Source organism: Melanerpes formicivorus, unplaced genomic scaffold (assembly GCF_026170545.1).
Source record: "Melanerpes formicivorus ecotype bairdi unplaced genomic scaffold, bMelFor1.0.p_v2 SCAF_1, whole genome shotgun sequence".
In the NCBI taxonomy this organism is placed as follows: domain Eukaryota; kingdom Metazoa; phylum Chordata; class Aves; order Piciformes; family Picidae; genus Melanerpes; species Melanerpes formicivorus.
The window spans coordinates 1,968,032-2,040,120 of NW_027142353.1; positions in this window are offsets into that span (position 1 = coordinate 1,968,032).

Consider the following 72,089-nt stretch of genomic DNA (forward strand, 5'->3'; position numbering starts at 1 on the left):
AAATCTACACTGACTACTACTGATAACCACCTTCTTTTCCATGTGCCTAGAGATGACTTCCAGAATGAGCCCCTCCCTTGTTTTTCCAGGGATGGATATGAGGCTGACTGGTCTGTAGTTTCCTGGAACTTCTTTCTTGCACTTTTTGAAGACTGGAGTGACATTGGCTTTTCTCCACTCCCCAGGCACCCCTCCTGTTTGCCCTGATTTTACAAAAATCATGCAGAGTGGTAGAGTAACAGCATCAGCCAATTCTCTCAACACTCTTGGGTGCATCTCATCAGGGTCCATGGACTTGTGTATATTCAATTCATGTAACTGACCCCTAACCCAATCTTCATTGGCTAGACTTCATGGACTCACTATAAGCAGTGGTATTTGGCACCCACTAGCCATATCCAGAAATGTTACCATTTAAGTTCTGCCTGGGCTTGACCCTTAAAACACTTGCAAGAGAAGGCATTATTTAGGATCTCTTGAAGTCTAAGTACTTCTTTCTCAATTCTTCAGCTACTTTTTAATCCCAGCACCATTTATAAATGAATGACACTTTTTAAACTTCTGAATGTAGAGACATACAAACCATTGTCTTGCTGTCTGTTCATACAAAGGAAGGTTAGCATCCAAAGCTCTATAGGTGTGTTTCTGAATGCAACTATGAAAAAGGAATTAAAAATAGAAAGTACATGAAGAGAAGAAGATACTCTAGAATACTTTAATTTTAATCAAGCTTAGGATAGAAGTTAACTTTAGACTTCCCTATATCTCAAAATTTCATTGTTCAATATTAAACATCAAATGATTAGTTTAAAGTTATTAACTATTAACAGGTAAACAATTAGCTAATGCATATCATCTAAGTTCTACTTGTCAGGTGTCCAGTAGTTGTTGCAGTCCTATTGGTGGCTAGAAGAGTATGCATCATTCTATTCACTTCAAAAAGTGGAAAATACAAAATATGTCAATTGATCAATATTTTATTGTAGTGCAACCCAGTGGTCAAATAGAGGAGATACTTCTGCCATCTTAGAATATTCAGGGTAAATTATATTTCTATTGAATTTGGCATTGTAATCTGCCAAAAGTATTCAGCTGATAGATATTTTCAATAACCTCTGCTATGCCCAAAAGTAGCTATCAGTCTTAAAACTTTTATGTATGGAAAAAAACACACAATAACAGATTAAATTTGATTATTTCCCTGTAAAGAATGCATAGACCATGATGGGAAAATACTGGGAAAAAATAGATCTGAAATTATTTTTTTAAATTACATACCCACCCCCACCCCTTCTGCATATTTTTGTATTTGCTTGAGATGAGCAACAACTGCAAGTTAAAAGAGGAAAAAAACAACACAGTAATTTCCAATTAATTTTATTTACTTTGTAAATCTGGGAATTCTGTAAGGGACTTAGGAGGAAAGTACAATGTATCTATTTATTGTACCAATTGCTATCTTCATTATTAAATTAACAGTTAATTTTAGAGTCCAATAACCAATCTGCATCACTCAAAAGACATTATTCAGTAATGGACTGAAAAGAGGCAAAAGAAATCAGGAATGCAAAATGGTATTACCCACATTACTCTGTAAAGTTGTTTTCCTACTATTATATTTAAAAGTTTCCAACTCAAATACTATGAAAAAAGAGTAAACAAGCATCTGCCTTTTACTATCCAGCCCTGTGAGAGAAGTACCAGTTAAAACCACTGAAAAAAACAGCAATAAAATTCTAATGATTGTGACTCAGTCGAGCTTCTGACTCTGTCTTGGAAATACCATTGAACAGCTATGTAGCAAATACATAACCATTTCTAACAAAGTTGCCAGCCAAAAATGACTCTATCAATCAGGATTATGTAAAGTTATATGCAGGATGTCATAAGCAGCAGCAAACACTATGCTTACGGGAATTATTAGGCCATTTGCTATATAGAATTCAGAGTGTTCTGGAATAAAAGAAGTTGACTAAAAGTCATGAGATTTACCTGAAGTAACCAAATGACAGGGAGCCCAGATGACCCAGCAGATACTCACTCTTAGAATGTAATCCTTCTAATCATATGAGCAAATTATTTAAATGCAGTATCAATGAACAAACTGCAGAGGAGGACTTGCTCCCTCAATCCCTCATTGTAAACTTGTTGAGAACAGCTTTTAAACAAAATTTATTTATTTATTTATTTATTTATTCTTCTATAGAACACATACTTTTATTTTTTTGATTCTGCTTGTACAGATCAGGATTCTGCTTATACAGGAACAGGTCATCTTGAGCGCAATCACACAGCACCTATAGGATGGCCAAGGAATCAGGCCCAGCCAGCATGGATTTAGGAGGAGCAGGTCCTGCCTGACCAACCTGATCTCCTATGATCAGGTGAACCACATGGTGGATGTGGGGAAGGCTGTGGATGTAGTCTACTTGGACTTCAGCAAGGCCTTTGACACCGTCCCCCGCAGCAAACTCTTGGCCAAGCTGTCAGCCCCTGGCTTGGACAGCAGCACTCTGAGTGCCCAGAGACTGGTGGTGAATGGTGCCACATCCAGCTGGCAGCCAGTCACTAGTGGTGTGCCCCAGGGATCTGTGCTGGGCCCCATGCTCTTTAATATATTTATCAATGATCTGGATGAGGGTATTGAGTCCATCACAGTAAGTTTGCAGATGACGCCAAGCTGGGAGCAGGTGTTGATCTGTTAGAGGCTGGGAGAGTTCTGCAGAGGGACCTTGACAGGCTTGACACAGGGGCAGAGTCCAAGGACATGAGATTTAACCCATCTAAGTGCCGGATTCTACACATTGGCCACAACAACCCCATGCAATGCCACAGGATGGGGACAGAGTGGCTGGTGATCAGCCAGGCAGAGAGGGACCTGGGGGTACTGGTTGATAGTATGCTGAACATGAGCCAAGAGTGTGCCCAGGTGGCCAAGAAGGCCAATGGCATTCTGTCCTGTATCAGGAACAGTGTGGCCAGCAGGAGCAGAGAGGACATTCTGCCCCTGTACTCAGCACTGGTTAGGCCACACCTTGAGTCCTGTGTCCAGTTCTGGGCCCCTCACTTTAGGAAAAATGTTGAGTTGCTGGAATGTGTCCAGAGAAGGGCAACAAATCTGGTGAAAGGTTTGGAGCACAAGCCCTATGAAGAGAGGCTGAGGGAGCTGGGGATGTTTAGCCTGGAGAAGAGGAGGCTCAGAGGAGACCTTATTGCTCTCTACAACTACTAGAGGGAAGGTTGTAGCCAGGTGGGGTTGGTCTCTTCTCACATGCAACCAGCAGCAGAAGAAGAGAAAACAGTCTCAAGCTGTGCCAGGGGAGGTTTAGGCTTCATGTTAGTAAGAAATTCTTCACAGAAAGAGTGATTTGCCATGGGAATGGGCTGCCCAGGGAGGTGGTGGATTCATCATCACTGGAGGTGTTTAGGAAGAGGTTTGATGGGGTGCTTGGTGCCATGGTTTAATTGATTAGATAGTGTGGGATGATAGATTGGACTTGATGATCTCAGAGGTCTTTTCCAACCTGTTTAATTCTATTCTATTCTATTCTATTCTATTCTATTCTATTCTATTCTATTCTATTCTATTCTATTCCTATTCTACAGAAAAAAATATGTATGACAATAAAAGAAAGATAATAAATGTGAAAAAATGCAAGCTAGGGAAATTTTTCTTCATCAATTTCTAATCTGTCATTTAAAGAAAAGCTCAGTAGGTCTGGAGCTTACTCTACAATCCGTGAACTACGTTAATTAAGAGAACTCTATTTGACAAAAAGTAACAATCAAATGTAGGATTTTCTGTATTATAGTGAATGATTACCAAATCATGTACACTCTTCTGGAATACAACTCATGAACAAATGCAAGAATATCACACAGGAATCTGACCGGAAAAATGAATCTTTATTTTTACTCTTCAGTATCTTTTTCAACTTCTGGATTTCATGTAGTGTCATGTGAATTTAAACAACAACACCAGAGATCTTGAACTGATATGTTATTCAAGGCCAGACATTTGTTTTGTGGTATTTTACTTGTAGTTCAACTTGCAGTAATTTTAAAGGAATTTTGCAAACTCACATTCTTGTTAAGCTTAAGTTTCAGCTGTTTGGTCAGCTTGTGTTTGTCTGTGTATTTACCTATTCTATATTCCAATCTTAGATTTTATCCACACTTTTTTATTTCTTTTGTTTGTTTGTTGGTTACTGTTAATTAAGGTTAAAAATAAACAAAATTAGAAGTGAACTGAAGGCTCTAATATGGATGTGTAAAAGTGCATGTTTCTTTTTGGGCTGGAATGTCTTGGCCTTTGAACAGTACTGAAAAATTTACACTGAAAGATATTACTGTGAATAATGACCATCATCCAACACCACCCAACCAACTAAACCATGCAACCAAGCACCCTGTCAAGTCTCCTCCTGAATACCTCCAGCGATGGTGACTCCACCACCTCCCCAGGCAGCCCATTCCAATGGGCAATCACTCTCTCTGTGTAAAACTTCCTCCTGACCTCCAGCCTGAACCTCCCCTGGCACAGCCTGAGACTGTGTCCTCTTGTTCTGGTACTGGCTGCCTGGGAGAAGAGACCAGCATCCGCCTGTCTACAACCCCCCTTCAGGCAGAGGTTCATTCCTGGTGAATGAATGGTGCTGTATCATCAGTGCAACTTTTAGTGCTTTCTCTGAACACTAAAATTCAGTACCATACAAAAAAGAAGTCACAAGGACTGCTATAGCCTTTCACTGCTTATTCAGAGAAGTATTTTGGCACAGGAAACTAAGTTTATCTCCTGAAGTGCCTTCTGAGAGGAGATGAATTTTATTAAAGAGAGGATATGGGTTTTTGTTCAGTAATACTAAAGTTCTGTCATTCAGATTCTATTTCAGGCATTTGGGCTGTTCTAATCAGTAAGAATTTTGTCCATTTGTTTTAGAAGAATGATGTATTATAAATAAGAAATTGGCTCAGATTTACCTGTTTTGATACAGTCCATAATTTGAAAATGTTGGTGCAACACTGTTAGTCTTTGTTACACAGAAGGGTAGATTTTTTTTTTTTGTGTGTAGTGGCTGAACCATTATTTTCACATATCAGAATCAACTCTGGCACAGAGTTGTGAATAAAGCTTTGGCATAATGTTGGCAAAAAAAAACCCAATCCTAATCCTATTTTTATGGTACTTCTCCTTTATTTTTCTAATGGATGTGACGGGTTAGGCTGTGCCTTTAAGAAAAGGACAGCGGCAGAATTCTCTAGATGAATGTTTAGGTGTAAAATGAAAACAAAGATTAATTCCAAACAAATTTCATTGGTCAGATGTGAGATGTACCATAGCAAATATCTCTAACATTCTTTCTCTCTCTCCAACTTCTGTCTGTTCTGACTTTCGTTCTTGGCCAGTCTGCATGCATGTTGACCCTGAACTGCAAACTGATAAGATAAGAATAACTAACGTTCTTAAACAACTGCTTTGAGCTAATGAATTTCCCTTAGTTTTCTTTTTTCCCTCTTTTTCTCCTTTTTCACCTAATTAACTACTAGGGGAAAGGGGAGGAGGGGGAGAGAGGTTTGGGGGGAAGCCAAAGGGGAATTCTCCTCAGGAGGATCTGTGCTTGTGTTATTTCCTGTAAATTCTTGGATAATATTGTAAATACTGTATATTCTGTACATATTCATAGCATTCCATTGTAGAGTGTAGTTTTGCTTGTAAAATACAGCTTTCCATTTGCTTCTCTGGCTGAGTTTAGCTGTGCTTTATTCTTAGTGGATGTGGGGGCTAAAACATCACACCACTGCAATGGACATTGTTGATATTTTACAAGTACATTGAGGTTCTCTTAAAAAAATATAACAGCTATCATGTATTCAGTGAAGGATAACTGAAAAGAAGTTATAACTCAAAGAATTATACTGCATCTGATCAGTATAGATGGCTCAGAATGTGTCGAAACCTTAAGCTAGATTTAATCTTTGCAGACTTTAGGAACTTGACTTAAGCAAATCAGAACCACAGTCACTGCAGGCTCTTGTTACGTCCAGCAGTACCTCTCACAGGCACATTCCCCTGCAAAAGTGCTCACTACTTTACGGTGCCTTTATGTAAAGCCTCAGATGATGATGGTCTTACATTAAATGCCTTATGCTGGTTTTCTGTTTTGGCTATGGCAGACCTCTCTTGAACAGAAATAATAGCTATTGCTCTAGAATTTAACAGTGAAAATGCAGGTCTTTCATAGAACATAGCTTAAACTTTGCAAGATGATTCTATGAAAGAGAAAACACAAAGCTATTCTCCCCAATATGGTAGTTCGTCAAACAGTGCAAATGGTCTATCTTCTTTAACATACTATACTATACTGCCCATTGTAAGTGCAGATGCCCATTGTAAGTGCAGATGCCCATTGTAAGTGCAGATCAGGTTTGTGATCATCTGAAGAACCTGAAAGTGTTCAAGTCCATGGGACCCGACGGGTTACACCCACGGGTACTGAGAGAACTGGCAGATGAGGTTGCTAAACCCCTCTCTATTATATTTCAAAAGTCCTGGCAGTCTGGTGAAGTCCCCACAGACTGGAAAAGGGGAAACATTGCCCCCATCTTCAAAAAGGGCAAGAAGGAGGAACCAGGGAACTACAGGCCAGTCAGTCTCACCTCTGTGCCTGGAAAGATCATGGAACAGATCCTTCTGGAGTCACTACTTGCTCAAAAGAATAGTGAAGAGGTGATTTGGAACAGTCAGCATGGCTTTGCCAAGGGCAAATCCTGCCTGACCAACCTGGTGGCCTTCTATGAGCAGGTGACAAAATTAATAGATGAGGGGCGAGCAACTGATGTCGTTTACCTGGACCTGAGCAAAGCCTTCGACACTGTCCCGCACCACATCCTGGTCTCCAAACTGGTGACACATGGGTTTGATAGGTGGACCACTAGATGGATAAGGAACTGGCTTGATGGCCGCACCCAAAGAGTGGCTGTCAATGGCTCCATGTCCCAGTGGAGGCCAGTGACAAGTGGAGTCCCTCAGGGATCAGTCCTGGGACCTGTCTTATTCAACATCTTTGTGGGGGACATGGACAGTGGCATTGAGTTCACCCTCAGCAAGTTTGCTGATGACACCAAGCTGTGTGGTGCAGCAGACACGCTGGAGGGAAGGGAGGCCATCCAGAGGGACCTTGACAGGCTGGAGAGGTGGGCACAGGCCAACCTCATGAAGTTCAATAAGAGCAAGTGCAGGGTCTTGCATCTGGGTCGAGGCAATCCCAGGCACAAATACAGGCTGGGCAGTGACTGGCTGGAGGATAGCCCTGAGGAGAGAGACTTGGGGGTGCTGGTGGACAAAAAGCTCAACATGAGCTCTCAGTGTGCACTTGCAGCCCGCAAAGCCAATCAGATCCTGGGCTGCATCAGGAGAAGTGTGGCTAGCAGGTCGAGGGAGGTGATCCTCCCCCTCTACTCAGCCCTGGTGAGACCCCACCTGGAGTACTGTGTCCAGTTCTGGAGCCCCTATTACAAGAGGGATGTGGAGGTGCTGGAACGTGTCCAGAGAAGGGCCACGAGGATGATCAGAGGGCTGGAGCACCTCTCCTATGAGGACAGACTGAAGGAGTTGGGGCTGTACAGTCTGCAGAAGAGAAGGCTCCGAGGTGACCTAATTGTCGCCTTCCAGTATCTGAAGGGGGCCTACAGGAAGGCAGGGGAAGGACTTCTCAGGATATCAGGTAGTGATAGGACTAGGGGGAATGGAATGAAGCTGGAGGTGGGGAGATTCAGGCTGGATGTGAGGAGGAGGTTCTTCACCATGAGAGTGGTGAAACCCTGGAATGGGTTGTCCAGGGAGGTGGTTGAGGCCCCGTCCCTGGGGGTGTTTAAGAGCAGGCTGGATGAGGCTCTGTCCAGCCTGATCTAGTGTGGGGTGTCCCTGCCCATGGCAGGGGGGTTGGAACTAGATGATCCTTGTGGTCCCTTCCAACCCTGAATGAAACTATGAAACTATGAAACTATGAAAGTCAGTAGAACTTTGTGTAGAGAGCATGTCTTGGTCCGGAGAGGGAAAGAGACTCAGTTCTTATGAATATTCCCGTGATGTGAAATTAGAGGCACAAACGAGGCCAAAATATCAACAGCTTGACTATTTATTGCATAAATAAAGTGGACATAAGAAGGGTAGAGGGAGAAAATAGAGAGGGAGAGAGAGAAGAGGAAAGGAATTATATTACCACATCCCTAACCCCCACACACCACACACCCCCCCCCCGCCCCCAGACAGTTTGAGTCTGTGGAGGAAAGGTGCTGCAGGAGATGTTGGGTTGGTACAGGAACGGCGCTGAGGCTCTGGCTGGAGAAGAGCTGTGGCCCTCTGGGCAACCTGGGTCTGTAGAGAAAGGGTGCTGAGGCTTTTCTCCGGAGCAACATTGTCCCGCGCTTTTCCTTCTCAGCAGCATGGTCAGTCTCCTGTGTTTTCCTTCATCTCCGTTTTTCTCCTGCGCTTTTCTTCTCTTAATCATCCAGTACGGGGGATAGAGTCCCCCACATTTTTCTTCTGCATTTTTCTTCCAAGTAGCCAGTAGCGGCTCAAGTCTTTTACACAGTTTTTAGTCCTTAGGTATGTGTCCAAGTATTGTTCCTCAGGAATTCAGAGGCCAGGAAATCATCCTTAGGTAAATTTCCAGGTATTGTTCCCCTGGAAATCTTTCTGTGCATTTCTGTGAGTTTGGGCAAGGATGAGGAGGGGGGGGGGGCCCTCCACCTCCTCCATCCTCATCTACATGCCCCCATACTCATTACACATCAGGAAACAGATGGTGAGCCCATTGTCTACCCTTTCCAGGGTACTTGATGGGTGGAGATTATCTTGTCCTAAAGGCATGATGGCTGGGTCATTGTTGTAGGCCAGCTGCAGTCCAGTGTTATCACAATGCAATCACAAGGTGATTTGCATCCAGGATTGGTAGACAGGATTCCTACATGATCGTTGCACCTTCCTTCCAGTGGCTCTGCCCAACACATATCAGCAATTGCTGGGCAAGCAGCAAGTGATTTTATCTTTGTTGAGTCACACCGAGAGAGACGAACTTTTAGTCTCTCACAGAGGATCTCTTTGTGAATAATTGCTGTACAGTATAAGCTACATGTGTATGTAAAACAAAATAAAAATTTGAAATAGCATGCAGGTAAAAGTCATAGAGGAGACTGTAGTTGTTTGAGCCTTAACTGGAGTTTAAGAGCTCAGATGATAACAAGAAACCAAGAAATCCTCCCCCTCACCCCCAAATAGACTGGAGGTAAATATACCAAAAATAATCTGGAGTCAGTTTGGAAGTAGGAGAAGTAAATTCTTTAACAAAATATATATATAGCAATAACAGGGAGGATTTTCAAGGGTAAGAAATAAGGATGAATAGGAAAATATAAAGAACCAAATTTGGATGGCCTTGTATCTCCCTCGATGCATACGGATTTCAGTCCTTTAGAGAAGCATGGATGCAGCAGGGAGAAGATCAGGCCCGACCACATGGCAGAACCAGGAGGCCATCAGTAGCTGTTGGTCATTTCGAGGCAGGTAGGCAGGAGCAAAGAGAAATATGGATGCCACATCCTCCTCTTTAAAGTCTTGCTGGATAGGAAGAGGGAGGGGAACAGACCAACTTAGACCTGGGGGACCCCTCCTCCTGGAAGGAGGAAGCCAAGTCCACCTGGATTAGGTTTCTTTTGTCCCCTGAGGGAAGCAGGGCTCTTGCTCTTGCAACCCTCCCTCCCCAGGGCAGATGTAACCCAGCACAGACACACACTCAAACTGTTTAAGAAATTGCTTTTGCAGCTACAAAATATCAAGGTTTTTTTGTTTGTTTCCCCTACTAGTAATTTTAAATACTATTAAATTGTGTTTCATTTCATTTCAAAGAAAATGGAATTGGTTTAAAGGTACAATCGAGTTAAAGTGTAGAAATTGCCTCATTTTTGACTGCTCCACTTCCTCAAATTTAGTATAATATATTAAAAGTATATTATAGTATAATATAGTATATATTATATAAAATAATATCTCTCTCTTTTTATCTTTTTGTTGTTGTTGTTGTTCTTCATTATACCTAAAGACCTCAGACAAAGAATATTTGGGGAATAACAAAAAGAAACACCCACACAAGGGAGCAAGAATCCACAGCTTGTATTGATCCTGGCATTTTCCCATGTTCCAACCAAATGAACAAGTCACAGGTGCAACCAGAAAGAGCAGGTGATGCAAACAAACTGTTATTGTGAAGGGAATAAATATGATTTTTTTTGTCCATAATGTATTCATCTCAAGGCACATTGATGCATCTGTTATATATTTACCAGCAGTGTTGATTTCTGCTAGAAATTTTAAAAGAATGTGAATCTCTGAATTTATACACCTTCAAGATATCTTCAACAGTTTTCTTGTTTCTGGTTTCCATGTCCATGATTGCAAACCAATCAATCTAACTGTGCAACTGACCTTCAGTAAAATAAGCCAGTCATGTGCCTATAGACTCATGATTAAATAACAGCAACATTGTAGGGAAAGGACAGTTAAAAAAATCTATCAAGATTCTGACACATGTGTTTGTTTCCAGCATTGACCCTCTTTATCAGCTTGATGACCTACTACCAAGCCAACATGAGAGGCTCATCCAAACAAATAATAATAATTTTTAAAACAAATATTATGAAAAATTAGGTATACATAAGTGGACAAGAGTTGAACTAGTATATTGATCCAGGCAGGGAGGAAACATTGAATGTTAAAAATATGGGTGCTGTAAGAATTGAATTAATATCTGAAAATTCTGAGATTAGTATGTTGTTACTAAATGGCACCTTTGAACAGACAGGCAGTAGAGTACTAGATGGACTGGTCTGGATGAGATCTGGGCAAGGTCAGATCTTGTAAGGTATTTCTTAAGTTCTCATCTGTGACCGTTTGAGGCTGTGCCCTTAAGAAAGGGAATATGGTGGACGGAAGTTGGTAAACGGAAAGAATAATCTAAACTATTTCATTGGTGAAGTGGGAGGAAGCACCTTCTGAACTGGGAGTGAACTGAGCATTTCCAGGGCTTTTCTATCAGTCTTGCTTCCGCCTCTCCACGGTGCAGCAGCTCTTTCTCTGCTCGGCTTTCTGCCAAGGCCTCGGCCTTGAAGACAGATAAAGGCCGGTATTAACTCCCTTCCAATTAACACGAACTGCTTCTAACTTTTTTTTCCTCTCTTTTCTTTCTCTTTCTATCCCATTCTGGGGAAAGGGGGGGAGAGAGGGGAGAGCGGAGGTGGGGAACCCCCTCTGCCGAGGGGGGACACTCTCATTTTCTGTGTTACTCTGTTGTATATCTTTGTATATATTGTAGATATTGTAAATTTGTAAATATTCCCCTGCATACCCTACATTGCTTTGTAAATATAGCTCCACTGCCTTGCTAATTCAGCTTGTGAGTTTTTTTTTCCTTTCCCTTCAAGTTTCTTTCCCTTTACCTTACAAGGGGGAAGGGAGGAGGCTTCTTGGCCTTACCCTTCCACCCCACCACACTCATCTTTACTCTGAACACTATTCACTCTTAAATCTGTGAAATGAAACTGAAATTTCCTAAACAAAATGACTGTTTCTTGGCTAACAGTTGTACCATATCTGAAATTAATCACATATCCTCTGCCTGCACTGTTTCTATTCTCACCTCATTCTATTAACATTTCCAGAGGCAGCAATGCTGGCTTTTCTTCCACCTTCTCTCTTTCTGGCTCCAGAACTCTTGCATTTCTAGTTGTTCATTCACTTCAGGAAAATGAATTAAAAATGCCAGGAGTAAAAATCTTTTGATGATTGGGGCACAATTTTTGGAAGCAAGACTTAAACCCCATACTATATTCCTCAAATCCTTTGCAATCATTTTAATCATTAAATCATTAAGTAGGAAGTTGTAGCTACTACGGTCTTGGCAGACTCCTCCTTCACTGATCTACTCTGCTATACCAAATATATCAGTATGGCCAATGTTTCCAGTTTTCAGGATTTTATAATTTCATACATAGATAAATATATTTTCTTAAATTACATACAGGTACTGTAATTATGAACACATTTAAGGAAGAATCCTGAGGCAGAAGCTATTCTCATTAGGTAGTTGTGGCTACACTGCCACAAAGACAAACGCACATATATGTGTAAGCTGGTCTCAGTGTCATAAAACAGCTCTAGGCATCTTTGTTTAACAATTTTAAATGTAGCCATACAGACAGAAAAGAGCATTTGTGAACCAAACACACTGACCAGTTGCTATATGCTGTACTATTTGAATAACTTTGTTTTCCCCTGAAATTTTTTAAAATAATTTAGGATGTATCAGAGGTAATTTTCTTGACAAATTTAGCTCTTAGCTGTTGAAAATCACTGTCAAATTGTAATAGCACCTGGATTATGAAACAGGAGAAATGGATGATCCTTGGCTCTGTGCTTCAATAGCTAAATAAAGATTTTTTTCTAAGAAACTGCTTTAAATGATTGGGTTTGGGCAGAGATTTTCTGCTTAAGTTATACTGTAGACAACTTTACAAAAAATGGTCCTGGAAAACATCGGATATGACTGCTACTTCTCTCCCATACAGCTTAAATGATACTCTCTTACCCAGCACTTTAAGTGTTTATTACATTCATCCTTATGTTATGTCAAATAGGAATTAGTGCTCATTAGAGTGGCACTCAGACTACATCTACATTAATAAATTAAAGTTACAGGATACAGAACCTTGTCTAGAAAGGGCTAGGTGTTTCAGGCCTAAAAAGGGGCCTGGGAACATAATCACAATTAACCACTACAAAATCCTGGTACGACTGAACCTTTGCACAGGCCATTTTATGTACTAGCATTCTGACATAAATGTAGTCACAAAGTTCTCTCAGGAATGGCTCTGTCACATACCATGTTAACTGTCTGTCTCCACAGGTCTCATAACAAGAAGGGACATATTGTTTGACAGTAAAAGAAGAGAAAGAGACATGTTAAGTAGTGTGCACTAAGTTGTAGCAAGTGCTGCCATTTCTCCTTCTGCCTGACCTGACAGACTTGATGCTATCGGCAGAGATGACCAATGGATTCAGATGTGCTGTGGCATCATGCAAGTTTGTGCTCAATAAATGCATGTAGAAAGAAATCTCTCTGTCTGTGGCAGAAGTAGCAATGTCCCTCCAGAAAGATTTGGCAGCTCCTATACCATTTCTCAGCCACAGTAGAGATGCATATTGGTAGAAGTTAAAGCTATATAAGATTCCTAGGTGAAATAAACAAATACAACAAATGGTAACTTGCACATCCACTGTTTATTGCTTCTTTCTTGCTGATTCAGCTGTCTGGTTACACAGCAAATATCCATAGATCCTTTTCTGCAGAAAGTAGAAAGTATCTGTAATTGAATGGAGCTCTTAAAGGTTTGAAGTATTTTAGCTGTGAAAGTACAACTCTCTGAAACACTAGCAACTTCTCATGACACTTTTATAACCAAAATCAACTCAACCAGCTTTTCAAATTTTACAGAAATGAAATAGCTTCAGGCAGAGACCAGGTGCACCCAGATTTAAACTGAAGTGATTTTTTTTCTCTTTTTTATATCTGAGATAAACCACTGAGAATCAGAGTTTATGTCAGATTTGCTGGCACAAAAAGAGAAGCTGCTATATTGTAACGCTGAACAAACTTGCTTTCATTTCCTTCTCTTCTAGATATAAGGGATCAGCATATGCAAATTGGTGACTGAAATATATAAGGGATCCTTGCATATGCAAATCAGTCACTGAAACCAAGAAAAGATACAGAAATTTACAGCGTCATTGTCAGGTATATATCTGTCTCTAAAAGGCCAGACATGTAGCCCAGAACAGCTCCTACTTAAATTCATTGTAAGGCTATCGAACTATTTCAGATTTGCAGTGCTATAGTTCAGAATATAGATTGCAAACTAAATTATATAAAAGCTTAGAGAGATGATTTAATCTTGGTCTCTCAAGACTGATACTCGAACTTAATCTTTTACAGGAAGGATGACCTGCTTCTATGTCATTTGTACATTTTGTGGGACTTACTTTTTCCCACTACTCATTGTCATTGTAATTGTCTTCTTCTGGACTTAAACTCTGTGGTGGGTTGAAATTCCCCCCCCCCCCCCCCCCCCCCCCCCAGCATTAACTTTGCCAGACCAGCTCAGTTGGAAGCAACTGAAGCTGTGTTTACAAGCAAAACTATAATCTACAATGGAATGCAATGAATATGTACAACATATACAGTATTTACAATACTTGCAGGTATTTACAGCTCATAAACAGCACAAGACACCCACCCCCAACCCCTCCCCCCCCCCCCCCCCGGGCAAACACCAGGGGAGATAATAGCTTCTCCCTCCCTGCACAACCCACCACCACCACCCTGGACACAAAGGGACACGTGAAAGAACAGAGAATTTGTTAGTACTTAGACAAAACAATGCAGCCAAGGTCAAACAAAAGCCAGCAGAAACACAAAGTTAGTATTTGCCAGAGCAAGAAAGCTGAAAGAGAGAGAAAGATTGTTTACCAGACTAATTCTTATGGTAGATACCTCTCCAATGGGATTGTTTAGAACCATCATTATTTTCTTTGTTACACCCAACAGTGATTTGTTTACATTCTGCCACTTTCTGTTCAAGATCTGTGGAAAATTTTAAAGGTACAGCCTAAAACTACCACAAACTCAGAAGATTTTCTCCATTATCTCAAACAGATAGACATAAAATTGTGTCAATCATAGACCATTTAATTAAGTAATTTTAATGCAATGCATTCCATCAGAATGAAGATATCCAAATTAGATCAGATATATCATGTCTATTTTTTTCCCATTTTTTGCAGGTATTGTAAATGGATTGTTTTGGGTCCAGATATATCCATTGCCAATCTTAGATGAGATGAATTCCACTATTCAGAGCTGTTAGTCAAGGAACAGATAGATTTCACACAAAGGTGAAACAAATATGCAACACCTGACATCAGTATAAGGCTGTCGTAAGAGCTAGAAACAAAAAGCTAAGAAGAGAGAAGCAATGAGATATTAGATAAAGGTACCAAATATATTTTTAATGTAAGTGCTCTCATGGGTGTTGGTTTTGCCACTCAGCCTCACCTTGAAGAAATCACATCACAGTTTTAAGAGTGATAAATGAAAGAACAATCCAGATAGGCTTACATATGTTTCTAAGGAACTCATGCCATACAGTAGACACTTTAGAATTATTTAGGATTGCAAAATGTGACAAACAGCGATGGCACATGTCATACACTGCTCACAGATTAATATTTAAACTGTGCTTAATGTGAAATGAATATGGGCCAGGGGTAGCTTAAGAATGGTCTTAAAAAGGAAACTTAATAAATGGTATTTAACATGATAGAAAGGCTCACAAAGATCTTGTAACAGTTTCTGGTGACATAAAGTTGTGATAGCCTGGGAAATTGTTCCAGTTTTGTGAAGAGGTACCACAGACCATGAGTCAAAGCCTGTGCTCAGGAAGAATCCACAAATTTACACACATCCTGGAAGATATTACACAATTCACAAGAAGGATGGTGAAGCTACCCATCATGTCAGAGGTGAAAGGAGATTGTGACTGAGAAAATGAGTTATCAAAAATGTAGGCTCACAATATTTGCTCAGAGGGACTATAGTTTAGAGATAAGAAATATCTAAGAAGGGGGAGGGAGAGAAACAAACATATGATCAGTACTGGGGAAGAAAGCATAATCAATACTCTAAAACATTCTCTGCAGACTGTGTTCGTCTGTCCTAGTTTAGAGTGGGACAGATGCTCTATTGCCCCAAAAGGGGCAAAAGAATGACACTGGCACAAAGAGATTGGATAGTAATGGAAAGTTTAAATGTAAAAGCAATTAATATTCTACAAAAAAACTACATAGCATAGTGGTAAGCATATCCAAAGCATACAGAGTTCCCTTGCTCCACCCCCAAAAGCTCAGTGCTTCCCTTCTCCACACCTGGGATGCATCCAAAACCCCCAGGGCTCTTTCTTCCTCCCCACCGTTAGGCTGGTCTCAGACTGGCCAGGCCTGAGACTACTCACCTTTCCTAACGCCTTCCCCCCACCCCACTTCTTATCCTCTCATTAGGTCTAAACAGGCCAAAAAGGCCTGAGATACTTCCCCCATAGTTACCCAGTAAGAAAGCACCTCCCATGGGAGCAGAGGAGAAAAGATAAAGACAATGACTTTGCAACCAGATTTATAAAGGTGCAGAATTTATGGGTAGAAATACGCTATTTCCTGTGTCCACCCACTACACTGGACACTCTGGACACTGGAGGTGTAATTCTGTGGCTTTCAGTTTAGGAGGCACTTAATAGCAGTATGCTCTTTTGGCAGCCAGTGGCGAGAAAAAGAAACAGCCAAATCATGTGAGCTACTGCAAAAGTCTTGAAAAGTAGATGACTCACATACTGTAAATGTCAATGAAGATAGCCTAGACAACAATCTCTGTTGAAAAACTCCTTTCTGTACAGGTCTAAAGGTAGAGGTTGTAACTTTATCAAGAATTAAAAGTGAAAAGAGGAACAGGACTGAAACACCTCTATAGAAACCCCACAAAAAATATCGTGATGAGATCTGTGTTTTCCAAATCTCTGAAATAATGACTGGGTGGGCAGAGGGAAAACTAGTAGAGGACATAATATATAAAGTGAAAGAAACTAAGATTTCTTCCTGGAATTTCTTGCTGGACTTACTTAAATTCTTGGAAGAAGAGCAACACTGACTAGAGGAGATTGCTTACAGTAGTATTTCTGTAGTTTGTAGAGTAAGTCATGATGGGAGGTTGAAGAAAAGACTGTTGGGAGAGGATCTTAGGGTGATCAGCAACTAGAGACTCACAGAATAGTTTGGGTTGGAAGGGACCTTTCAAGGCCATCTAGTCCAACCTTCCTGCAGTGAGCAGGAGCATTTTCATCTAGAGCAAGTTGCTTAGAGCCCCAGACAACCTGACCTGGAATGATTCCAGGGATGGGGCATCTCCCACCCCTCTGGGCAACCTGGACCAGTGTCTCACCACCCACATCATAAAAATATATGTTCTTTCTATCTAGTGTAAACATACCCTTTTCATAGAATCCATGTTCTGTTTCTCAGCAAAATGTAGCCCCTCTACAGGGCAAGGCTGCAGGAAAAGCAAGGAAAAAGATCAGGATTTTTGGGCTGAGTTTCACACAGGAAAAATGTTAATCAACAAACTGGAAGTCAGTCTGGACAGTGAGGCAAACACTGGGGCTTTTACCAAACACTGAGGTGCCCTTAATGACTACAAGTGGATAAGTTGGCCTCATTTTTATCCATCAGCTGTCCGTTTCCAGGACTGAAGACAAAGTGTGATCTCTGTAGGTCCTCCTTCGGCTATGGGTACTGTGGGATGAGAGCCAACAAGCAGGCAGGCTCCAGGTGCAGTTCCCAAACCTGAAACAATCAGATTTCGTTTCTGTGCCTTAAATGCCCCTCTTGAAAAGCTGTTCCATTTTTACAAGACAGATGATACACAGACCAATGACAGATTTCACAACTGAGAGTACAACCATGGCTGTTGCTTTATATGACTTATTCCCTTAGAAGTTAAAAAAATAAACAAACACAGTACATTTTTTTCCATTGAAGTCTCTGTGAACACTGACACAGGATGAAATCCTGCCCACACCAAATCAAATAACTGGCAAACAAGTCCAAGTTTGTGTGGCACAGTTACCTACATGTAAGCCTTAGGACAAAGAGCAGAACAAGGGTTCACAGTCTCAAGCTGTGCCAGGGGAGGTTTAGACTCCAGGTGAGGAGGAAGTTCTTCACCGAGCGAGTCGTTCATCATTGGAATGGGTTGCCCAAGGAAGTGGTTGAGTCACCGTCCCTGGAGGTGTTCAAGAGGGGATTGGACGTGGCACTTGGTGCCATGGTCTAGTCATGGGGTCTGTGTTGATAGGTTGGATTCGATGATCCTCGAGGTCCTTTCCAACCTAAGTTATACTGTGATACTGTGATACTGTGAAAGAGAAAGCACAAACCCCTTTGTGCAGCCACGACACCTTGGAACAACATGAAACTAAACCCAGCAGAACCCACCCAGAGCACAAGCTGGACACAGCCTCTGGTTTCCTCACAACTGGAAGGAAAGAAAGGGGAAATCCACCACCTTCTGGATTTTAAACCCACAGTCACAACTTGCCTCCATTACTTGCTGCCCCAGCTCCAGCTGCTGGGCAGGTTTGAGAGCCAGAGGCAGATATCTGCAGAATGAGAAGGCATAAAGAAGACAGAGACATATTCAAATGTTAGTAGAACAAAGTCTTGAAGCAAATTGGAACACAGGAAATTCTGTTAAAAAAAAAAATAAATGCTGGATATGGTCAGACACTAGAACAGTTTGCCCAGAAAGGCAGTGGTATCTTCATCTTTGGAGATATTCAGAAGTCACATGGACACAGCCCTAAGCAATCTGCTACACCTGGATGTGCTTTCAGTGAGGCATTGGACAAAAGACTTCCAGAGGTCCTGAAAAAATGAACAGGATTTTGTTATTCTTTCTTAAGAACAAAAAACTTGAAGATTGCTTACATTATGAGGCAGTGGCAGGGCAGGTAGAAAGAGTGAGATTAATTGAGGAGTATGGGCAAAGAAAAAGCATTATCATTAAAAAGATTTTCTTTGGTTTCAATGATTTGAAGAATTATAAATTTTATCTTACTAGACTCATGAAAGTAAATAGAATCATTCTACTACTAAACAGTTTTGTCCCAAATTTCTACACAGGATAACTTGATTTATTTTATTATTTTTTTTTTTTTAGTTAAATAAGTGCATAAGAATTTACTTCCAGATGAAAAATATTGCATAAAAGTAATCGTTAAGCTTGTGACAGGACTACACTTCTGCTATTAGGACTATTGCTCTAGGAAAATTCCACCTGTGTATAATCTCGGTTTTCTAAGAAGGGAAACAAAGGAAAAATCTTGCTTTATAGTCACTGAGCTCTTCAGAAGGTGAGAACTGTTGCTGTTAATATTGTGGATTCTGAGAGACAACAAAGACAAATGTGTTCCTTTTTCTTTTTCCTCCTCAAATACCTGAAAATCCTTTGTCTATCTCCCATAGGCATCTGTGAATGTAAGCTCCAAATGGAGCAACTTCATGTCCTTTCAGTCAGTCATTTCTGCAGATTTATTTGATATACGCAATGTTTTACAAGCTCTCCAGAAAAGCATTTGCTAGGAGCAGCAACTGCCAGGCTGAAATGGAAATTGCAGAGGCAGCAGGCAGCACAAACAGGAAAGCACAGAGGAAAACTTATTCGGGGCTCAGCCATGTTTCCATTAGAATTTACATATGCTAAATGGTTAGAGAAGCATGTAAAGATGACAGATATTTAAAAGGAATTATTATAAGCTTATTGTGATTGTTTAATTTTAAAGGCCCCACTGTATTAACAGAATTATTGCTATTCTCTTAATTCACTGCCTTTAAAGAAAAAAAACAATAGAAAGAAAAAGGGGAAAAAAAAGTTTTCAGTGACCCTTTAAATTGCCAACCAAATATTGAGGTATTTTAAAACCAGAAAAGGTATTTTAGTCATTCGAATTCTTATGATTTTTATGCCCTATTCTATTTTTTATATGGGTTCTATGATTTATTGACATCCCAGTATAAATGGTTCTTTATTTTCTATTCATCCTAACCTTGGTCAAATAATACCACCCCACTTCTCTTCACAATATTTTCCTAATATCTCAGCTCATTTAATTCTATTGATCCACTGAAGAGTATAATGGCAATGAAACTGGAATTAATAGCAACTCCCTTCTTCAAAGCTAAGAGCTTTCCTATTTAGTCTGCAGACCATCACACAAAATCATAAAAGTAGACAAAAAAAGCAGACTGACCTTTATCAGATACTATTGTGTTGCAAAATTCAGCAAAGCCCAGAACATCATTTTCAGCTTTATGGCACTGTTTTCTTAAATAATAAGGGGACTGGGGGGGAGGAACTGACCCCTGTTCAGCATTTACTTAAGCAGAATTGGCATTAATAGAGTATTCTGTCAAAAATTCAAGCCCAGGAAAATGTATGGCTTTGTCCACAGCAGCAGCTATCTTAGTAGATTGCACTGTCACTGCTTCACACAAAGAGCATTGCAACACCATTAGTGGACATAAATAATGCACAAGCTCTTATGCAGTACTCAGCTAAGTGCATGGAAACCTTGGGCTCCTGTTGTCAGAAATTCAATGGATTAGTACCTAGATTTATTTTAAGTCTGTAAAGCACTTTGTTCTTGACAGCGTTCAAAGTAGAAAGAGTGCTATCCTGAATGTGCATCTTAATACTGTCATTCTTGTCTTGTAGGAATAGATGAAATATGGGATGTAATACTTCTTTTTAATATTTAAAAGTTTTCACTGAGTGGACACAGTACACACATGCCCACACAGATATATATATATATATATATATATATTATATATATATGTGTGTGTGTGTGTGTGTGTGTGTTTAGAGATATATTTATAAGTACACAGTAGCACATGGCTACCTTATCGATCTGTAACTGCAAAAGACAGATGAGCAATGTAATTTAGTAAGGAAAAGTAGCATCACAGTTTCAGACTATGAAAATAAATACTGATAAACAAAAATATTATCATTAATACGTGTTTTTCTTTGTAAATGAGATGTGCCTTCTGCCAGATTCCTAAATAAATATCACATTTGCAGTTTAATTACAAGACAAGGTAGTTAGCTTCTACATTGAGCATTACTGGAAAGAGATCATGTGGTTAACTCAGATGATAATGAATATTTTAATCTAATGACTAATATTGAGAACTGAGTAAATCTTTACTTATCATAAATATAGCAGTTTTCTTGTACAAGTTCACCCAAAAAAAAAAACCAACAAAGTCAACATTCTAGTTTAAAACAAAGCAAAATAAATCACACCAAAAACCCCAGAAGTTTTCAAAAACATCATTTAAAAGCATGTGAAATACATTCAAGAAATTGCTTCAGAGCAATAGAGACTGTGGGGTCTATTTGCCTCTCGATGTTCTGGAGAGTTAAGCATGATAATCCTCCATGCATTGAGAGGATAACAGGACCCTTTGTGTAGATTAAAAGCAGTTTTCTATTGATATCAGGGTGGTAATGCAAGAACAGCAATATCTCATGTGAAGGTCAATCTTTCACAATGCCACTAAGACATAAAATCTTCGTTTGGAATAATAACAGTTACCTTTTCTCTTTGCCTGCATGGGCCATGAATTTCCACACAATTCATTGAACCTGCAGTCAATGAACTATTCGTTATTGAACTCAGTGATTTAAAAGTCACAATATGGATATCATTAATGCCCATTTGGAAAAAAAAAAATAAATAAAATCAAATTCCAGAAATCTTGGTGGGATTTAAAATATGCTGCAGTAATATTGCAATATCTACACAATAATCTTTTAAGCACAAAATCAGAATTACTTTGTTGGCAACTTTTTGACATCCATAGCAAATCACACCCTTAATGCAAGGAAATAAGAACTGTTTATCCTCTTAGATACTGGAAGACATAGGAGATATATGAGCTTGCCTATTCAGCATGTAAAGCTCTTCACCAAGTTTGATGGTACTGCAGTTTGCATAGTATCATATTCTACTAATTGTAATACAATTACTGTTAAAGCTGTTCCCCAAGTTTTCTTTATTGTACCTCACTGGGAAAACAAAATGTCATTTTAAATGGATATACAAGAAATAGAGAGATACAAGAGATAATATAAAATAGGAGACAGAAGAGGGAGAAGGAATGAAAGGAAGAAGGGAGAAAATGAGAGAAAAAGAATAGGAAGGAATTCAGGAGGAATGAATTTGAAAGAAAGGGATTTGGAAGGAAGGAATTTGGAAGGAATTCAGAAGGAGGGAGGGAGGGAGGAAGGAAGGATGGAAGGAAGGAAGGAAGGAAGGAAGGAAGGAAGGAAGGAAGGAAGGAAGGAAGGAAGGAAGGAAGGAAGGAAGGAAGGAAGGAAGGAAGGAAGGAAGGAAGGAAGGAAGGAAGGAAGGAAGGAAGGAAGGAAGGAAGGAAGGAAGGAAGGAGAAAGAGAGAGAAAGAGAGAGGAAAGAGAGAAAGAGAGAGGAAAGAGAGAGGAAAGAGAGAAAGAGAGGGGAAAGAAAGAGAGAGAAAGAGAGAGAGAGAAAGAGAAAGAGAGAAAGAAAGAGAGAAAGAGAGAAAGAAAGGAAAGAGAGAAAGAAAGACAGAAAGAAAGAGGAAGAGAGGAAGAGAGGAAGAGGGGAAGAGAGAGGAAGGAAGGAGGGAAGGAAGGAGGGAAGGAAGGAGGGAAGGAAGGAGGGAAGGAAGGAAGGAAGGAAGGAAGGAAGGAAGGAAGGAAGGAAGGAAGGAAGGAAGGAAGGAAGGAAGGAAGGAAGGAAGGAAGGAAGGAAGGAAGGAAGGAAGGAAGGAAGGAAGGAAGGAAGGAAGGAAGGAAGGAAGGAAGGAAGGAAGGAAGGAAGGAAGGAAGGAAGGAAGGAAGGAAGGAAGAAAGGAAGAAAGGAAGGAAGGAAGGAAGGAAGGAAGGAAGGAAGGAAGGAAGGAAGGAAGGAAGGAAGAAAGGAAGAAAGGAAGAAAGAAAAGAAAGAAAGAAAGAAGAAAGAAAGAAAGAAAGAAAGAAAGAAAGAAAGAAAGAAAGAAAGAAAGAAAGAAAGAAAGAAAGAAAGAAAGAAAGAAAGAAAGAAAGGAAGAAAGGAAGAAAGGAAGAAAGGAAGAAAGGAAGAAAGGAAGGAAGGAAGGAAGGAAGGAAGGAAGGAAGGAAGGAAGGAAGGAAGGAAGGAAGGAAGGAAGGAAGGAAGGAAGGAAGGAAGGAAGGAAGGAAGGAAGGAAGGAAGGAAGGAAGGAAGGAAGGAAGAAGAAAGAAAGAAAGAAAGAAAGAAAGAAAGAAAGAAAGAAAGAGAAAAAGAAAGAAAGAGAAAAAGAGAAAGAGATGGAAGGAAGGAAGAAAGGAAGAAAGAGTACTGTGTAAAATATTCATCTGGCTCCAGTTACACTTTAAGGTGTATTCTTTAAACACTGTATCATGGAGGCTGAAAATAGTTATATTTACAGCAGATATCTGCATCCAAAATGCCGGCTGTGCTCAATTAAACACAACAGGTACGTTAACAGCAACGGGTACCATTGCAAACCATGATCAATAGGTGGCGCTTTGCCCCTGTCTGATCCTTTCCAGCCCCCGCTTACCCTCTGTAAAATCTGTTTTTCAGAGTTCTGAAAAAAAATTACCACTTTTAAAAAACTTATGAATGACAGAAAATTGTGATCAGAATGCCTTCCCCCCCCCCCCAGTACTAAAGGAGAGATGACAAAATTACATCAGAGCTGCACAAATCATGGAATTAATGACTCTGGTACAGAAGTTTATGTTTTCCATTATTATTGATAAACTTGATCACAATCCCATGGCTAATGCAGAATTTGGGGGTTTGGTTTGGGGTTATTTTGGGGGGTTTGGTTGCTTCCTTGCTTGCTTTTCCTTAAATTAGGAAGAGGTCTCATTTTCAAAATAATTTTCCCTTCTATGATTTGGCCATATTACTGATGTTCTGATTAGAGGTGTTACAAAATTATATGCAAAATAATTATTGTTGGAACTATTTGCTACATGATTAAAATGCCTGATACAGAGTAAAAAAAAAACAATGACCAATATAGAGCTTTTACTTTCTTCTTCTTAGCACAATGAAAAAAGAAAATTCCCAAATATCATATATCACATTAAAATGGCATTGGAACTTGTGAAGGGGCTATTTATTGGCTAGCTTTACATGAATTTTAATGTAGCATGGAAAATAAATATTTAAACAAAATAGTCTAACTGTAAGCCAGAAATCCTGGTTCACCTGTGAGACCTATGTTTACATGTTTAAGAGGAAAGGGATGTCTTTTCATTAAGAACAGAGTTATTTAACACTGCCTTACATTAACGAGAAGGACAGAGCACATGCTCCTCTATGCACATTCACATGCACACACAAGGGCACATTGTATATTCATATACAGAATTCTATTATTCCTAAAGTAGATTTATTTTAAAAGCAAAGAGATAATTGATTAGCAGTGCAAGACGCTCTCTAATGCTGGAAGGCAAAGTAAAGTTTCTTATCTAGTGTCTGTTATCAATATCTTAAACCGAAAACTACATTTCAAGAGCGGAATTATGATATCATGATAAGAAGTTTCAGCCGTAACTGTGAGTTTTGCATCGATTAATAACTGGAGTTGGAAGGTAAAACCAGCTTTACTTTTAAGAGAGAGACTTTCTTTTTGAGAAAGTTGTTGCACATCATGGAAAGAACAAAACCGAAGTTAAGCTGTTTGTAATGCCATTAAGTTAGTGGATGTCAATAGCTTCATTCTATGTATACTGTATACTGCGTAACTGAAGTAAACTGCCAGATTAAAATAGGAATTCATGATAATGATTTTTTAGAATGATAAGATGACCTGAAAATAATTTAAAATATATTACAGAATGGTTGAGGATGGAAAAGATTTCTGGAGGTCATCCTGTCCAGCTCCTCAGTTCAAGTAGGGCCATCTAGATCCTACACTTGCCCAGAACTGTGTTCAGATAGCTTTTTAGCATCTTCAAGGATAGAGACTCCCTGGGCAACCTGTTAAGTAAGTAAGACTTCACGAATTGTTAGTCAAACAGCAGCAAATGTGATATTAGGCTTGAAACTCACATTCTAAAATCTTTACTGCAAAGTTCCTTACCCACTTTGTAAACCAACTGTAATTTTCCTACCACTCAAGTTAACTCCTCATTTAGACAAACATCCAATCAAACAATGTTTGCCCTGTTTGATTCCATAGGATCTCTATGTGCAGTTTGGTACCCTGTGAAGATAGAAAGAATTTTTTAAATAAATCGTCCAGCTAATGAGTATTTTTCTTACGTCATTTGCAGGATTGTGACAGGAGAAAGAGTGCTTCAGTAAAGGCAGGATGGTAAGAGGTGACTTGAGCATAACAAACCAGCTATGGGACAGAAGGGAAAGACGGAAAGAGAAGGGGAATACAGAGCGAGAAATAAGTATATTGAGACAGAGCAGGGTCTCTTGCCAGAGACTTCACTAGGTCTGCTTTCCATTTGAATTTAACATGCCTTGTGTAATAGCAAACACAACTTATTCCTTTTTTTCCCTTCTTCATATACTCTGATTCAACAAGCCATACACATGGGAGTTCAAGTCATACACATGCAGCTACATAAGTATTTGTGGAAAATGGACTGTAACTGGTATCCTCAATTATCAACATATTGATTTTGTAGACATAAGTCTCCCATTCATCTTATATGCTGTTTTGCTAAATTTGGAACCAGCTTAAACATACTGCAGCTGAAATCTTATTAAAACATAGACTACTGCAGTCAGTGGAACATAATGGGTGAGGAGAAGAGAGCTAGAACAAAATCTAAGACTACTGTGCCAATGACCTTTGGAGGTCCCTTCCAGCCCAAACCATTCTATGATTCTATGTCTTATTTAAATGTAAGTTGCTCAATTTTGCCTCATGTTTGAATATTTAATTACTTTATGCTTGGATAATAAAGGAAGGTGGTCAGATTCACTTTTACTACTTGCCAGTTTCTAAAGAGCTTTTACTCTCAGGTACTTAGACATCATGAGTGTGGAAACATGTATAAACAGATAGATGCACCTATCTTGTTATTGTTTCTTACCCTGCTCATGTTGTAGTTTATGGATAAGTATAGAACTATAGAAAATGCTATATTCCCTAAAGTGACCTGTCTTTTTTTAAAACAGGATAATTTGTGATTTTAAAAATATTTTTAATTTTTTGGTGTGTGAACTTCTGCTTGGATGAAAGAGTCCAGTAATAGTTATTTCTTAACACCTGTGCATGGCGCAGCAATTCACACAGAAGGATTTGCAGGGAAGGTGCTAAAGCTTGGCTAGCTCAACCAGTGAGTGATGGTGTCCACTTAGTAGAAGGCCATGACACCCCTGCACCCCACACCAACCAGGTGTGATCTTCTGTCTTGGACAGAGCTCTAGTGTGAACTTGCAGACACCCAGTTTTTGGGCTGCAGAGTGCACCCCACTCTTACACCAGTGTCAGATAGGAGCAGTGGAGCAGTGAGCATGCCTATGAACTTGCTTGCTTCCTTCACTTAGTGATAGAGCTTCAAGGGGAGATAAGTAGGTTGAGAATAATCAGGGAATGTGAGAGAGACTCTTGGAATCACACTCTACCCACTGTGAGACAAACCCAAGAGGCAGACAGACTGCATGTGACAGAGAGCTTGTTGTCCTCTCATTGCCTGACTAAATGTAGCAACTCTAAAGATAGTGGACGATGGCAGCAAGCTCCTCTCCAGTGCGACAGGTGCTGCAGGTGTGTCCGCCCACTAACTATCCCGAATTCCCAGCTGCCCTTATGAAACAGATACAGTGCTCAGCAAAGGGAAATAGAGGATGACAAGGATGATGTTGGGGGGAAATTTCAACCCACCACAATCACCCATAATAGAGGAGTTGCCAAGGTTTAGTCAGTCCACACCTTGCATCAAAAATTCTTCAGTAAAGCATAAAAGGTGGATCTTTGTCATGAATAACTCCCTTCTGAAGGGAATGAAAGGTCAGATATGAAGACCAAACCTATATCTTAGGGAAGTCTGCTGCCTCCTGGGAGCCCAGGTTAGTGATGTAAGGAGAAAGCTTCCTTCCCTAGTGTAGCCTTCAGACTACTATCCGCTGCTTATCTTACAGGTAGGCAGTGATAAGTAAGGACAAGAAGTCCAAGGGCTATGAGGAGAGATTTCAGGGCCTTAGGACAGCTAGTTAAAGGATCAGGAGCACAAGTAGTGCTCTCCTCTATTCACTTAGCCAAAAATCACCAGCAGGACTTGGGTTCTTTAATCATGGGCAGATTTACAGGACACCAGGCCTGTAACAGGCTGACAACAGATTGGATACACCTTTCTCAAAGGGGCAGAAGGATCTTAGTCCAGGAGCTATCAAGGTTCACTCAGCTTTGAACTGGATTGGAAGAGGGTAGAGCACTAAGCCAGGCTTGCTAGAAATAAGCCCAAGGGCAACATACCAGTGTTTGAAGGATGGTGTACTAGTGAGGTCTTTCAGTCTCCCATTCTAGAGGAGGTAGGAAATGAAGACCCACACAGCAGCAAAGATACTAGGGCAATGGATCACCTACCACAGAAATACCTGAGAACAGTTGGGTAGGAATTAGGACTTTTCCCTACAAAAAGTGAGAAGACCAACCAAAGCGCATCTACACTAAGGCACGCAGCTTGGGAAACAAGCAGGGGGAGCTGGAAACAATTGTGTATCAGTAAGTTTGCAGATGACACCAAACTGGGCAGGAGTGTTGATCTGCTCAAAGGTAGGAAGGCTCTATAGAAGAATCTGGACAGGGTGGATCAATGGGCTGATGTCAATTGTATGAGGATTAACAAGGCCAATTGCCAGGTCCTGCACATGGGTCACAAACCCAGGCAACACTACAGGCTTGGGGAAGAGTGTTGGAAAGCTGCCTAGCAGAAAAGAAGCCAGGGATGCTGGTTGACAGCCAGCTGAATATGAGCCAGCAGTGTGTTCAGGTGCCCAAGAAGGCCGACAGCAAACTAGCCTGTTTCAAGTATAGTGTGAACAGCAGGAGTAGAGAAGTGATTGTGCCCTTGTAATTGCCCCTGGTGAGGCCACACCTCAAGTACCATGTTCATTTCTGGGCCCTTCATCAGAAGATGAACATTAGGTTGCTGGAGTGTGTTCAGAGAAGGGCAACAAATCTTTTGAAGGGTCTAGTGAATAATTATTGCGAGCAGTGGCTGAGGCACTGGGGATTGTTCAGTCTGGAGAAGAGAAGGATTAGTGGAAACTCCATATCAACCCTAACATCAAGTGATAGAACAAGAGGATATGGCTTCACTTGCACTAGTGGATGTTTAGATTGGATATAAGGAAAATTTTCTATATTGAAAGGGTGGTCAGGGTGGTGGTGGATTCAGCATGCCCAGAGATCTGCAAATGCAGCTTTGCTCTGTGCACTGAGGAAGGACTGGGGCAGCGCACCGCATGGAGCATCACGTCCCCCCCATTCACCTGAGCCAGCTTCTCTCGTGAGAGACAGTTGCAGTGTGGGTGCAGACTGCTGCAGCAGGGGGCAGGGGTTTCACCAGAGGGAAGTGCTGAGTCACGTGGGCTTGCTGCTGAAGTCTTTTCCAGTTAAGTCACATGGGCAGGAATAGGGATGGTTGCAACTTGGTGTAAAGCTGTCTTTAAAAGATCTGTGTTGACCCAGACTGAGGTCAAACATAAACAGGCAAGTGTCCAGGCAACTGGCTACAGAAAGTGCTGGAGCCTGATACTTGAAATGGAGGGCAGTGGAGACAATACCTGTCTTAGGTGTGAGCAGGTTGATGATCTGCTTAACCTAGTGGCTGAACTGAAGGAAGAAGTGGCAAGACTGATGACTGTAAGGGAATGTGAAAGGGAGTTGGATTTGAGGAACCAGGCTCTTCAAACCTCCCTAGGAGGCCCAAGAAGCAGGGGCAATGGATACAGGTCCCTGTTACAAGAGGCAAGGGAAACCCCTCACTGGTCCCCTCACCTTCCCAGTTGCCCTTGTAGAACAAATATGGGGCACTGGAAGTTTAGGGTGAGGCAAATGAGTAAGCAAAAGAGGCACTATCTGGGGGGTTGCCTAAAACAAAGCAGCCTGCCCCCTGCATCAGGACTTGCTCCCTTAGAAAAACCAAGGAGGGTAATTGTTATTGGTGATTCCCTTCTGAGGGGAACAGAGGGCCCCATATGTCAGCCAGATCCTTCCCACAGGGAATCATAGAATCATAGAATTGTTAGGGTTGGAAGGGACCTCAAGGATCATCAAGTTCCAACCGCTCTGCCCATGTCAGGGACACCTCACACTAGATCAGGTTCCCAAAGACACATCCAGCTTTGCCTTAAAAACCTCCAGGGATGGGGCTTCTACCAGCTCCCTGGGCAGCACGTTGCAGTGCTTCACCACCCTCATGGTGAAGAACTTCTTCCTAACATCCAATCTGAATCTACCCATTTCTAGTTTTGTTCCGTTTCCCCTAGTCCTATCACTACCTGACACTCTAAAAAGTCCTTCACCAGCTTTCTTGTAGACCACCTTCAGATACTGGAAGACCACTATTAGGTCTTCTCGGAGCCGTCTGTTCTCCAGACTGAATAGCCCAAACTCCCTCAGTCTGTCATCATAGGAGAGGTACTCCAGCCCTCTAATCATCCTCGTGGCCCTTCTCTGGGCATGTTCCAGCACCTCCAGATCCTTCCTGTAATAGGGGCTCCAGAACTGGATGCAGTCTTCCAGGTGGGGTCTCACCAAGAGCAGAGTAGAGGGGGAGAATCACCTCCCTTGACCTGTTCACTGTGCTTCTCTGATGCAGCCCAGGATGTGATTGGCTCATGTTGAATGTCTCATGTTGAATGTCTCATCCACAAGCCCCCCCAGCTGGTCCTTGCTCTGGCTGGTGCTTCTGCTGGCTCTTTGCTGACCTTGGCTGTGTTCTTTGTTTTGGCTAAGTATTAACAAACAATTCTCTGCTCTTTATCTTTTAACTTTGTGTCCAGGGGGTTAGAGGGAAGGAGGCAGGGAAGGGGAAGCTATTAGCAACTCCCCTGGGTTTTGACCAGAGGGGCTATTTTACTGTTATTTACCTGTAAATATTGTAAATACTGTAGATTTTGTATATATTCATTGCATTTCATTTTCATTGCATTTCATTTTAGATTGCAGTTTTGCTTGTAAATACAGCTTCATTTGCTTCCAACTGGGCTGGTCTGGCAATTTAATGTTGGGGGGAATGTTCAACCCACCACAGAAGGCTGGACCTACTTAAAGAAAGAAATCTTGAAGGCACACGAGCAGGCTGTCCCAATGTGCCTGAAGATGAGCCGATGGTGTAGACAGCCCACCTGGATGGGCAATGAGCTTCTGAATGAATTAAGGGAAAAATAAAGGGTGTATCATGTTTGGAAAAAAGGGGAGGTGACCTGGGAAATGTTCAAGGATGTTGCTAGGTCACGTAGGAAAAAGATTAGAGAGGCAAAACCCCATTTAGATCTTAGACTGGCCACTTCTGTGAAGGACAATTAAAAAAGCTTTTATAAATATATTAATGGCAAAAGGAGAGGCAAGGACAACCTCCACTCCTTAGTGGACATGTCAGGGAATATACTAACAAAAGACAAAGAAAAGGCAGAGGTACTTAATACCTTCTTTGCCTCAATTTTCAATAGGAGGAGAGGTTGTCTTCCAGACAGCTGGCCTCCTGAACTGGCAGATGGAGTCAGGGATCAGTGTAGCCCCCTGTAATTCAGGAGGAAGCAGTTAGAGACCTGGTGAGCCACTTGGATCTTCACAAGTCTATGGGACTGGATGGGATCCATCCTAGGGTTCTGAGAGAGCTGGCAGATGAGCTGACCAAGCTACTCTCCACCATTTTTCATCAGTCCTGGCTCAGTGGAGAGGTCCCAGATGACTGGAATCTGGCCAACATGATACCCATCCAAGAAGGACTGGAAGGAGGAACCAGGGAATTACAGGCCTGTCACCCTGAACTCAGCTCCAGGCAAGACTATGAAATAGGTCATCTTGAGTGCAATCACACAACACTTACAGGATGGACAAGGAATCAGGCCCAGTCAGCATGGGTTTAGGAGGGGCAGGTCCTCCCTGACCAACCTAATCTTCTTCCATGATCAGGTGAACCACCTGGTGGATGTGGGGATGGCTGTGGATGTAGTCTACCTGGACATCAGCAAGGCCTTTGACACCATTCCCCACAGCAAACTCCTGGCCAAGCTGTCAGCCCATGGCTTGGACAGCAGCACTCTGCTCTGGGTTAGGAACTGGCTGGAGGGCCAAGACCAGAGAGTGATGGTGAATGGTGCCACATCCAGCTGGCAGCCAGTCACTAGTGGTGTCGCCCAGGGATCAGTGATGGGCCCCATGCTCTTTAATATCTTTATCAATGATCTGGATGAGGGCATTGAGTTCATCACCAGTAAGTTTGCAGACGACACCAAGCTGGGGGCAGGTATTGATCTGTTATAGGGTAGGAGAGCTCCGCAGAGGGACCTTGACAGTCTGGACAGATGGGCAGAGTCCAAGAGAATAGGATGTAACTAATCAATGTTCTGGGTTCTACACATTGACAACAACAACCCCATGCAACACCACAGGATGGGGACAGAGTGGCTGGAGAGCAGCCAAGGCAGAAAGGGATCTGGGGGTGCTGGTTGATAGTAGGCTGAACACGAGCCTGCAGTGTGCCCAGGTGGCCAAGAAGGCCAATGGCATCCTGTCCTGTATCAGGAATAGTGTGGCCAGCAGGAGCAGGGAAATCATTGTGCCCCTGTACTCAGCACTGGTTAGGCCACACCTTGAGTCCTTGTAGTGAAGGATGCTTATGATCAGAATATATTTCTGTATGTGTTAACCCTTCTTTGTCCCCCCCCTCCTTTCTGGAGGCAGCAGGGGGGATCCTGGCGCCACTGAGTCCAGGTAAACAGCCTACCTGGGCGTGGTCTCACCCCTGCAGTACTAGAGGCAGGCTATATGTTTGTTTCCCCGAGTATAGCATATACTCAGGCCACATTTGGTAGCTGGTAGTTCATTGGTTAATGTTTGCGTTGGCAACAGATGCTTATTGGGCCAGTATTCACTGGGGCAAATGGTAAATAGGGGTCGTTTGGCAAATGAGCCCCCCCCACCTCGGTGTTGGAGCCTGTGTGTGCGTGCGTGCCAGCCAGTGCTTCGGGAGGCCTCGTGGTCCTTTTGCCACCGTCCCAGCTGTGTGCGGTGCCGTGGACAGCACTCCGTGGGATCAACCGCTGCGTGATCCATCGTAGGAGAAAACTTGGTAGACCGTGTGAACCAGCGTTGCTGACCTGCCACTACCGCCCTCTGAGTGAGGAATTTTGTATCCTGGGAGAGAACAGCAGAGCCACGCGGTGCGGCCACGCGGCCAGCGCCATTTCCTGCCTCCTTATTACGGCACATCCGTGCCACGTTGTCTGGATTATAAATATTACTGAGGAAAGACTCCACGAAGTTCTCAGCTTGTGAGTAAGCCAAGCCCTTTGTAGAGCTTCGGTTAGGATAGCATTTATATTGCTCCTGGTGGAGGGTTGCCGGTCACTGACCAACCCCTCCCCCGCCACTCTCTGACTCAGTTTAGGTTCTAAGTTCTGTGAATCATTTTGGTTTAAATGCCCATACATAACATTCTGTAAAGATAGTTCCACTAACCGAATATTGATACCTGTGAAGGGCGATTGTAAATACCCCGTTACAGAGTTTGTATATATATAAATAAACCTGTATTTTTCGTTGATGGATCTGCCGTGCATTTCTGAGGGCATATCCACGACAGTCCTGTGTCCAGTTCTGGGCTCTTCAGTTTAGGAAAGATGTTGAGTTTCTTGAATGTGTCCAGAGAATGGCAACAAATCTAGTGAGGGGTTTGGAGCACAAGCCCTGTGAGGAGAGGCTGAGGGAGCTAGGGTTGTTTAGCCTGGAGAAGAGGAGGCTCAGGGGAGACCTTATTGCCATCTACATCTACCTGAAGGGTGGTTGTTGCCAGGTAGAGGTTAGTCTCTTCTCCCAGGTAATTATCACCAGAACAAGAGGACACAGTCTCAGGCTATGCAAGGGCAAGTTTAGGCTGGATGTTAGGAAGAAAAGAATCACTCATAGAAAGAGTGATTGGCCATTGGAATGGGCTGCCCAGGGAGGTGGTGGGTCGATGTCCCTGGAAGCGTTTAAGAAGAGTTTGGATGAGGCACTTAGTACCATGGTCTAGTTGATTAGTTAGGGTTGAGCAATTGGTTGGACTTGATCTTGGAGGTCTCTTCCATCTCATTGATTCTGGTATTCTGTGGAGATGTCAAAAAAAGTATGCAGACATGGCACATCAGGACCTGGTTTAATGACCATGGTGGTGTTAGGTCTACATCTATCTGGACTTGACAATCTTAGAGGTCTTTTCCAACCTAAACAATTCTATGCTTCTACTTGGCTGAATACACCTATATGCCACTAAAATCTGTGGAAACCTATTTAAAAGTTATACATGCACTTGCTAAATATACCTTTACATCATCACTATGTGAAAGGAACTGTCATTTAAAAGTTGAAGTTTTGCTTTATGTCTTTTAAAATACATAATAATTTCTTATGAATATGTGTGTTTACAGTATACTCCATAATATACTGTAATTTACCCAGCAGATTATTGCTGCTTCACTGTACTTAACATAATAGCAATGATTAACCATGTTTGTGGATATGTTTGTTGTGGATATTGCAGCAGCTGAGTGGTTGAAACTTCACAAAGAACTTTAAAGTTAGTATATAATAACTTTTTTTTTTTTTAATTATTTTTGGTTTTCCTCCTAAGCATAGATTCAGATCATAATTTAGGATTAAAGTTTCTCCAACATATAGACACACATAAAAGAATATAAAGCGATATTGACTCAGGAATGATACCTGCAAATTAATGGTAAGTGTAGATTCCCGAATTCAACAAGCTGATGACTGGACCCTGAGCACAGAAGAAAGTATTCCCTTAGAATTCTATTTCAATTGAAATGTATCCCTTCAAAAAAATAATAAAAATTGTTCAATTTACTTGACACTTATCAAAAATTTTTCATGACAGGCATCATTTCTCAAAATATTCCACCTACTAAGATCTAATCAATCTACTCAATATACTGTTGATAATTTGCATAGCAGACTACTTCAGTCCATATTTTCCTTGTATTTTCTCATCATCAACATTCAGCAATCATCAAAAATTTTTAGAAAGTAATTTTATCATTCCCCTGATGACATTGGTGCCTAAAAAAAAAAAAAACAAGAAGAAAAAGATGATTACAAAAGAAAAGGAGAATTTGCATGCCAGTCTTGGGCTATTTTTTTAGGAGAGAGAAAAGCATACTTTTAGCATACAGGATAAGAAATTTATAGAAATAGAAATAAATAGAAATAGAAATAGAAATAGAAATAGAGATAGAAATAGAAATAGAAATAGAAATAGAGATAGAGATAGAAATAGAAATAGAGATAGAAATAGAAATAGAAATAGAAATAGAAATAGAAATAGAAATAGAAATAGAAATAGAAATAGAAAGAAATAGAAATAGAAATAGAAATAGAAATAGAAATAGAAATAGAAATAGAAATAGAAATAGAAATAGAAATAGAAATAGAAATAGAAATAGAAATAGAAATAGAAGAAATAGAGATTGAGATAGAAATAGAAATAGAAATAGAAATAGAAATAGAAATAGAAATAGAAATAGAAATAGAAATAGAAATAGAAATAGAAATAGAATAAACTAGATTGGAAGAGACCTTCAAGATCATCGTGTCTAGCCCATCAACCAATCCAACCCACCTAAACAACTAAAGCATGGCACCAAGCACCCCATCAAGTCTCCTCCTGAAGACCTCCAATGATGGTGACTCCACCACCTCCCCGGGCAGCCCATTCCAATGGGCAATCATTCTCTCTGTATAAAACTTCTCTCTGTATAAAACTTCTTCTTAACATCCAACATTTGAAGTTTTCTGATCAACCACAGAACTCAGGAGGAGGGTGGTCTCTTCCAAACCTTAATTTTGTTTTTTTCATGTGGGAATTATATTAATTATTTTCATGTAGATGGCTAGCTATAGAGGTTTGAAGATTTTTGAACCGTATGGATACATCTCTAATTAATTTATTATTCAATTAGTTGTTAATTTTAGGTAAGGAAATCATGAGAGTAATTATAACTTCTGAGATATGAGAATGGATCTCCATTTGATATGCATTTTTTGTTCTTTTAACATTCATCTGCCTCACCTCTTATGTTCTCATTATCAATATTAGCATACATGTGCGCTATGTACGTTCTACCATCAGCTGGGATTTGTCTGTGTGTCTGCACAATGTGGGCCACTGTAAACTGATATAGACACACTCTGGAATTTGAGAAAACCAGTCCAGAAATGTAAATGCATGAAAATCATGGAATTTAATGGTACAGATAAATGGTCTAATTAATTTTCCCCTAGATTAATTTTCTCTATTTGTTCTTCAAGATAGATCCCTAAAAGAACTTGAATTTTACTTTAGACATCTACGTATTAGTCTGGAGAAGGCTGTGGATGTAGTCTACCTGGACTTCAGCAAGGCCTTTGATACCATCCCCCACAGCAAACTCCTGGCCAAGCTGTCATCCCATGGCTTGGACGGGAGCATTCTGAGCTGAGTTAGGAACTGGCTGGAGGGCCAAGACCAGAGAGTGGTGGTGAATGGTGTCACATCCAGCTGGCAGCCAGTCACTAGTGGTGTCCCCCAGGGATCAGTGATGGGCCCCATGCTCTTTAATATCTTTATCAATGATCTGGATGAAAGGATTGAGTCCATCATCAGTAAGTTTGCAGACGACACCAAACTGGGGGCAGGTATTGATCTGTTATAGGGTAGGAGAGCTCTGCAGAGGGACCTTGACAGGCTGGACAGATACAAAATACAATGGCATGAGATTTAACACATCCAAGTGCCGGGTTCTACACATTGGCCACATCAACCCCATGCAGTGCTACAGGATGGGGTCAGAGTGGCTGGAGAGCAGCCAGGCAGAGAGGGACCTGGGGGTACTGGTTGATAGTATGCTGAACATGAGCCAAGAGTGTGCCCAGGTGGCCAAGAAGGCCAATGGCATTCTGTCCTGTATCAGGAACAGTATAGCCAGCAGGAGCAGGGAGGTCATTCTTCCCCTGTACTCAGTACTGGTTAGGCCACACCTTGATTCCTGTGTCCAGTTCTGGGCTCTTCAGTTTAGGAAAGATGTTGAGTTGCTAGAACGTGTCCAGAGAAAGGCAACAAATCTGGTGAGGGGTTTGGAGCACAAGCCCCTTAGCCTGGAAAAGAGGAGGATCTGGGCAGACCTTATTGCTTTCTACAACTACCCAAAGGGAGGTTATAGCTAGGTGGGGATTAGTCTCTTCTCCCAGGCAACCACCACCACAAGAAGAGGACACAGTCTCAAGCTGTGCCAGGGGAGGTTTATGCTGGATGTTAGGAAGAAGTTCTTCATAGAGAGAGTGATTAGCCATTGGAAAGGGCTGCCCAGGGAGGTGGTGGAGTCACCATCACTGGAGGTGTTTAGGAAGAGACTGGATGGAGAGCTTGGTGCCATGGTTTAGTTGATTAGTTAGTGTTGGATGATAGGTTGGACTTGATGATCTCAAAGGTCTTTTCCAACCCGGATTTTTCTTTTCTTTTGTTTCCTTTTGTTTTGTTTTCTTTTCTTTTCTTTCCTTTTGTTTTCTTTTCTTTTCTCTTTTCTTTTCTTTTCTTTTCTTTTCTTTTCTTTTCTTTTCTTTTCTTTTCTTTTCTTTTCTTTTCTTTTCTTTTCTTTTCTTTTCTTTTCTTTTCTTTTCTTTTCTTTTCTTTTCTTTTCTTTTCTTTTCTTTTCTTTTCTTTTCTTTTCTATTCTTCTTTAACCAAAACCAAAACAAAATAGAAAAAATAAAAGGTAAAAAGCCAAACCAACAAACAAAAACTGCCCCAAGCTGACAAATCCCCTGCCCCTTAATAAAAAATGCAATATTTCAATTTAGGTAATTTACCAAATTAATGGTTATGGAGATTTTTGACCACAGGGCAACAAAAGGTTGCATTGCTGCCAGAACTACTATACAATTCCATGTGACTAAAACTCAGTCTGAGAGGGATCTATAGTAAAGCAAGTTTCATAAGAAATTGCTTGTGTAGCTTTATCATTAAAATACTTTTTGTGTTTTCCAAAATCAGTGGAATCCATTTTATTGAAAAAAAAAAAGTACATAGAAAAATCCTCAGTAGACAACTGAAAACTAAACATTTCAGAATGCTTCAGGAGTCATATGGCAGGGGATACTGGCTACCCATGACACACAGTATCGTGACTATGGGAAATTCTGTGATAAATCTGTTACTGACATCAGCAAAGGGCTATGTTGCCATCTCTGTTGTTTTCTGTTTATTAGAACCATAGATTAGCAGCCTTATTGAGATTTTCATATTAATTTGATCCTCATTTAGGTGTTATCTAAAAATCTGCAGATATGAATCTTGTGCCATTGCTAACCTACTTTCTGCATTCTAATCTGCCTCTTGTATTTTCACTGTAAAATCTACATACATAAACTAGTCCCAAAAGTTGAAAAGAACCTTCAAAACTATCTTTTGATAACCTGCATATGTAATATATTCTGCTACTTTCTTTCCAGTTCTTTAAAGCAGAAAATTACTGCGTTTTGTCACAGAGGCTAATAAAACTAATAAAACAACCCAATTTAAAAATCATAGGATCATAGAAACACAGAATGGTCTGGGTTGGAAGGGACCTCTGAAGTTCATCTAGTCCAACCCCCTCTGCAGTAAGCAGGAGCATCCTTAGCAGAATAGAATAGAATAGAATAGAATAGAATAGAATAGAATAGAATAGAATAGAATAGAATAGAATAGAATAGAATAGAATAGAATAGAATAGAATTAACGAGATTGGAAAAGACCTTTGAGATCATCAACTCCAATCTACCATCGAACACTAGATAATCAACTAAACCATGGCACTGTGGCACCAAATCAGGCTGCAGAGCCCTGTCAAGCCTCACTTCAAATATTTCCATGGATAGGGCCCCAACCATGTCCTTGGTTCCAGTGTTCCAGCGTTCCACCACCCTCATAGTAAGGAACCTGTTCCTAACATTCAATCTAGATCTGCTGTTTTCTAGTTTTAAGCCATTGCCCCTCTACCTACAGGCCTTTGTAAACAGTCTCTCCATCCTTCTTGTAGTCCCCCTTCAGGCTGCTATATAACCATATTGATTTAAGATATATGATTATAAGTTTGATGTCACAAACTTTAGTCATCAGTGTAACATTTATGATTCAATAGCCCTATTGTGTTTCAGAATTAGCTTCTTGTTCTGCGTTAGAATCTAAGATGAATGTGTATATTAAAACCTCCAGTATTCACATTGTATAAACATGCAAGAGCATTTTTAATAAAGTTCTTTATATCACCTTTCCTTCCTTTCTATTACTTTCACGAGCAATATACCTAAATAGAGATCACCTGTGGAGATCGAACCTGAATCTTTTAATATGGGGATTCTTCCATTTGAAGTAAAGCAAATTATTCTGGCAATAATACTTGCAGATGGTATTCTTATGTAAAAGTAAGATCATGCAGCTATCCGGATCATTAGCTTTTAATTACTTTGAAGATCAGTCTTTCAGCACCGACTGAATGAATTACTACCCTTATAGCTACATCCAAAGGATACTGGTTGGATTTGTCATAAGTTTGATTCCTGTTGTGGCCCTGTTGTAATGCCTGTTATCGGCTTACAAAGAGAAAAATCAGGAATCCTGGCCTGTATCAGGAACAGTGTGGCCAGCAGGAGCAGGGAGGTCATTCTGCCCCTGTACTCAGCAGTGGTTAGGCTACACCTTGAGTACTGTGTCCAGTTCCAGGCCCCCCAGTTTAAGAAAGATGTTGACTTGCTGCAACATGTCCAGAGAAAAGGGCAACAAAGCTGGTGAGGGGTTTGGAGCACAAGCCCTATGAGGAGAGGCTGAGGGAGCTGGGGTTGTTTAGCCTGGAGCAGAGGAGGCTCCAGGCAGACCTTATTGCTGTCTACAACTACCCGAAGGGAGGTTGTAGCCAGCTGGGTGTTGGTCTCTTCTCTCAGGCAACCAGCACCAGAACAAGAGGACACAGTCTCAAGCTGCGCCAGGGGAGGTTTAGACTGGATGTTAGGAAGAAGTTCTTCATAGAAAGAGTGATTGCCCATTGGAATGGGCTGCCCAGGGAGGTGATGGAGTTGCCATCACTGGAGGTGTTTAGGAAGAGACTGGATGGGGGGCTTGATGCCATGGTTTAGCTGATTAGCTAGTATTGGATGATAGGTTGGGCTTAATGATCTCAAAGGTCTTTTCCAACCTGGTTAATTCTATTCTATTCTATTCTATTCTATTCTATTCTATTCTATTCTATTCTATTCTATTCTATTCTATTCTATTTATCTTGAAGTATGTTCATGCATTGTGTTCATTGCAGATGTTAAGATGTTGGCAGCAGGGGGCTTCAAGGCCCTCTGTGAGCTGATTCCAGACAGTTCTAGATAGCTCTCACAGATCCATCAAAGGGCACAAATGAGCCCCTCAGCCAACATGGTGTTGCCTTGGGGAAAAAATACTTAAGAAAGGGCTAAATGCTGCACAGCCAAGATAGAAATGAGGAAAATAAGCGTGAGAAATATCCCTGCAAACATCAAGGTCAATGAAGCAGGAAGAGAAGAGATGTTCCACAAAACAGAGTAGAAACTTCCCTGCAGATCAAGGGAGAAATCACAGTGGAGCCACTTCAGCCTTAACAACTGTAGCTCAGGAAGGGGCCACTCTGGAGCATGGAACATGTGGGAAAGAAGCAGCAGCAGCAAAGAGAAACTTTTATGAACAAACCACAGTGCCCATTCCCCATCACTCTGATACTTCAGAGGGTGAGGAGGTTGAGGAATCAGGAATGAAGCAGTGAAGCTGAGCCTGGGAAAAAGGGGCAGATCAAAAAAAATATTTCTAATTTGGGGTGGATTTTTTGTTTTATTTCATTCCAGGTCTTTTGACCATCCAATTCTATTTTTAATAAATGGACTGTAATTTAAGTTCATTTTTTCTATATGGAGTCTGTTTTGCTTGTGACAGAGACTGGTAAGCAATCCCCAGCCTTTCTCTTGACCCTTGAGAGTTTCCACCTTATTTTCTCCCCCTGCCCTGTCAAGGAGGAGGAGGAGTAAGAGAGCAGCTTGGGGGGCATCTGCCAGCTGGCCAAGGTCAACCCACCACAACATGTATGCTACTAATGTTTTGTATTTAAAACAAACAAGCAAAACAATTGCAATGCAGTTATCAAATTAATATTGTTTTAGTTAATGTCAAAAGCTCACTGTAATTGTATTTTTTTTTGTTTTGTTGCAAGACCAAACTGCATTATAATTAAACTAAAATTCTGCACAAATATCCTCATGATCCTAGAGTGTCTTATAGTTTTCTAATGAATAGTGTCTTTCAATCATAAAAGAAACATTTGAGGATTGCTTTCCATACATCAATTAAAAACTTAATTAAATTTATCTATTAAATTAGAGTTAAAAAGAGATATCTGGGCCAGATTCCCAAGTAAATCAGTATAACTCTCTTGAATAGATCAGAACTCATTTGTTCTAGATGGTGTCTGACATGAAGTATCTATTTCTAGTTCAAGGTTATAAACTTCATTTTTTTAGAAATTAAAACACAGAAAGGATAAACATTTAAAAAATGACTATTAACCTACAAATGGAATAACAACTAAAGTTTGTTAATTCAGGACAGGTAAGATGGAACAACTGATTTAAGTCAAAGATGCAGTATAAATCAAAATATTCCATAATATGACCTGTAACTCAGTTGATAATGAACTAGAATATTGGGAATTAAAATATTACATACTTGGTTTAAGAGTATTCACCCCATGGGTGGCCATGTAAAAGAGAATGTTGATTTACTGACTACAAAATAATTAAATTATGCTTGAAAATCCACAGCACTGTAATTGCCAATCTAGTTTGCTGCACAACTTTCTCAGTATTAGAATACAAAATATTAGTCCAGAGCAGGTAAAATTGTTCTTGCAACTCTTTGTGGTTACTGAAACTTCGTATTTTATATTGTTTTGCTCAGGAATATATCACACCATTTTTTAAATTATTTTTTTTTCTACAATGAACCAATAAGCCAATGTTTCTTTTAAGATAAGAGCAACAGTTAATATATAGCAATGTCTTTATTGATTTCTTCCAGCTGATCTTCAATTAGTACTGCTCTGTAATTTAACTTAATCATTGCAGGGTTTTCTAGAATGTGAAACAGAACTGAGGCAGAAAACAGCAGTGAAGGAGGGAGTATTCATTGCAAGGCTCATGACACAATGCCTGCCAGAGACAAATACATCTTTTTGGGTTTTCCCTGAGTAGGCAAAAGCAAACCCAAAAGGTGTTTCATAGTTTCATAGTTTCATTCAGGGTTGGAAGGGACCACAAGGATCATCTAGTTCCAACCCCCCTGCCATGGGCAGGGACACCCCACACTAGATCAGGCTGGACAGAGCCTCATCCAGCCTGCTCTTAAACACCCCCAGGGACGGGGCCTTGACCACCTCCCTGGTTCCCTGTAGTTCCCTGGTTTTAGTGCAAATACTTCCAAACACAAGATTTTATTCGTCTAGTAACAAATTTCACACAAAAAAAAAAAAATAAATTGAAGATTGTCTATGATATTAAAACAAGCAGTTTCTGAAAGGGTGAAATCATGGCTTTTGTGAATACCTTCCACTGTTCCCCTATATGCATATCTATCCTAAGTGATGGAAGATAACCGGAAATTTGTTTCTGGGCTCCTTAATATATGCATCATTCTCCATCCTTAGATTAGATCAGGAAAATATAAAACGTATTTGTAGATCCTTTTGAGGTGTTATATACATTAAAAATGTATTATTTTACTATTATGGAAAACACAGGGATAATTAATTTTGCCACATCTCTTTAGCTAAAACAAGTTTAAATAGAATGTTAAATAAATTCTCTGTGGCACAAACATTGTATATATTTTTCATGAAATACAAATCAATTTTGTAGTCTGAAGATTACACTACCTAGTGTACTATTCTAGTTATGTTTGAAATTAGTATGAAAATGCAAATATATTCAAATATTTTACTCTGATATATATATATGAGTAAATAAATTGCTCAAAATAACTGCAAAGCATGTCTTCTTAAATTAAATAATTTAGAAATCTTTCCAATGTTCTAAATAAAAACATGTAATTCTTGTTCTATATTTACATAAATAGTCTGAATAATTGTTCTTTTAGCATGGTTACTGCATTGGTTGATTTGACTAAAATTAAATATGTATGAATTTCTTGCTATTCCCTAGGGCTCTCAGAAACAAGATGAATCTCAAGAGACTGGTTTAAACTTAAAATTTAAAGAAGAAAACCATTACAGACCCAAGCATCTTTGAATCTATTTTCTATTGTTGAAGTATAATTTTCACCTCAAGTAAATACTTAATAAATAATTACTACTTGGACATTTACAAACAATGCCAAGATTAAGTAAATTATTTCAGTATCTATTTTTCAAGCTTTTAGACAGTTCTACATCCACCCAAACAAAAAGTGGGACGTGACTGATTTTAACTATATTGACTTTTTTGCAACATTGTCCACAGTGATGAATTAAAATTTTCCAATCCAGCTGACCGAGTAACTAATTTTCAGTATTAGTCTTGGAAATGCTATTCTTATAACACTGGCCTCCAGAAATAGCTATCTGCAGATAGCAATTTATAATAACTATTAATAGCAACATTTAAATAATACAAGTAACATTATGTTCATGATGATAGGGAGTTAATAATTTGTTATGAGTGAAAGAATGTTGTGAACTATAATACAAGTATTATCACTGATGGACTTGGTATTGCCATTGTTAGAAATGGTAAGTTTACACAGAAATCAATGGGTTTGCAAAGTATAGTAACCTGTTAGAAGAACATGGAGTTTTATGTCTGATACCCTTCAGTATGTAATATATATGCCTCCTTTATTACCTGCTCATGCATTCTCAAGAATGCCTTAAAAAACTGTACATGCTGAAGCCATGACTGTACATCTACATATCTTTGTTCTCCTACAGTTTATGGGATTATATAATTGATAACAACCCCATGTTGAATTTCATGGGAACACTGAAATAGCTCTTAATGTCTTTTGAACAAAAAGTCTTACTCTTTTTGAGTATACTGTAGGCATATTCTGCAGAGTAGTCATATTCTTAATGGCAAGAGAACCAGATGGGAAGCTGGTCCAGTGTAACCTATTAGAACCCTCATAGCTGAGGTTGTTTTTAATGACTTTGTAAACCACTTCTTAAGTAATGATGATGCTTTCCAAAAGCATTTGAGCTGTAAAAGGGGAGCCCAAATCCCCCCAAACAAACTAACAAAAAAATATGTTATGATTGTTATCAAGGCTCTTGGTCAAACTATAATAGGATGTTAGAATCCATCTCCTGTTAACTTTGGTTATATACTTATGCATGTCATTTACTTTGTTCCAAATTCGTCACATTTATACAAGTGAAAGGCAATTCATTTTAGCTTCAGGTCTCCACATAAAACAGATGATAAGGTTCTGGTAAGTGACACCTCTGCAAACCCCTCCTAAATTTTAGTATGTGACACATAGATGTAGAGAAATGTCTAACTAGCAGTAATAAACATTATGTTTTCCTGAATCTGTAGATTGCAAGCAGATACTGGATACCTTCCAGTCCAAACAGAAGCTGAAGTTTATTCATATGATGGTTAGAAAAAAATAAAAATAAAATCTAAGGTGACTTCAATGTGAGCCAAATAGTGTAATGAACCTATAAAATGCTTAGTGAGATGCAGTCAGGCTTGCAGATGTGTTTACAAAAAGGAATGTTCTAGTTTCATATTTATTATGAGCTTCCTATGATTTAAGACTACTATATATTGAAACTGAGTAAACAGGTCTTTATTTACATAAATGTCAGCATCTCAAAACAAAAATAAACTGAAAAAAAAAAGTCTTTCAAAACAGCATTATCTTCAGCAAGCTTTCTGTAATTAGGGAATAAAGAAACTTCATTGAACCCAAGAAACAGTTCAGAAAGGCTATTAGAAAAAAATCAATGCCCTTAAAAATAGTAATGCAAAGATGGGATACTAAAATGCTGTTCGTTGGATTCTGACTGCATAAAACCATCAAAGTGCAGCACTTCAGTAACATTTTAATAACACATTCAGGTGGTAATATAATAGATAGTGGCTCTTTTTGTATTATAGTCCAAATGTCTTGATGCATAATTCTAGTGTATAAAAAAAAAGGATTCTTCTAAGTAACCTTGCATAAGCAGGTCTTCTCCAATAGCTGAAATATAGAATGTTGATGAGACTCCCATTCTATCAAAGCAAAGGAAGCACAATTGCATTGCAAAACCTGAAATAATGTAGAGTAGGATTTTGTATGCATTTTCAGAAGTGCAGAGGTTTAAACAAAGTACAAAGCAAGGGATTGTTGGGCCCTTCATATATTAAAAATGCAATTCTCCTCTCAAAATGTTAGTAGGAGTGCGATGAGGGTAGTCTTAGACAACATGGATTATATTAGTAAGATATTAAGCATTTCCTTCCATATATTGAGTAAAGTTAAATAAAACCAATTTCAAAAATTCCTCAGCATCTCCTGATTTCTGGTATGGGTGACCTTGCTCTGGTAGGGGGGTTGGACTAGATGATCTTTTAATGTTCCTTCCAACTCCTAACATTCTGTGATCCTGTGTGATTCTGTGAAAATCTCTTTGATGGTTCCCATTGAAGTCAGTAGCAAAACTCCCTTTTACTTGTGAAAAGTAAGTCCTAAATGCATGCTTCTTAAATGAGCATTTCCCATGTTAATTATAAAAAAGAATGACTCATTCTTTGCCTCTTTGAATAGCCATAACATGAAATGATTCATTTAAGGACAATATTCCTACTAGTAAAGTGGTTACTTTGCATAGCAACAAATAATCATCAGGGGAAATTATTTTGGAACATACTTCATATTGTTAATGGCATACAAATGCAAATGGAAGGAAAATGTTGTATATCTCTTCTGCTGCTCCTCTGGGAATATTATAATGGCAGAAGAAACTGGACAGTTCTACCTTAGATAAAATCTGTACAGTTTTCCTATGTTTAGCTCCACTTTGTTATGGTGCTCAGGAGATGTGAGATTTTCCATTGTTTAATGGGTCTTCTACCTCATGCCTTGGGACACTATAATGCAGTCCAATAAATCACACTATTAAGGCAGCTTTTCAGTCTAAATTTCCTCTTTTTGTATATATTCATCATCCCTTTTATGTAGTTATATCTCCACGCAACATCACAAGCCCTTTTTTCAATGATTTTTATGTCTCTTGTTAATAAAATCCAGCAATGCATCAGAGGTCTTACAGTCAAGGAGTAACTGTTCTAACTGATAAGATACAACTACACTTTTATGAGCAAGGCCGCATGAAAAGACACAAAATTAAATTTTTTCCAAACACAAGTACTGCAGCACAAGCAAGACAATACTTTCAGCAGTTTAGTCTTCCACTCTTCAAAACTGTAATTGCAGAGGAGCATCCTCACCATGTGAAAGGTGAGCGTAAGCTCCACCTAGAGTAGAAGCATCTTTTTCTACCCCAGTTTCAGGCCAAACTGAGGATTTAAAGTCAGACCTCTAAACAGTTAATATGTATTGTGCTTTAGCTCAAAGGACAGCCCAGTGTTCCTAGTTATACTACTGCAGCCAAAATCACTTTGTCTAGAAGAGATCTGCCATGAACCAATGACTTCTGTGGTAAACTGTGAGACATTAATGATAGGCCACCAAATGACACACACTACCTAGTAACAGCTCTCCCTTCCCTTACTGAGGTCTTAGGTCCTGTAATTATTTACTACTGGTGCAGTCACAAACAAATGAAACCAGAGGCCTTACTGGGTGCACTACTTTTGCTGCTGCTTTCTCTACACTTGCATGGTCTAATTGTAAAATAGTCAAGGGTTATTATTTTCTTATTTGTTAATTTCATCCACATTGTGATGGAATGTGTTGACCCAGCAGAAGAAGAGGCAGAAACTAGAGACTGGCAGCATCTTCAAAACCTTTTGACCAGCCAAGACGACAAATTAGAGTGCAAGTCTGGGGGCAGGTGCCCCTAATCACATTTGAAAAAATTGTGCTTGAAAATCAAGACTTCTGCTGCTAAAGAAACAGTCACACTCCAATACATGCAGATACAGATGAGCTTTTAATCTCATATCAGTGCTTCTAGATTTCAAAAAGGTAGTTACTGTATACTGATTGGGATTTGTTTGTTTGTTTTATTTTGCTGTGTTTTAAAACACTTGTACATCATCGACTTTTCAACTCCTGTACACTGACATTCATCCGACTTTGCTAGAGTTGTGACACTATTAGCTGAGAATCTGACTTATCTGTCCCTTCTGAAGGGGATTTTTTTCTACATAAATCTTTATTCTTCACTGCAAGGTCTTCAAAAATGTTTACTTTATTTCAAGGTGATTATAAACACACAAGGAAAAGTGTAATCAAATGAATGCTACACACAGCTTTATTGAATATACAGTAGCTTGACTTGATTTCCTTTTCATATTTGTATCAAGCTGGATATCTCTTCTAGACAGACTATCATTTAAAACAAGAGACATACCAAATGAGTAAATGAGGTTATATTACTAATTAGCATACTGTCTCCCACTACCTCCAGTAAGCTACTAAAATGTGACTTCCATTTTATCACATAGATGAAACAGTTATCTTTCAGGGTTTGAAATTTCTGTGATCTTTATGCTTAATAAGCTCAGTAAAAGGCATTCAAATTACATCACTTTTGTCTTGGAAGTTAAATTGGAAAATATTGCATTCTCTGAGATGATAAACTCTGTAGAAGATAAATTATCATGAGAAATAGTTTTAATTGATTTACCATAATAAAAGTTATGTGACTTTGAAGTGCAAATGACACATTAAAATGAAGCTACAGTATGTTGATAATACAGTGGCTTCTTTGTTAATGGAATTACTGACACTGCAGATGCTTGCAGAAGAGTTGTCCTCTAGTGTTAAGTGAGAAACACTGATGGAAATTGAAGATATACTATATTTAAATTCAAGCTCAACTCCCCTTCTTCTGTGAGCTCTGCACTGATCTCAACAAGTGTGAATGAAATATATTTCAACAACACATACAATGTGAGAACAGATTGAGTCTGAAATTTCAGCAGTAGAACACAGTTATCTTGGCTTTAGCATTGTGACTACACTGAAACCCCAGGAAAATGATTAATCCTTCCCTCAATTTCCCTGTTTGCAAACCTGAGCTAATAAAACTACTTCCATGCTCAGAGGTGATGGCCAATAGCTAAACAACATTGTGTTTTGTCTTCAGATATATCTAGTGCTCAAAATGAAGAAAAAATGCACGTAGGTCCTGGACAACAACCCTGGCAGATGTTCTAGTTTTACCTAAAGAAAGGCTAAAGTAGAATCCTAATAAACTTCTAAACCCAGCAGCTAAAATAAAGCAACTCTTCTTAATCTCACTCTTTTCTTACACCACTTATCTGTGACTGATCTTTGATTAGATAAACAAATGATTCTTCTTCTTTTACCCAGACCTTTTACTTTCTCTTTCTTCTGATTTTACAGCCTTTTTTCCCACTCCCAAAATTTCACTCTATCTCTTACCTGTGAACCATTAATATTGTACTTTTCTTTCCTTGACAAATGTATTTCCTACTTTCCTTTCACACAATGGCATACATTTTCTTTCTCAGACTTTCTCAGGTGCTCTGTCTGATCTGAACTTATCCTTCACCCATTCCTATGGAAATACAGTAAGAGAACTTCTGATATCTCAGCATCCTGTTAATTTTGAGCTAGAAAGAATTTAATAGCTGTTTAAATTGTTATGAACCCATTGGTGTAAGAGCCCATAAGCACTCTATAGATGTTATACAGTGGGTTGAAATTGGTTGACCATCAGGTGCCCACCAGGATGCTCTGTCACTCCTCCTCCTCAGCAGGACAGGAGGAGAAAGCAAGATCAATAAGGTCATGGGTTGAGATAAAGGTATGGAGATCTGTCAACAGTTACTGTCATAAACCAAACAAATTCAGCTTGAGGAAGATTAATTAATTGTCAATTAATAACAGAATAGGATAGTCATAGATAAAAACAAAACTAAAACCATTTTCTCTCCACCCTCCATTCTCCTCAGACTCAGCTTTGCTCCTGACTCTCCTGTCTCCTCATCATAAGCAGTGCAGGGGCATGGGGAACAGGGATAGCAGTTTATCTGTAACTTTGTCACTTCTCCTTCCTCACATAGTTCTACTGCTCCAGCATGGGGACCTTCCCACATCGGGCATTCCTTCACAAACTTCTCTAATATGGGTCCTTCTCATGGGCTTCAGTTCTTCACAAACTATTGTATCATATGTCCTTTCCACAGGGTGGAGTCCTTTAGGAATGAACTACTCAGTGAGGGGGCCCAGTGGGCCACAGTTCATGCCACAAAACCTATTGCTGTATGCCATCCTGCATGGGACCATGAATCTTCTTCAGTATGGACTTCATTCAGGGCCTAGCCACCTTCTCTGGTGTGGGGTTCTCCATGGGCTGCAAGGTGAGTATCTGCTCCACCATGGACCTCTATGGACTTCAAGGAGACAACTACTCCACCACGGTCTTCTCTACAGGTTACAAGGGAATATCTGTTCTGGCACCTGAGGCAACTCTTCCTTTCTTTCTTTGTTTGTTAACCTTGGTGTCACCAGAGTTGTTTGTCTCTCATTTTCTCACGTCTCTCTAAGAGCTGCCACAAAGTCTCTTTTTGCTCTTTCATCCATGTTATCACACCACGAGTGTCACTGGTGGCCTCAGTTTCGAGCAATAAGAGGTCCATTTTGGAGCTGGCTGGAGCTGGCTCCTTTCAACATGGGCATAGTGCCTGATTATTCTCAAGGAAGACAATCCTGTACACCCCTCCCCCCCCACTACTGAAACCTTGCCAGTTAATCACAATACAACTTGCAACAAAGCAAAAATGTATTCCTGCTTTGAAGAATATTTTATTTTAAAAATTTGGTTATCTATTCTTCTGAAAAATAATAAAATGCAGTGTTTGATAGATCATTTCACATACCTATGCTAATAATTCTTGTACCTTACTCAAACATTTCTCACTAATGGTAAGGCAATGGACAAATAGAGAGGGAATTGTAGGGGTAAGACTAAGCTCAGGATCTTACATGAACATTCATTTACTGCTTGGCAACACTCATATATTCCCCAGCATTTCAGCTTGGAAAGCTTTATCCTATTTTTTTCTCAGTAGCTGTTTAAACAAAAATAGATGTTTATCTCTTTAAAATTTTGCCAGGAAGCTGTCACTTTCCCATTTACTCAGGCTATGTTGTGACAGAACGTGTCAGCTTCTTGCACAAATGAAAAGAGATATAGATCTGTATTTACTTTAGCTGAAAAATAAGTAGTCATCAATTCTGAGAAAAGTGTTTTCCCATCTGAGAAGACGGATAAATAAGAGAGGTTTTGTGAAGTAACTATTTACCAATGCTTGAAAGGTAGTTGAGAGACAAACATTCCTGTTCAATTCACCAGTAACCATCACTGAGAGGGAAGACAGACTCATAACATGTAGAACTACATCTCTGTGGCAGCAAATAAAAGCAGCTATCCAGGAAGCTAATGTCCTTATTGAAGTTTTTGAAGTTTAAGTCTCAACAGTAACAAAAGCAGGTAAATGAACCTATGTGAGATTTACTCCTTGCTCTCCTGTTTGACATAGAACAGAAATTCCAGGTAGAAAACTTTTATCCTGGTTTGGACTCAAATAGTGAAAAGTAAGGAATTAATCAGTGACAATTAAGTAGAACTTGTACATTGCTTTTGGAGATTCTTATGGATATTTTTATAGGTGTGTATACACAAGAACTAGATGAGTAAGAAATGGTAGAAATAGACAACCTCTGTACCTTTCTTTTCTTGAAAATTCTTTAAGCCAGATTTCTAGCATGTAATAAGTTGAAATGCTGCATTAAAAAAAAAAATAATCAGTTCTTCAAAATATTAACCACTTAACCACTATCACAGTATCATAGTATCACAGTATATTAGAGGTTGGAAGGGACCTCAAGAGATCATTGGTCCCAACCCCCATGCCAAAGCAGGATCGTTTAGGGTAGTCTGCACAGGAATACATCCAGCTGGGTTTTGAAAGTCTCCAGAGAAGGAGACTCTACAACCTCTCTGGGCAGCCTGTTCCATCACCTGTTACAATATAGATGTTTTATTCTTCTTGTTGCACTGCTTCCATTTGTTGTTATATAGATGTTCAAATCACCACATGAGCCAGCAGTGTGCCCAGGTGGCCAAGAAGGTCAATGGCATCCTGGCCTGCATTAGGAATAGTGTGGCCAGCAGGAGCAGGGAAGTCATTGTGCCCCTGTACTCTGCATTAGTTAGGCCGCACCTTGAGTACTGTATCCAGTTCTGGGCCCCTCAGTTTAAGAAGGACATCGAAACACTTGAACGTGTCCAGAGAAGGGCAACAAGGCTGGGGAGAGGCCTTGAGCACAAACCCTATGAGGAGAGGCTGAGGGAGCTGGGATTGTTTAGCCTGGAGAAGAGGAGGCTCAGGAGGCTCATTGCCCTCTACAGCTACCTGAAAGGTGGTTGTAGCCAGGAAAGGGTTGGTCTCTTCTCCCAGGCAACCAGCACCAGAACAAGACGACACAGTCTCAAGCTGCACCAGGGGAAGTTTAGGCTCGAGGTGAGGAGAAAGTTCTTCACCGAGCGAGTCATTGGTCATTGGAATGGGCTGCCCAGGGAGGTGGTGAAGTCGCCATCCTTCAAGGTGTTCAAGAGGAGATTGGACATGGCACTTGGTGCCATGGTCTAGTCATGAGGTCTGTGGTGACAGGTTGGACTCGATGATCCTCAAGGTCTCTTCCAACCTTAGTGATGCTGTGATACCTTGAGCAAAGCTTCCAGGACAAGATGTAAGCAGGCGAAGAAGTTTATTACGTTATACAGCAAAGTTATATAGTCTATCAGAAGGCACATGTGTCACATCTCAATAGGTCATTTTCTGCTGACATGCATGTAATTAAGACATACAATAGGTCAACATAAAACAATATTTTAAAACATCCAACTAAATTCTGCCTAATTTCTCTCCTTCAGTTACAAGGTGTTTTTTATTTCTTTTCAGAGTCAAAGACAAAACATAGCTTTCTCTAATTCAAGCAAAGGCAAATCTCCATAGCCTTCCAAAGCCATCTGAAAGCAATCCTTCTCCCACAATCACCCTCACTGTAAAGAAGTGAAAAAGTTCAATTCTCCCCACACACACAAACCGCAGCTAACTCAGTCGGAGAAGCAAAATGGGAAAGGCTCTATTTTTACAAGCAGAATGAAATGCAATGAATATATACAAAATATACAGTATTTACTATATATACAAAAATATACAGGAAAGAACATAACACAGAAAACTCCCTCCCATTAGAAGGAGGGCTCCTCCCAAAACCCCTTTCCACCCTTCCTCCTTTTTACCAAAAAGTATTAGAGAGAAAACGGATATTAAGGGAACTTTTGTTAGTACAAAGCAGCTGTTAAGGGGAAAAAAAAATTAGTTTCTTATCTCATTAGTCCAAGGTCAGTACCACAAAGAACAGAAGAAAGAAACTGCGCAGGACAGAAACAGCCAAACAGACTGAACTGAAACTAAAATCCTTAAAGTTACATTCCTACTGATCTACTAATGAAATTAATTTAGAATTATCTTTGTTTTCCTTTTTACACCAAAACATTCAGCTAGAGTGTTCTGTAGCTGTCTTTTCCTTAAAGGCACAGCCTAAAACTGTCACAAGAAGTTTCTCCTGATGTTGAGGTGAAATCTTTTATGTTCAAGCTTGAACCTGTTGTTTCTTGTCTTATTACTGTGCACCACTGAAAAGAGCATGATCCCCTCCACTTGACACCTACCCCTCAGATATTTATACACATTGATGAGATCCCCTCTTAGTATTCTCTTTTCAAGACTAAATAGCCCCAGAGATCTCAGTCTCTTTTCATAGGGGAGATGCTCCTCTTGATGCACCCCAGGATACCATTGGCCCTCTTGGCCACAAGGGCACATTGTTGTCCCATGGAGAACTTGCTGTCCACCAGCACTCCAAGGTCTTTCTCCGTGGAGCTGCTTTCCAGCAGGGCAGCCCCTAACGTGTACTGGTGCCTGTTGTTATTCCTCCCCAGGTGCAGGATCCTCTTAAAGTCCCGGGTTGAAATTTTGCTTATCACCCTGCTTCTTTGTCTGTTAATATTAAAATCTAGCATGTCATGGTCACTGCAACTAAGATTATCCCCAAACTTAACATCTACAACCAGTCCTTCTGTGTTTGTTAATACCAGGTCCAGCACTGCACTTCTCCTTGTTGGTTCTTCAACTACTTGCAGGAGAAAATTATCACCCTATGATAAATCCGAGTTTGGAATAGTGCAATTCTTAACAATATTACAATCTTATTCAAAAAATCCAAGCTTTATGAATACAAAAAGGAAAGAAAAAAAAAGAAAAAAAAAAGAAAAAAAGAAAAAAAAAAAAGAAAAAAGAAGAAAAAAAGAAAAAAGAAGAAAAAAGAAAAAAGAAGAAAAAAAAAAAAGAAAAAAAAGAAAAAAGAAAAAAAAGAAAAAAGAAAAAAAGAAAAGAAAAAAAAGAAGAAAAAAAAAAAGAAAAAAAAGAAAAAAAAAGAAAAAAAAAAAAAAGAAAAAAAGTAAAAAAGAAGGGGTAAGAAAACTTCCCATCAAACATAAAGCTCAGTTCTTGTATAGGTATAAAAATGAAATTGCAAATCAACCAAAATTTAGGATGCAGAAATATCTTCACATGGCATGTTTTAGGTTGCAAAATGTACAGAAATCACAAAGCCAGGGTTTGATGCCCCCTAGGGCATATTTATCCCATTTTGCTGCCAGGGCACACTGTTGACTCACATTAAACTTGCCATTAACCCATCCCCCAGATTTTTCTGTGGGGTTGCCTTCCAACTTCTCATCCCCTAGTTTCTACACATAAATGGGATTACCCAGTTCCAGGTGGCAAATCTGGCATTTACTCATGTTAAATTTACTCTTGTTAAATCTCCATAATTGAAGATTACCCAACTGTATGACTTGTTTTATGTTATACAATGTTCCAATGAAGGGATTATTTTTCATAGTCACTGAAGAGTAAGGTTCTGCTTTCAAAAAGATAGCAAAAGACTCTCCTAGCAAGGACAAAGTCAAACAAGGCAATATACTCTGTAGATCTGTATGATTTGGTGACTAAGTCCCTGTATCTTGTATGGCCAAATGTTTCATGGCAGATCTGCTAGGGTAAATTCTGTAAAAAAATCTTCTCATGGTTACCTTCACCCTGAAGAGTAAAAAGGAAAGTAACATCACTGCACATGAAAAATTACCAACTAGTTTGATAGTGAACTGGAGCTTCCTTATTTTGCTACAGTTTTATGTATCATATTCTATATGGTTATAAATTGGAGATCAGGGAAATAAATCCTATCTATGTATGAATATATATGTGTGTGTGCATGTGTGGGTGCATGTGCTTTAATAATTCAAAGTCCTTACTCTATTTCATCAACACATGAGAAAGAATAAAAGCACAAATGGGAAAGAAAAAAACTGTATCAAGCTTTGATTAATTCATTTAATAGTGCAGAAATAATACACCTGAAGTAAATCACAGCAAACTGTAATTTGGAGAGAGGTCATATGCATACCTAAAAAACAATGTAAAGTCAAGGTCATTATATATGAAATTTCTCAAAAATAAACACTTGGGCTTTAGGATATTCATTCACTGACCCTGAAATGTCAGCTTGACACTGATACTAATGTAGCACACTTGTCTCTGGAGTTTATCCTGCTAAGCAAAGGTGCCACTTACCATGAGAATCTTTCTGAGGTGCTCCAAGTGCATTCTAGAAACCATCTGCATATGTTATTTTATTGCTAGGTCTCATAAATCAATATTATGTAGTAACATCTATAATTTCATCTCATATTAGAAATAGAATAGCCACAGTGCTGCACATTTGAAGTCCTAATGACACTGGTGGTACAGTACTTACATTTTAAATATTTTATTGAACAGCTTGAGGTTATTTGGTTTATAAAACCCCCAGACTGTTTCCTCACAAAGCCCTAGGGCTCTGACCTAGTAAAGTTCAGACTGCTGAAGGCAGAAGAGAAGTCCTACTTGTTCTCACTAATGGATAAATAGTAAAAAACATCAGTGGAAACTAAAGATCTGAATGCAGGTGGCTGCATGTAATCAATACAGCTAATAATAAGTAATGACATTTTTAAATATGTGAACATGATGCTGCAAAATAACTTCCATTAAATGTACAAGGGTCCAAGATGGAGAAACAGGGTGAACTAATCAGAAACATGAGCACACATCAGCCACCTAACAAACTGTTTCTGTTTCTGGACCATGTTACTGCAATGTACTGTGTTATTCATTGTATTATCACATCTGTATAGCCATCCTGTCCTGAGTTTGAAAAGGATATATGTCAGAAATTGTAAGAACAATTCCCTCAGGAATTTCTCCTTCCCTTATCTCTTTCAGAGTTTTTTTTTTTCAGTTCAGGGGATATGGTAGAGGAGGTCAGATTGTCCATTTTCTTTCTATCTGCTGCTTTTGGCTTCACAGAGTACCTAACAAGCCCATAATACAGAATCACAGAATGGTGGGGTTGGAAAGAACCTCTGGAGATCATCTAGTTAAGGCCCCTGTCAAAGCAGGTTCACATAGAGCAGGTTACACAGGAACATATCCAGATGGGTTTTGAAAGTCTCAGAGGAGATTCTACAACCTCTCTGGGCAGCCTATTCCAGTGCTCTGTCACCCTCACAGTGAAATGTCTCCTCATGCTGAGGTGGAACTCCCTGTATTCCAGTTTGTGTCCAGTGCCCCTTGTCCTGTCACTGGGCCCCATCTTCTTGACACCCACCTTTAAGGTACTTGTAAACATTGATCAGATACCCTCTCAGCCTTCTCTTCTTCAAGCTAAACAACCCCAGGTCTCTCCGCCTTTCCTCATAAGAGAGATGTTCATGTCACAGAGACACACACACAACAGACAGCAACAGCCACCCAAAAATTGTAGATTTGTTGCAATTACTCTGTGCTCCTTCCAACACAATACAATTACAGGTTCAGATGTCAGTTGGGAATATGCTGCTACACAACCAGTTAAACTATCTAGAGAGTGATGAACCAAAATGTTCAATCACTCACTCAGAAAATGAGCACTCACAAGTGCCCAAAATGTATACACTCACCAAACCTGTAGGTGAGGACTCTTTATATGAGGTTCTACTCTGAGGTGAGAGGATCTGACTGCCAGGCTGCTTGATGTAGGGAGAATCCCCTCTCTCCATAACAGGACTCCATTTATACCCTGTTGAGTGTGCACTGTGGTAAATTTGTTAATTGGTTGGAGAGTGGAGTCCCCCCAGAAACACAACAGCTTCTTTATCAGCTCCTAGCCCTTTGTCCTGTATGGTGTCTGTCAGGGCCTTTGTATTTATCAGGGTGGTTTTACCTGTCACAGTTCTCTATTCCTGTAATCATCCTCATAGCCCTTCATTGTATTCACTCCAGAAGTTTCCTGTCTCTCCTGAAATGGGGAACCCAGAACCGGACACAGTTCTCCAGATGAGGGCTCACTAGGGCAAAGTAGAGAGGCAGGAGAACCTCCATCAACCTTCTGGTCACACTCTTCTCAGAGCACCCCAGGATACCGTTGGCCCACAGTCAACGAGGACTCCAAGGTCCTTCTCAGTGGAGCTGCTTTCCAGCAGGTCTACCCCTAGCCTGTACTAGTGCATAGTGTTATTCTTGTCCAGATGTAGGACTCTACACTTGTCCTTGTAGAATTTCGTTAGGTTACTCTCTACCCAACTCTCAGATCATATATATAGATTATTTCAAATTGCTTTCTAATTTTATTAGTTAAATCAACAACTCCAAAGGCTTCAGACTTGCAAGGAATTTTTCCATTGTGTAAGATTTGCTGGGCAATACCACATGAGATGTCCTGAATATATCTTTCCTTACACTCAACTTTTGTTCCTGAGGACCTTATCTGCCAGTTCCAAATGAACTGAAGTTTTTCTTAGGCATTGTGCATATACACCTGAAATTCTTAACCAATCTCTTTCCAAATTCAATCTTCGCCAATCTTCTGCCAGTTATATTGTACAAGGCTAGTACAAGCTTCTGCAAAGATTAGACAAAAGTGATAAAACAGAATGAAGAATGCATGAGGTGTAATATTGCAAATGAATTACATAATAACTCCTGTTTGTATTAGTATCTCCAGTTTCCTTGCTTAGCTTCTCTCAGTACTTTTGTGTTATTTCATCTGGTTCTATCTCAAACATACACAGGCTCCACACAGAAACCAACATTCTGACCTTTGATTTCTCTTCAGAATTCATGTGAACCCAATTCTGCCTGGCACATGGCCTGTATCTTTGAAAACAACTCTTGTTTGAGATAGACACTCCACAGAATCTGAATGCTCTTTTATACTTCATCTTATTTCATCAGTTCAAACACTCACTGGCTTTGAAAAGTTTACCCAGGGTGTGACCATTTGAGGCTGTGCCTTTAAGAAAAGGACAGTACTGGGACACTGGCTGAATGTTTTGTAAACAAAAGACAGGTCTAAATGAATTTCATTGGTAGATTGGTAGAATGCAACTTTAAGTTTTGAGTGCAGCTGAGACTTTCCTCAGTTCGCTCTTCCCTCCTCCTTTCCAGCTTGTCCGCTTCTAGGCTCTCTGCCAGACTGACCTTGGACAGATCTGTGTGAGGCCTACTAACACTTTGCTTTAATTTATAACTGCTTTAATTAACAATTGCCCTTTTTCTCTCTTTTTAACCCTCTCTGGGGAAAAAGGGGAGAGAAGGGGGTACGGGGGGGAACCCTCCTCCAGAGGGGGGGGAAATTTCGTTCCTGTATTATTGTTTTATTTTTTTTTTACTTTGCTGTACATTTCTGTGTATATATTGTAAATCCTGTACATTGTGTATATATACCCTGCATTCCCTAAAAATTGCTTGTAAATATAGTATTTCCCTTTTTGCTTCTCCGTCTGTGGCTAGCTGTGGTTTTTATTTCTTTTTCTCTTTGTGGGGGGAGAAGGCTGGGACTTTCTCTCTAACCCTCAACACCAGGGGAAGACCAGCATGCTGGAATACTTTCACAAACCATAGGCATAGTGATTATACAGCCTGGAGTTTCCCAGATGTGAAAAAAAAATAAAGGTCTGTCTATCCAATCTGTGTGTAAACCATTATACATTTATACTGCACATGTCATGGTTCGACTACTAAGACAAAGAATTAGAATTCTTTTGTTTCCTCAGTTTGGTCCAACCCATCGTGTCTAAATGCCCTGTGAATTGTGTCAGCTGGAGTGACAAACTTATGATAAAACTAGTTACTACTCTAATACAGATCACCTGAACATTCAGAAGTTCCAGTTGTTGATGTGTTACGTCTGTTACCTTGGACAACACAGACAACTCACTGAGGGACTTCAGAACAGCAGAAGGAAAAGTCAGCTATGTGTAACTGATCACAAGCCTCCATGAAACCTGCAATGACGTAATGATTCTTCTCCTTAGTTACATGGGCAAAAGAGCACATATTACACCTTAGAAGCTTACAAATTTGTTTTTTTTTCCTGCAGCTTCAGACACTGCAGCCCTATTTTTACTCCCAGTTCCTGTTTTTGAATACATTCACTTTTAACACTCTCATCTGTCCTGTCAATATACTCCTTCTCCCACAGTAGTAATTCCCTCTGAAGATTCCCAAGATATGCTAATAACTTTTCTTCAGTTATTTTTCTCTATTCCCTGTACTACATATCTGTAATATACTCTAACACAAAGGTTACTTGAGTACACTCATAAAAGGTTGTCACTGCAGGCCTTTTCAGCAGAGGCAAGTCACAAAATGGAAGTTACCTCACACTGCTAAGGGTTATACACTCCCTGTATTTAAGCAGCAGTGAGAGCATTAGGCACTTGTTAATGGGACATGTCAGCTCCTATTGTACATGCTACGGATTTTCCTTTCCAGGTTTCATAGACCATATTTTATGTTAAATGTTGTGAATAACTCTGTAAATACAAAGTAATTGTTAAAAATCCTGTAACTTAAATTAGTTATGTGCATATGAAAATATACAATTATGTTTTGATAATTTTTGTTATGTCATAGTTCCCAGATACCATTTTCCTTGCCTAATAATCACAGGCAAATGCTCTCCTGTGAACAAAGATCTTTTGTAAAAGCTGTACGTTACTTTGTAGTAATTCAGATCACAATATACAAAGGAAAAAGGAGAATATGTGACTGTAAAAACTCAAGTATACAATATTTTTATCTTTGCCCCACTAATCTTTTGTTTCAAAACTGTAAATCAACATTAAAAAAAACAAATCTCTAGTTTAAGTGGAAAGTGGCAGTTCCAAGACTGAAAAACAACCACAAAATACAAGCATAAAGCTTTTTAAATATAATATATGTTGGTTTTTATTTCCTTAGTGATATTTACTTATTGTTTGGATATTGATGTATATTTTTGCCTTTGAAATCTGATTATTTAAGAATTATAGTATGATTTTTGAAACTTTGAAACCGAAATTGAACTGAAGTACAAGAAGAAAAGAAAATTTCTTGAAAGTCTTTCTTAAGTAAGTTATGTGTAATACTTACATACTGTTCACCACATGCCTGAATTAACCTTTTCTTTAATAGTACTTTCCTTTTGATCCTTCAACGTGGTTAATGTCTTATTAATATCTACTTTATTACATAAAAATAGTACAAAATTTATGTCATAAGAAACCTTTAAATCCTTCTCTTTTAATAGAGGTAGAAGAAATGCTTATCTACATGGAAGATGAACGAAGAACATTTTGTCATTTGCAAAAAATCCCTCAGTTTCAACATACCTAGATGCTGTCATGACAGCTTTTGAAGAGAAAATATTGTCATAAATATTTTGATGGAGTTTCATGGTACACAAATATGGTCCCATGACTGAACAACTCATTTTCTAGATCAGCTGTTCACACATGTGTCTCATTTCAGGGTAGTAAAATGAAGTCCTAGGAAGTCTCTACAGCTGGCTAAAGGTTGAATTTGAAGAATTTCTGAGCTTTATTAAGCCCAGAATTGTACATCACGATCACTGTCACTCATCAGTTTTATTTTGAGTGTACTTGGCAAAATGAAGAATCTGAAGAATCATGCTCTATGAACAGAGAAAGCTACGGCAAAGGAACTGTATTGATTACCCTGGAAATTCAAGATACATTTTCCATCTCACTGAAGTGAACTATCATGGTTTACAAGCATTACAGAAATCAGTATCCAAAGGTTTTTGTACTTCAGACTAGCTTGAACTGGATAAAGAGATTTGACATTTTGTATCTCATTCTGTCTGATATCAGAGAGTCCTCTAATGTCAGAAAACTGCATGATTTGTACCACATGGCCTTGCAAACTGAAAGTTACTGCAATGTCTTAATGGATATAGGAAACTGCATTACCATGAGCATTCCCCAAAATTCAAGTCATGTGGGAATTATGGCATTAGACAAATAATGCAGCATTTTTTAGCTAAAATTTGTATTAACATCAGTGAAATTTGTATTAACATCAGTGTTTAGTGAAATTAAATTTAATAATTTCAGCAATAACTGGATTTAAAATATATTTTAAAGAATCTACAATATCTGAGAAAGTTTAATTTACATATAAGGAGACCAGTAAAGGCCTTTTCCAAGTAGTGCTAAAAACATCTTAAGTTTATATACTGCTCATATGTCATGACACATACAGCACAGAAAACACATATTGCATTGAAATATGAGAACCATCATGGTAAGAAATTAATAAAGTAAGCTCAGGAGTTCTTTGTTGTGTTATATTGTATACTTCTTTTTACTGGTTTTTCCTAGACTATAAATAACAAAGATGTTAAATGCATGAATCTGATGATAGGTAAGGATGAGGGAGACAGAGCATTATTGCCTTTATGAATTCACTTGTTCATCCAGACTGAGTTTTGTTAATCCTGTCAGCAGAAATGAGCCTATACATGCTTCAGCAGAAATTCCAGCTGGCAGTACAACCAACAGGGAAGCATCAGTCAAAGGAATCTCTATGTGGTGAATGTGAATCCATAACTGGATTTCTTGCCTGAAACTGTTAAAGCTTCAAAAGAAGTCAGCCTGTCGTACTCTTTTGGATCCTTGTGGTTTATTCCTCTTCTGGCAATTAAACAGATTGTTAAATAATTTTCCCCTAATTAATATAGTGTTGCATGCCTGTTTATTCTTCTCCTAATATCAGAATTCCAGAAGTCTTCCATACATTATATATTCACTATGAAATTGTATGCAGCAAGTTGCCAAATCCATAGCTGGATATATTTCAAATTACATGTTTCACTGCAATACTGTCAGAAGGATCTTGAATTAGGAAGCTTTGCAGTGTTTTAAGAGGACTATGAACAAAAGAAAGAGGACAACGTGGCTAACTACATATTAACAAAATGCAGAAACCTAATACTATAACCACATAACTTTATATTCCTATAGCCAAAATCTTAAGGTTATATATCATAACTACATCAGAACATCATTTGTATTAGTTATATATGGTTCTCTGTAGGAAGAAATACTCTAGAACTCCAAATTAAATGTTTAGTTTAATTATTAATATAATTAAACTGTATTAAATTAATCACTAATTTATTATTAAATTAATAATAATTGCTAAAGCTAGGAATTTAACAAAGGACAGATCCAATAAAGACTTTAGTAATACAGGGTTAGATGCAGCAATTCGTAAATTGTAGGTAATAGACTTCTGTGTGAATGTGAAACTCAAAATGCATTTTAGACTAAGAGTCAGTGGATAAAAATAGGCATAAAATAGATCATAGGTCTCTGTTCTTATAGTTAAATGACTTACCCATTAGAAACCAAAGCCAAGCCTCTTACACACATTCCTTGAAGAATAATTCAAATCTTCCAGAGAACTCACAGAAATGACACCTTGCAAGTTTTGACAGCAAATACTTTAAGTCTCAGGAGGGATTTCTAAATGACAATTTCCAGCATAAAAACAAAGATCACTCAAATAGTTTTTCTTGGATCTGTCCCTACAGTTCCATCTACTGAAATATAATAAAGATAAATTAATGGAGACATTGGCCTCACAGCTAAGGTAGTACAGAATAAAATACTAGTATTAACTTAAAATCTTTTATGGAGGGCCACTTATAACAAAGCCTGGTAGATGCAGAACTATAAAAATCCTTAGTAAAGTAATGCTTCTTGTCCATAAAGAGTCCAGTAATAGTCTTACAAGCTATAGTGCTTTTGATCATTATTGTAAAACACTGCAGTATCTATTCATAAAGACTACTGCTTGATTCATCACTCTGTAACACCAGCTTTTATGCCTCTATAACGACTCTAAGTATTTTCCTTTTCAATTAATTTAGTACTCATGGCAGGTGCCAGGTTGCAGAATCCAAGGCTCATTACTCATTCACAGAAGTAATTTCTCAAAGTCTGTAGATTTCTTCATTGCTCAGCAGCTGACCTTTCCCTGTTTGATCTTTATGTGTTGTTGGTGTAATTCTGGCAGACTGAGATACAGACATGAAGCACCAAGGAGTCAAAATGGAAAACCCATATCTCTGTCCCTGTAATGCTCTTTGCATTGCTCTATCAATTTCCTTAATAGCAGTAAGAATGACAACCACAGAAATAATTTAAACAGCTCTTAGCAGTAGAATCCAGAACACATGGATATATGGTTTTAAGTTAAAAAAATGAATCATTGTCTGTACTTTCCTTGTATATAACTGTATTGTGGTCCATTTTTAACAGTCAGGCAATGGAAAGTTCTCCAAAAATATATTCCATTGGATGCATGAAATGTGAACATAATCTGCAATTCTTACCTTCCATTTCCTAGGCAAATAGTCCCCTCAGAGCCTATCATAGAGATACTGAATTTCATCAAAAGTACTAAGCACCCAGCAAAAGGTTAGAGAGAACTGATTGAGCTGAGCTGCTGAGTGAGCAGAGAAAGCCAATACTTTTCCTTTTTGCTCTGTATACTATGGACTGCACTGAACATAGGGACTGGATCACCTTCTCCAGAGTACTAGCATCAACTGAGAAACATTATTTCTTGACATGGGTGCTATCTGTGTGTTTGTACAGGAAGCAGAGGAGGATTCATTCAAAAGACTACAGTTTTGCAGGGAAAGTGGCTTAGTTATGCTTCTAAGCTAGGTGAACTCATGTTTGTACCTCATGTACATGATAGAAAGAGTAGGAGACATAACACGCAACTTACCCTTTGATGAGCTCTAGTGACATCAAAGACACAATGAGAACATTTTAACAGTTTTAAAAGCTATTAACAAATTTAAGAAATTCATCTATAGCATATTAGCTAGGACCTAACTGCAGTGTATCTGTTTTATGCAGATTTGCTGAACTTTAATATTTCCACATTTAGAAGAAAGGGGAAAAGTATTTCATGTAAGCTCTTTTGCTCTTCCTAGCACTTCATTTCTATAAGTGTATATCTATGTGTATGTGTGTGTAGATATATATAAACCAAGTCATTTTCAGTACTAAGAAAAAGATATTTCATTACGATAATAATCTCAGCAAAATGCAACTGGTTCTGAAATTGCTAAACTGCATTATTAAATGTTTTGTATTTGGTTATGAGACAATCAAAATTTATCCTGTCCATTCAGTTCTAAAAATATTTTACTTTTAAAAGTGTAATAATTATAGAATTATGAATGGGTTGGGTTGCAAAGGACTTCAAAGCTCCCCCTGACCAACCCTCCTGCCATGGGCAGGGACAGATTTGACTTATCTGTCCATCAATCTATCCATCAAATCCATCCATATCTCTCTGATTTAGTGGCAAGGACATTGTGGAGGGGCCACACCAAGGCCAGGACCACATCAAGGCCTTACAGAAATCTAGGTAGATGACATCTTGTGAGAGACTAAAAGTTGGCTGTCCTGGTGTGACTCAACAAAGATAAAATCACTTGCTGCTTGCCCAGACAATATGTGCTGGGCAGAGCCACTGGAAGGAAGGTGCAAAGATCATGTAGGAATCCTGTCTACTGATCCTGGATGCAAATCACCTTGCGATTGCATCGTGATAACACTGGACTGCAGCTGGCCTACAACAATTACCCAAGGACCCAGCCATCACACCTTCAGGACAAGATAATCTCCACCCATCAAGTACCCTGGAAAGGGTGACACAATGGATTCACCACCTGTTTCCTGATGTGTAATGAGTGTGAGGGCATGTAGATGGAGATGGAGGAGGTGGAGGCCCCCCCACCCTCCATCCAGACCCTTGCCCAAACACACAGAAATGCACAGAAAGATTTCCTGGGGAACGATACCTGGACATTTACCTAAGGATGATTTCCTGGCCCCTGAATTCCTGAGGGACAATACTTGGACACATATCTAAAAAAAATAAAAACTGTATAAAAGACTTGAGCAACTGCTGGCTTGGCAGGAGAAAAACAAAGAAGAAAAATGTGGGGGACTGTGTCCCCCGGACTGGAGGATTAAAGGGAGAAGAAAAGTGCAGGAGATGAAGGAAAACGCAGGAGATGAAGGAAAACACAGGAGATGGACCATGCCGCTGAGAAGGAAAAGCCTGGGACAATGCTGCTCTGGAGAAAAGAGGCCGTGGAGCTGCCCAGAGGACCACATCTCTTCTCCAGCCAAAGCCTCAGCACCCTTTCTCTACAGACCCAGGCTGCCCAGAGGACCACAGCTCTTCTCCAGCCAAAGCCTCAACACCATTTCTCTACAAACCCAACATCTGCAGCACCTTTCCTCCACAGACTTAAACTGTCTTGGGGGGGTGAGGGGTGTGGTAATATAATTCCTTTCCTCTTCTCTCTCTCTTTTCTCTCTCCCTCTCTATTTTCTCCCTCTCCCCTTCTTATGTCCACTTTATTTATGTAACAAACAGTCTAGCTGTTGATATTTTGGCCTCGTTTGTGCCTCTAATTTCACATCACGGGAATATTCAAAAGAACTCAGTCTCTTTCCCTCTCCAGACCAAGAAACATCTATGGCTCTTCCCTTGTCCACTGATGAAGTCATTCCATCGCAGAAGGCTACCAGATTAGTCAGGTATTCTTTTACATAAAGGGCACACACCTTGCCCTGCCCCTCTCTCCTTGCCTGTCTCTCCTTAACAATTTATAACCAATGATTGCAGTATTCAAATTGTATGATTCTTCCCACCACATTTCATTAATAGATATGAGATCATAGCTAGGTGTAGAAGAGCTTCAGCTGAGCTACAGGACACATCACCTTTTTGAGGAACACAGCCTAATTATTTTGAAGTACTTCAGAGATGATTCCCTGTTGGATCTTATATATAGGAAGATCCTGGCTGCTCAAAAGTCCATCCCCTTTCCATGTTAAGTGTAGTTTAAAGCTCTCCATATAAGTCTGGCCAGCTTATTGTCAAATATACTCTTGCCATACTTGGTCAGGTGAATTTTATCAGCTGTCAAAAGACCAGCTTCTTAAAAGTAGACTCATGATCCTGAAAGACAAAATCTTGAGCAGAACACTAGTCACATAGACAGGCAGTGACTGAGTAGATCAACTTTGTGTGTTTAGCTTCCTCTGGATCCTGTCCAATATTCATGTGCTCTTCTCTCTCCATCCCTAGAGTGTTGTATCTGTTACATAGGAGCACTTTAGGACAAAGATGTTTCTACCCCAAGCAGAGACAAAGGTCCAGTTGCCATCACCTGATGAGTTGCTTGTCTCACTAGGCTTGATGAATTCAGGCTTAGTTTCCACTTGCACAGGTGTGTCACTCAGCCTGGGACAAGGGAAAAAATGCCATGTATCAATCTCCCACTCACAGTCCGAGATACTGCACTGCCTGTTGAGTTGCCCTTGTAATTACAGCTACTTGTTTGAAAAGCTCATCTATTTGGGCATATGAGCATCCATGATATCAAACTCTGCCTTCAGGTGCAGGGCTTTCCAAGTGCTGGAGCTCTAATCTGCCTGAGGTCTGGATAGCTATTTCATAATAATCTTATCTTCAGAGATGAACAAAAAGTAGTTTCCAATTACTTCTGTAGTGAAGAATGCAAGTACGTAAATGAGACTTAACCTTTAGTTGCATCTGAGTTACATTATGTGCTAAACCAGCATTTGATAACTAGCATCTCTTGTGTATGAAAGCAGAATGTTTTCTTTTCCAGTTTTGGAACTACTCACATTCAGTAACTAATTTATTTAAACATAAAGCAAACAAACAAAAAAATATGCAGTTTATGAAAGAAAAAAATGTTATTCCAGTATATTAAAAAATTATATGCATAAGAAACCAAGATAGTTTAGATTTAAGTTCTTCAGGGATGCAATGATCAGAAACAATCATTTTAGTACAGTCACTAAAGATAATAGTTTCTTTGTTTCATAACTTAATTATATTAAAATATATGTAAGTATTGTTTATCCTAAAAGGCAATTAAAAATTAGAAATTTATAGAAAATAATAATGGTCTTTATTTAGAAAAATTGCTAAATAATAGAGAAAAAGTGAAGTCATTTTTAGATCATGTTTTTCAGTGGATTTAAATCAAATTAATCTGTCCCACTTTAAAGTAATTATAAGACCAAAGATTCTTTATTAACAATGACATTAAATGGTATTCATTAAAAGGCTAGTTGTTCTATGAATCCATTCCCAAACTGTTTGCCAAGAAGTGTTCTGTAATGAAAATATGTAGATTTATATGAGAGAAGTCTTTTTTGTTTTGTTACTCCCTGAGGAGCTGTTTATTAATTTATTATATTAGAAGCCAATTTTTTAAATATACTTCAACTGGCTTTTATCAACATTATATTCCTATTGTTGTCCTTTAACCTACATCTCAAAAATAACATGAGGCAATCTATCACTCAGCAAAAATTGAAGACCTTAGGAACAACTTAGGAGTTTTAACAATGAAAAGTAATCAAGTAATCAATTGCTCATTTAATTAGATTTTTCCTAATTTAGGTAAAATTAATTAATGCAATGATGTATCTTCCTCCTACAGTGTACAGGGAAGGAAATGGCCTTATAGCCAAGAGAATTGACTGATCAGGGCTTGAAACAGTTAGAGATTTCACCAGCCTCCTGTGAATGCAATTTACTTAAGGGAATACAGAAATAAGAGGAGCGGCAGGTCCAGAGCTAGAACTGGTGTTTCCTTGGGAGACAAAGAAGCCAAGAATGGAAGGGATGCACTGAGAAGACATTTGTGCCATCTCAGGGGACCATAGCTTATGGAGTTATGACTGATTACTGAAGCTTTGAAGAGTTGTGACTACTTTCGGAAGTTACATAGAGAGCTTTTAGTTTCATATAGTTTAGGTAGATAACATATTTTATTTGGAACTACGGAGAATGTTAGGGACTGAAATTAAATTTATTAATAAAAACAGGACCAAAAATTGTAAGACAATCAAGAACTGGGCTCCAGGTGTAAAATCTAGTGATTTTCATATTGGAAAGATAACTATAACATCAGATCGAGGGTTAGAGGTATGTTTTTTTTCAAGTGTTTATGCTACTTATGATATTTACTTGAAATACAAGATAGACACATTGATTTTGATTTGCAATGTTTGCTAAGGAAAGGGTACTGGAATGGAAATGCACTGGAAATACAGGAAACCACAAATCCTGTCACAATCACACCAAGTTTTTGCATTTCATCCTTGCTATTACCTTTGATCTTCACAGTAACTTTTATGATAAAGACTATTTGTATAATCTTTATCATTTATTGGACTTTTATCACAGAGAAGAAATGGAAATACTTGCTCTGGCTCAGGTCATTATCATAGTGAAAAAAAGCAACTAAATCCATTTTAGATTTCCAAAAGGAAGTAAAGAATATTTAAGGACAATCAGTTTCCAACACTTTTCTGTTTCTCAAGAAGTCCAGATGAACTCTTACCCATTCTCATCATGTCATTCTCAGATTTTAGATAATATAATACTTTCTCTTTAGGTGATGGCAGAGAACAATAGTTAAATCACAAAGAAAACAAACATCTACACAATCATCTGTATATTTTACATTGTATATAAATAATATATATTATATATTTATCTAACTTATATGTCAATTGCTTTAAAATCTGACCTCATAGAAAAATCTTTCTAGAGTGGGACAGATTGCTCTATAGCTCCAAAAGTGGCAAAAGAATAATGCTCATACAAATGGATTGGATAGTTATGGAAAGTTTAAATGGAAAAGCTATCCGTAGTCTACAAAAACTGTAAAGCATAGCAGTGAGCATAGCAGAGCATATAATGTTCAAAGAAATCTGCAATCTAAACTTAACACACAAGTTCCTTTATACCATGTTAAAAAACCAACCAACCAACCAAACAAAACCACCACCAAAAAACACAGCACTTCCCTTCTCCCCATGTGGAGTCCACCAAAAACCCCCAGGGCTCTTTCTCCAACACCAACACCATCTCCCCCCTCCCCACCTTGCTAAACTGGTTTCAGGCTGGCCAGCCCTGAACTGGCTCCCTTTTTACCCTGGTAATAGGCCTAAACAGATCAAGATTGCACACAGAGGAAAAAAGTTACTCACTCACTCACTCAAGCCAAAGAGGCCTGTGATACTCCCCCATTGCTACCAGATAAGAGAGCATCTCTCTCCCATGGGAGCAGAGGGGAAGAAAGAGAAAGACAATAACTTTGCAGCCAGATGTATAAAGGTGAAGAATTTATGAGTAGAAATACACTATTTCCTATGTCCACATACTGGGCTGGACACTCTGGATACTGGAGGTCTCCACTCTGAGGCTTCTTTTTTGGAGGCACCCAGCCTAAATAGCCACAGCCATTCTACCATGTACATGAGAAAAATAATTCTCTGGTTGTTGGTTGGGTTTTTTTAACATACACATAAAATATGTTGCAAATACCAAACCCAAAATCATATTTGCCTCTCACTGCACACTATATTTCTTTTATTATTCATTCTATTCTAATCCTTTCACCATATTTATCTTATTAAAATATGATGATGCATCAAAGCTACAAAGCTTCCAAGTTCTTTCACTGAGTGATAGTTGATCTGTTCCACTTAAATGGAATAGTAATCTATTCAATCAGCAATGTCAGTGATAACAATGTACTAGTCAGTGAACTAGTTTTATTCTCTTGGAGAAATCTAGCATAGACTCACATACTGATGAAATCTTTTCCTGTGTTCAGAATAAAGTAGATATTCTTACGTGAACCTTTTTGTAATCTCTGGAAAATAGATGTTTCTCACACAAGGTATGAATCTGAGAAAGCAAAACCTTTGAACTGTAAACTCTGGTTTAATTCTTTTTCCTATGTAAAGTAGTACTCAACATCTTGAGAAAGTTGAGTCTGAAAAATTAAAGTAGCTGCCCTATTCACCTGCCCCTCACCTATATTTTCTCATTCTCACCTGTACATTGGGCTTTTGACTTTGTAATTCATGAACTATGCAACACCTTTCTTATTCTGAAGAAGTAAATGGAATATTTTTGGTGCTTCTTTTATTTTTAATGTCTGTTTCACAGGTTTCATTTTCCTTCTTACTTAAGCACAGGATGTGAGTTTCTAATGTGTGGCCTTTGAAGATCCTGTGCATACCTATTATTCCTTAATAACATTTTCATGGGATTTTTGCTTACATCTAAACAAAAAAATTGAAGTCCATATTCAGTTTTTTACAATTCCTTTGTAAGTTACATCCAAATGCACAACATAAACCTTAATGTGGTAAATTAGAATATCTTATGCAATTGGCTTACCATGTTCAACTATATAGCTGTATGATAATCTCTTGATATTTAGTTTCTTCAATCATAAACTACCAAGCACCAAAACATAGTTTATTTCAAAATGCAATAGAAAAAAATATCTCAAATATATTTTAAAATATTTTACTTTCCAAGGGAGTATGCTTGGTGTAGCAGTATCACTGTGCAAATATAGTACTGGAAATTGAGCTAGTACAAGTATAATGTGCCTTCTTTACAATGAGGGTGGTGAAATACTGGAATAGGTTACCCAGGGATGTGGATGAAGACCCTTACCTGGAGATATTCAAGACAAAGTTTAAGTGATCTGGGACAGCCTGATCTAGTTAGAGGTGTCCATGCTCACTGCAGGGGGAGTAAGTCTAGATGACCCTTGAGGGTTCCTTCCATCCTGATGCAATCTGTGAATCTATGATTTTAACTCAAGATAGCTAAAATGTGGGAATAAGAGTAACCTGTGTCATTGATATCCAAACTGTGAGCTTTGAGTGCTTTTGACCCTCAAGTCATCATATTCTGATTCTTATGAGAGAGTAGGTAAAGAGAAAACTTCAGTACATTTATGAGATGTAAGTATCCCATGAGCTTCCCCAATACATAAATATTTGAATCATGCTTACTGTTGGAGGCATTGCAAGTGGAAACTGGGAGAGAGCTGCTTAGCAGACTCTGTTAGCATCTTTTTCTGACATTGATCAGAATGAGTGTGAGCAGGCCTTGTCCTTTCCTCAACGGCACCAACTACCTCATTTCTTTTTAAGTGAAGGAAAAAAAATTACAACTTTCAACTTTCCCTGAGCCACAGAAGCAGTGAGTAAGATTCACAAATAAAAGTGTTGACTTTTTCTCTTGTTCTTTGGTGAGTATTCAGTATCACGAAGGTTGGAAGATACCTCAAAGATCATCGAGTCCAACCTGTCACCACAGACCTCATGGCTAGAGTAGGGAGGACACTACTGCCCACTGCAGGCTTGAACTCAGGACCTTCTCATAAAGGGTCTTATGCGCTACCAACTGAGCCCCATCCATGGTTTGGTTGAGTTTTTATTTGACTCATTGAGACATTTCAAATCAAAACTATGATCTCTGCTATTTCACATCAGTTAGCAATACTTGGCAGATAAAGACAGCTGAAGGATTAGTTTTCATCAAGTCACACAATTTTCCCATTATACAGGAGGCTCTTCTGATCGCCTAAAGTGAGAAAGTACAGAGGGAAAGAGGGAGAAGGTAGAACATGCGTTTTTAAGGAACCCTTCAACACTGTATCAGGAAACAAGGAAAATAAACAGACCAAAATAAATAAAAAGTCCCATTTCTTAAATATCAGTGACATGCTGTTCATGATGAAAAGCTGGGCAGCATTACGAGCAAAGTCAAAAATAATATTTCTGTGGGTAAGGAGAGGTTTTCTGACAAAGCTGAAAGAAGCTTTCCACTTGTTTCCAAGCTCCAGAAACCACATAAGGTCTTTCTCCAGAAATAGATAGAAATTAGTGAAGCTCCACTATTTGTTAAGTGGTCTACTACGAAATATTTGCCTATTTTTGCAATCCATGCTTTCCACATTTCAGTTAAGTTCTGAGACTAAAAATAAAATACATTCATAGTGGAAGAATTTTTGTCTTCTTAGTTATAAATGTAAGATAATGAGAGCCGATGATGGGCTGTAATGCAAGAAGATGCAAAACAAGACACATCATCCTATAATAGCAAAACCTTTCAAAACATTATGAAACCTTTTTTTCTTCTTTTTACTTTTTTTGCTCATTTGGTTGGTTGGGTTGGTTTGTTTGTTTTCCACACAGCAGTTCAGAGTATTATTGTTTAACAAATCGTAATTTACACAACAAAACAAATGTTAGCAGCCATGTCAGTATCCCATATCTGATAATCAAATATTTTTACATCAAGTGAGATTATACAGCTGTGTGATTTGAATGATTAAATATATTTATTTAAATAAACATAAAACAGATTTGTGGGGACGAAAAGGACAGCTGTAATGTCAGTGTATCAAAATAAAATTAGATCATTACCACCATATACTGTAGGAATAGAGGAGGATGAAAACCAACAGTTCAGCCATAATGATTTCATTAGGATATATATGTGGAGAGATGAAAGGAAAAGATCGCTAACAGATTGCTAGTGAAGCAGGGAGTGTGAAAGCAGTTGAATGTGGTAATACTTGGAGAAAAGAAAATAGAGGCGCTTCAGAAAATAAATATAAGCTAAATTATTTTTCTGTTTAAGGCTGGTCACAAGCATAAGATAAAATACACATTTTGTAAATTCACCTCAGAATCATTGATCTCTTTTGAGCATGGAGCCTAATGAGGCAAGCAGGAGAAAATCGTAGTGGGTCATGCGCATGTGTGTTGTTGGGCTTGGATTATTGTGTAGAACTAAGTCGTATTTTCTGTAGAGAAGTCTTTCAAATAATGACAAGATTCTATTACAAATAAGAATATTAACATTATTTTATAATTAATAACTCCTGAGCTTATTTAACTATAAGTAAATATGTACTATGTCCTCTCCACAAACACATGCTTTTTTACACATGCTGTGTATTATTTATGAGTATCAATTTGAATTGGGTCATTTTTGAGGGGCCATGTTTCACATAGACAATAAAATGAAACTGGAGACTTTTCCATCTTCTAAATAAACGCTTGCTATTTAATTCACTGACCTGCAGATCTGTTTGAGATCTCTTTTAGCAATGGCTAAAATATCTTCATAACAATTTATAATTTAATGTCATACACCTTTACAATGCATTTGGAAATCATCAGTAAAAGGATTCTCATGTGTATAGTGAAAGAGTCTATATATTATACTGATATATGCCAGACTCTGTGATTTTTGCACATGTTCATGAACAAAAGTGTTAGATTATATAAAATAAGCACTGATTTATTTATTTTTTTAATATATATTCAACCGTGTGCTTAAGATGTCTCTTAAAAAGAGAACCAGAAAGCACCAAAGGAGGAGTCACCTTGAGAATAGCCAACAGAATATGCCAAGTGCCCAGATGTTCCTAAACTGCCTATGCTTTCTGGAGATTATGCTACTTTTGCCACTAGAGACTATGTTTTCCTTAAACAGATCTCTAACTGAGTGCTAT